This window comes from Spinacia oleracea, chromosome 3 (assembly GCF_020520425.1).
Source record: "Spinacia oleracea cultivar Varoflay chromosome 3, BTI_SOV_V1, whole genome shotgun sequence".
NCBI lineage: Eukaryota > Viridiplantae > Streptophyta > Magnoliopsida > Caryophyllales > Amaranthaceae > Spinacia > Spinacia oleracea.
Genome location: NC_079489.1, coordinates 48728437 through 48781001, shown reverse-complemented (window position 1 = coordinate 48781001; position 52565 = coordinate 48728437). Strand labels below are relative to the sequence as shown.

Here is a 52565-nt window from a genome sequence, read left to right as displayed (position 1 = left end):
CGAAATTAAAAACGAAATAATATACAAAATTTTATTTTTATTACATTCGTTTTTACATGGTGGAAAATTTTTCAATTTTTTTTTAAAACACAACGATCGCCCGGAATTGGCGGCTGGAACCACGTTTGGGCCGCCCGGAATTGGCGGCCCGAACCATGTGTCGGCCGCCCAGAGATGGCGGCACGAACCATGTGCGGGCCGCCCGGAATTGGCCGCCCAAACCATGTGATGGCCGCCCAGAGATGGCGGCCCGAACCATGGCCCAATAGTAAAAAAAAAATCATAACCTCCGACGAAGAAACGTGCGGTTGATTATGAATACACGGGCTATTGTTGTGGTGTGGATGGCGGAGCGTGGGGAGGCTCTTTTGCTGTTGATGGTGGAGTGCGGGGCGGCAGGTGATGGTGTTCAGCAGGGGTTGTCTTGGTGGTGGTGCAATATGGCACTAAAAATAGTGTTGCCGAAAAATTAGAGTGGGGCTGCCGAAAATTTAGAGTGGGCTCCCAGAAATTTGAGAGTGGAACTTTGAGGTGAAAAGGGAAAGAGGTGGGGGTGACTTTTATAAGGGTAAAATCGTACTTTTACGTTAGAATTTTCGGGCGTTTTTAGCGTAGGCGTACGTCGAATAACGATACACTTTTACTTGGTTGATGGAATATGAGTACTCCGTATATATTATACGAAGTATATTATTTGAAATATCAAATTTCAAACTTTAATAAAGACAAAGTTAAAGAACTTACTTATGCATATTGACTAACTAATTTATTAATAATCATAATACTTTTTTATTTATTTGAATTTAGATATATAGTAGATTGGACGAAAAATTTGATACGTTGTCTTTTTTTTAAGTATGGTGAAACGATATATATCAATTAAACTATTAGACATACTTCGCCTACGGCCCCAAAATGTCAGGAACGGGTCTGGATTGTGTGAGCCACAATTAGTATCTAATACCTAAGAAGTTGAATTATCAAAGTTACAATCTACAACAAAAGTACCTGGAGAGGGAACGATTGTTCCATTCTTCTAATCTTCCTTGATTCAAGAAATATATCTCTCGTCCAATTCCCCTTGTTCTTGCAGTAGAAGCATTCAGAGTCAGAAGTGGGTTAAATTTTAAATATAAGTCAATCTTTGCGTACTAAACTTTATTCAGTTCTTATAATACTAAACTATTTAAAAATTATTTGACGTCATGTATAAGTAGTAATATTAGAAAATTTGAATTTTTATTGTAAACCAAGCCAATTTGTGTTTTTCCCTAAATAAAAGTAACGAATATTTTGTATTTGGTTGTTTTTGTTAAAGGAATGTTACGTTTATATATAAAAAATGGGCGAACAAAATACGTACAATGAGAAAATGCGGGATAATTTCTTTTGAAAAGAAATACGCTTAGATCCATTTAGGATCCTAAATCTGCTAGAACTAGTGGATCTGATCCGAATCTTATTTTTTAAGACCCAACGGATCTAGAACGAATTTGGATCCACCTCCAAAAAAAACAGATTTGGATATAAATCTTGTCAAATTAGATCCAAATTCGACCCATTTTCATCGCTACTCCGAAATTGAACAAGTTGAAACCGTTGTACTTCACTTAATAACTCAATCTAGTGGCAAAGGCAAACACAACATGGAGTTCTATGTAGAAAGGAGACAAGTCACCTCATTCAAACTTTGACCTACTTGGGCTCCACTTTCCTTGTATCCAATACATCCTTTCCCTTTATCCTCATTTCTTTAATTTCCTTTTCCAAATTATTTCAAATGCAGACCAAGTTTTATTTAAAGCTTTAACATTTGTCCGTGCTTTGTTCGATTTATTAAATGTTCGAGAGGGTGAAAAGCAAGAATTATTTGAATGAATGATTCGTCATATCAGAGATGACATCTCAGGTTTGGTTTTGTTTAATGGTAAGTTTTCACTTATAACTTTGAGGCTGTGACTTGTCAAATTCATTTTAGGACTTACTCTTTAGTCTTTACCTCTAATTTCAAATGACTTTATCAACTAACTCAGCCAGGTTAATCAGCATAGGATTAAGGATTCGGAAATGACAAATAAATCGATCATTTCAATTTGGATAAGGTTATATTCAGTTAATTCTGGATTAATCTTGTACGGATAATATTAATCCATATGATACAGAGTACTTATATAATTTTTCTTTTGGTGCGAATAAGCCAAAAGAGCAATATAAATTACAAATGAGGGCGGGGTAATCAAACCTGAGACCTATGATATACAGGACCTCAACTTAACCACTAGACCAAGACATCATTGACTAATACTAATATAACTTGACGACTTAGATTTGATCTGAGTCAAGTCAATTTCAGGTTCGAGTCAAAATCGAATTTTGTTACTTAGAGTGTGTTACACAGCTATAGTGCCTAAAGTCAGAATCTAGATGGGTCTCCCTACTACTGTGAGAGTCATTATTGTTAGAAAGACCAAGATGGCAAATGTATTCTTCAAACCAGAGAAAGTCTTCATTCACTTCCCCACTACTTTTGCTTTTATTTTTCTCATTTTCCTAAAAACAATGAGATATCATTTCTTTCTGATAGGTGACAAACTTACAAAAGCCATCAACACATGCTGGTGCTATAAAAAAAAGATAAAAATGAAAAAATAATAAAAATCATACACCAAACCATGAATCCAAGTGAATGATTTGCATCATCTCTTTGTCCACTTAAGCCTCTGACATTGCTGACTCACTTGCTCTATTTCCATCACATTATATGTTTATGGGGAATTTAGACTTTGTCATATCCATCACCATATAAACATATAATATGAGATATTTGCATTTTAAGTTTAATAGGAAGTTCAAAACATAAAATTTAACCAAAGAGTTGCGATAATAGTTTGTCAAAATCTTGAATTTTCAAAGTTATTTTGAGTAATTTACATCTTGAAATTTGATGGGAAGTTCAAAACTCAAATATTACCACAATACTAATTCATACATCTTGAACAAATTGGGCAAAATTTGGCACCAAGTATCAACAAGAAAGAAGTAAGAAAATGATAATGTTATTCTCTGAAATAAGATTAAAATTGTACATGAACTGAAGACTATCTTTACAGAATCTAACCTTGTTCAATGAGGAGACTTCTATGTTGGTCGACTTAAGTAAACAAAAAAATGCATGGAAAATTTTGCATTTGCAAATTCCAATTTTTACAGCTTAATCTGAAAGTCACCTGTATTTTTACAGCTTAATCCTAACCTGAATCAGCATCAATGATCTTTATTATCAGGTACAATAACCGAATCGACCAGCAAAGAATCAATCTGTATTGCTCGATTTGGAAGCAGTAGCGGTAACTGAATGCTTGGTGCTTCCTCATCCATAACTAGAACACTTGATGATAGCTGCAAAACTGATCCATGGAATGAGGTCTCTCTTATATGCACAACATTCTTCGAGAGACCTCATTCCACTTGTTTTTTTTTTCCCTTTTCACAATGCATCTTCAACATATTGTTTGTTGAAGAATGATTGTGACATTTGGAAGTATGCAAGAAAAACAATTTCTGGCAAACATATACATACTTTCATTGCAATGTTCTTGTAAGCTTACACTTGGAAATGAAAATTGTAGCAGTATAATTCAAACTACATAATTTCAACAACTCAGCTGATTGTTGCTTCAATGTTGGGTTGCAACCACTCTGGATTACTAGCAGAAGTTTGGCTGCTAAGCCAGCTTCAACTGCAATAGGTGCACACTCTTCCGGGGATAACTTGCAAACTGCCCACAAGATGGACAATGACAATTGAGTGCAATTCTCTGAAATTCTCATCAATAGCTTCACCAAATTAACTATTGTGTTAGGACAATTTTTTAAGGCCAATCTCCCCTCTTCCACACTAGCCAAATTGTCTAGTATCGAGAGTGCTAATTCCAAACACTCCGCTTTTAAACTTGGTAAAAGATCAATCAATTGAGGGATAGACCCAATGCTTACAATCGAACTCCTAACACACTCATGTGAACTAATCATCTTGAGCAATGAAAGCCCAGGTTGAATGCCACTCGAGTTACGCTTATCCTTGACTAATTTCAACAACCCCACTAAGAGACTCAAACTCGATACCAAATCAGGGTCGAAATCCTTAGTCTCCATCAAACCCTGGATCAATTTTGTGCAATTGACTTTGGTCTCAATAGAACCCTCATTCAACATATCAACCATCAAAGAGATCCTCGCTGGCTGAGTCAAGTTCGACTTCGATTCCAAATTGAGACTCAAATTCACAAGAATCCCAACTACTTCCGACCCAACGGCATGAGAAGTGAAAGGACCAAGTAAAGAGATCAAGAATGCAACTCCACCATTATCCACCATTGTTTTCTTGGCCGAAAAATGATTCCCCACAACACTTCTAAGTCCTTTCAGAGCTTGAACCCTAGCTTGGCCCTTTAATTTCTTCAAATTCTCCAAACTCTCCAAAACACGCCCTTGAACATCCTCAGACCTCTTCTTCATTGCTAAATACTTTTGCGAAAACCAACTATGAATCAAATGTTGAAGGGTTTTATTAGGGGTGATTGAATCATCCCAAAGCTCCTGCATTGTAGTGGGGCAACTTAAATGGCCTAAAGACAGCCATTTCATTATGTTACACCTCTCATAAGTTTGGCCTGTACAAAGGGTCACTGGATCTTGCATTGCCTCTAATGAAATTGGACAAATGAAAACGCTTGGCACTTCTATTGCATCCAACTCTCCTATTATTTTCTTTAGATCCAGCTTTTCTGACAATGGCGAAAACCCAACCCCATTTTCTCCGCCGCCCCCGCCTAAGATTCCATCCTTCACCGCAGTCTCTAGATCTAAAACCTGTCCTCCACCACCCACCACCTCCGCCATTCTTGCCTGGTACATAGGCATTTTGCAATTCTTTTTTATGAGAGAGAAATTAAGCTTTTGGAGAAGAAATTCTAGTTTCAAGGACTAAATAATTTCTTAAAAAAAATTGAAAGAGAATATGTGGTTTGAAAAGCTATCGTTTTCCTAACTTTATTTTCTATCTTTTTTCCTCACTAATTCATTGACAATAACAAGCAACAACAATACCTATCAAGTGAGACATCTTTTGGGCGCTTTTTCTCTCTCCTTGGTCAAAAGCGTCGCCTTCTTCTTGTTCTTCACGAACCCTTTGATTGTCATTATTAGTCTAAAATACTTTTAATTAACTTCAAAATCAACGACAAACTATCGGCGTCGTTATCTTTTTCGACGGCTCGAAAGGATGATATTCACCATACAACCGGTTATAGCCAGCTGAGTTTTTCGATCTGGTTAATTAAACCCAGTTTAAATGCTTCCCGAAAAGAGGTGATTATTTGTAGAAATTTGTGTGTGGGGGAATCGAATGAATTTGAAGAAAAAATCGAAAGACCCTAACTGATAACGCAGATCTTTGAATTGATGAAAGGATTTAGAGAATCTTGGACTGAGATGCCAGAGAGGAGAGACAAAGTGAGAGAGAATTTAGAGAGAGAAAGAAGTGAGTGTGTTTATTGAGGAGTGAGGAAGGTGAAGGGAGAGGGAGGAGAGTTTTTATCTCTCTTCTCTCTGCGCTCATCCTTTGAGACTGGTGCTGAATAAGAGCATGTTTATTAGATACTCCTTCCGTATTTACGTAAGAGATATATTTGGCCGGTCACTGGTATTAAGAAAAAGAATTGAATGAAATAAAGTAATAAAATAAGTGGGGTTGAGTAGATATTTTAATAAGAAAAACAAGTGGGGACCATGTCATTTTAGAGAGTGGGGGGTGGGGGTGGGGTGTAGATATATTATTTAATTAGATGGTGGGGTTGATAAGTTACTAAAAATGGCAAGTGTATCTCTTAAATAAATACGGCCGAAAAAGGCAAGTGTATCCCTTAAATAAATACAGAAGGAGTAGCAATTTTTTGGTCTTCAAACTAATAAAATATACTCTCTCTGTCCTTTAATATTCGTATCGGTTTGACCGATGTGAAATGTAAGACATTTGAATTGACTTAATTTAATGGATGATAGTTGATAGAGGGGTATTTGTTAAATATATTTAGTGAAAATGTGTAAGGGGTGAGAAGTGGGGAGTGAAATTTTAAATGATTTTCTGTAGGGAGTATGGATGTAGGTGGGTTAGTAGGTAAGTGTGAGAAATAATATAATATTGGTAAAAATTTCCATTTATAGAAGAGGAGCAAGTATTAAGGGACGAATCGAAAAGAAAAGTGGTGCGATTATTAAGGGACGGAGGGAGTACTCCGTAATACTTTACGTTTTCTCTCTCCCCAAAAACCAAACCCAACACTAATAACATTTAACAACATTTAGAGCAAGTGCAACGTTAAGAGAAGCTCACTGTCAAGTTGCACTTGACTCTCATATTTTGGTTTAATGTTAACACAAGGGGTGTGTCAAGTAAGCAGTTAACTTGACAACAGTCAAGTATCTGCCCTATCGGGTAACTAAAGTAATGGCTTTATTCTTAGTTTTTTATTACAAAATTACAAAATTAATGGGCAACAAAAGTAATCTTACCTCAAATCCTCAATGAAACGTTGCATATTAGCATTTGAACAAAGGGATGCAAAGGAGATAAGTACCTTTCTCAGCTGAAATTCTCTATTATTTGTCTTATTTTTTTGCATAACTAAATTTTATCCATAATAATAATAATAATAAATTTTATCCGGCGGTTCAGGGGGTGGTTCAACAACATTTTATTGGTGGTTCAACGGCAGTTTAGGGCTCGGTTCAGGGGTGGTTCATCGGCAGTTTATCGGAGGTTATTGGTGCAGTTTGGGGTGGTTATCGGCAAGGTTTGGTTGCAGTTTCTCGGCGTATCCAAGGGGTTTGTTTCAGGTCTCTTTCTCGGCAATTCCGGTCTGTTTCAAGTACGTTCCTCAGGCGTATCACAGGGGGTTCAGGCAAAGGTTTAGGTCCATTTCCGGCGAGAGAAGTTTATTGTTGGGTGTGAAATTGCGAATTGGTTGCGGTGTGTTGGTTGCGAATTGGTTGAGGTGGTTTCCGGTGTGTTGTTGTTGTTTCCGGTGTTGTTTCCGGTGTGTTGTTTACGTTGATGTTATTTCCGGTGAATTGGTTGTGGTTGAGGTGGGTTCTTTGCGGTGACGTGCATGTACCACATAACTTAGCTTCTGTTGCTGCCATATCATCGTGGGGTATCTCAAAGATCAAAGTAAGTAGCTTTATTGTTTGATGTTGTTACAGTAAGTTGCTTTGATAGTGGATTTTGTTGTTTGGTGTTGCTGCGATTGGAGTTGTTCGGTTGTGATTGGATATTGTTTTTTTTTTTGGAGTCTCTCTTTTATAGGTGTTGTTGTTTCTAATGCCTATTGTAGTGGTGTGTTTTCATTTCCCGTTTGTGGGTCTTAATGGGTGTCAAGATGACGGGGGAAATGGGCTTACTAGGAGATCTTTGATCACTCATCTTCGTGATCGTTATTGTAGTGTTGATGCCGCAAAAGCAGTAACACGACACTCTCTTACTACTGACTTGGCTATTTTCACTGAGGCTGAGTTGACCTTCCGTCGTATGGGGATTTGGCTTTGCGGGGATTTTTTTAAGACGCATGCTATTCGTTCTAAGTGTCATCATGGTGCTGGTTCTAATTTTGTGGCCCCGCCTGATAATGGGGATGGTGTTGTCTGGTTTGTGCTATGGTCTTTCTAAACCGCAACTCAATTCCTATGTACCTAGTCATGTGGATACTACGGTGCAAGAGCTTGATTGTGGTTTTTCCGTCACTCTTCTTGACAGATTTCTTTCTACACGTCTTTGCACCGTGAAATTCATCACTCATAAATGTCGTTTGGGTTTTTCCAGGGTATTGAAAGGCGCGCTTGATAAGGTGATTTGCAATACCGACGACATCTCTTGTTGGGTTAGTCTCCTTGTGTTGCCTCTGTGTATCCTTAGGACCTTTAGTCCGAGAAGTAATCGCGAGTGTTCTTCTGCCGTCAGGCGGCAACGGCAGGAAGAGAGCATTGGTAATGCTATTCGTACTTGGAGTGAGTCGGGCGGTAGTATGTTGCTTTTGCGGGAAGCTTTGGCATCTGGATCCCCTGCTTTGATGGATGTTGATGAGGATCTTGATTTGGCAGAGCGTAATATCAAGCAGTGTCGTAGGAAGATTTGTGATGGTCATTACACTGCTGCAGTCCGTGTTCTTTACTCTTCTGATGTTGCGCCATGCCACTCTTGCGGATTTACAGTCCAAATATCCTTCTTCTCCAGCTCCGTCCTTGCCTGATATTCATGTGGATCACCATCATCTCATGGCTACTTCTGCTGTTGTTTTGGACTGGATTAGGAGTTTTCCACGTGGCACATCTTGTGGGAAGGACGGTTTGCGAGCTCAACACCTTATGGATTGTTTGAGTGGTGCTGTGGTGGCTGTTTCAGATGAGTTAGTTGACTCGATTTTTGGGGTGGTTAATCTCTTTTTAGCTGGGAAATTCCCTATGGGTTTGGGTGAGTATGTTGCTAGTGCTCCCCTCACCGCTCTTGTCAAGCCCGGTGGTGGTATTCGTCCTATTGCTGTGGGTATTGTGTGGCGACGTCTGGTTTCGAAGGTTGGTGTTGTTATAGTTGGTTCGTCTTTGGGAAGTTATTTTGATGGTCTTCAATTTGTTGTCGGGGTTTCTGCGGGTGGTGAGGCAATTCTTTATCCTGTGAACCGGTTGATTGAGGATCGGGGTTCTGATGTGGGTCTTTCGATGTTGTTGGTGGATTTTCAGAATGCCTTCAATTTAGTTGATCGAGCGGCCATGTTGCGTGAAGTTTGTCTTCGTTGTCCGGGCATTTCACGATGGGTTGAATTCTGCTACTCTACTCCAGCCAGATTGTATTATGGGGAGCATACATTATGTTCGTCTCAGGGGGTGCAGCAGGGTGATCCCCTTGGTCCTCTGCTCTTTGCTTTGGTTTTAAAACCCCTGGTTTGTAAAATCAGGGACACGTTTGATGTATGTCTTCAGGCATGGTATTTGGATGACGGCACTATTATTGGTGATACCTTGGTGGTGGGGAAAGTTCTGCAGTTGATTATTTTAGGCCTACAGAGGACCCTTGTAGCAGGCTTGTGGGAGTCTTTCCCCCTGATATTTCTCGTCCTTTGGATGGTGTTAAGTTGCTTGGTGGTCCCGCTAGTTCCAATCCAGTTTTTAGTGGTGAGCTTGTGATGCAGAGGGTAATCAAGACCATTGGGCTTATGGATAAGGTTGCTCAGCTTGATGATCCTCAGTGTGAGTTGTTGTTACTTAGGGCATGTACCGGAGTTTCTAAACTCTACTTTTCTTTACGTACTTGTCCTCCTGGTATTTTTGAGGCGGCTCAGCGCACTTTCGATGAGGCTCTTCGATTTTCCTTGGAGCTTATTGTTACTGCTTCGGGGCCTGGCTTTGGCGATTGGCAGTGGCGACTTGCCACCTTACCTTTTTCTTTTGGCGGGCTTGGTGTTTATTCAGCGGGTGACGTTCGGCATTATGCTTTTCTTGCTTCTCGTTTGCAGACACAGCTTCTACGGCATGCTGATATTGTTGGTCCTGGTCGAGCATTTGAAGATGCGTTGAGTCTATTTAGTGGAACGGTGGAGTATGACATTCTGAGTAACCCTAGTGAGGTCGCTGCCCCTAAACTTATGAAGAAATTGGCAGATATATATTTCACAAAGGTTACTGCATCTGCAGAATCCACCTTCTCCTTATCGTCTCGGCAGTCGGCGTTGTGGAAATCGCAGCAGGGAGATCACACCTCTGCTTGGCTTCGTGCGGTCCCCATATCGGGTTTAGGGCAGACGATAAATGCCAAGGCTTATCGTTGTGTGTTGTGTTACCGGTTGGGGGTTCCTTTGTTCTCTGTTACGGTGTCATATTGTGCTTGCTCCAGGGTCTTTGCAAGGGACATCTTTGGTGATCATGTGGTGTCATGTGCTGGCATCATGGGTATTAAACATCGGCATAATGTGATTCGGGATACCCTTGTTGATGTTTGTTATCGGTCTAGGATCTCGGCGCGGAAAGAGGTTGATATTGGTCTATCTGGAGGGAACGATGGAGCTCTCCGACCAGCAGATGTGTTGCTCTACTCTTGGGATCGGGGTTGTGATGTGTGTGTTGACTTGACGGGATCTTCTCCCTTGACACAGTCTGGGTTGTCTGGCTTTGTCCTGGGTCGGGTTGTGACTGATGCGACTATTCGGAAGCGGGTCAAGTACGAAGCACGTTGCAGGGCCATTGGTTATGGCTTTCTTCCGTTCTTTTTCTCTTCTTTGGGGGAGCTGGATAAGGATGTTGTTGCGTTGATGAAGCGGATTCATAAGCTTTCTAGGACGCAGGACATTGGGGCTCGTGCTGCTGCTCATATTTTCACTAGGATAGGTTTTGCTATAGCCAGAGGAGTGGGGGCCCAGATTGTATCTCGGCTTCCCACTAATTATTTGTAAAATGTTTGACTTTGTTAGCATTTGATTTATTATTATTGTTATAATAATAATAATAATAATAATAATAATAATAATAATAATAATAATAATAATAATAATAATAATAATAATATGATAGGAACAAAGGGATGCTGATATTGTTGGTCTTGGTCGAGCCTTTGAAGATGCGTTGATTCTATTTAATAAAACTGTGGAGTCTGACATTTTGAGTAATCCTAGTGAGGTCGCTGCCCCTAAACTTATGAAGAAATTGGATTATATATTTCACCAAGGTTACTGTATCTGCAGAATCCACCTTCTCTTTATCTCCTCGACAATCGGCATTGTGGAATTCACAGTAGGGAGATCACACCTCTGCTTGCCTTCGGACAATTCCCATATCGGGTTTGGGACAAAAAATGAATGCTAAGTCTTACCGTTGTGTGTTGTGTTACCGGTTGGGTATTCCTTTGTTCTCTGTTTCAGCACCATGTTCTGCTTGCTCAAGGGTTTTTGCGGGGGATATCTTTGGTGATCATGCGGTGTCGTGTCCTGGCATTGTGGGTATTAACCATCGGCATAATGTTGTCCGGGACACCCCTGTTGATGTTTGTTATTGGTCTGAGATTTCGTCACGGTAAGAGGTTGATGTTGGACTGTCTGGGGGGAACGACGGACCTCTCAGACATGCAGACGTGTTACTCTACTCTTGGGATCGGGCCGTGATGTGTGTGGTGACTTGACAGGATCTTCTCCTTTGACACAATCTAGGATGTCTGAATTTGTTCCGGGACGGGTTGTGTCTGATGCGGCTAATCAAAGCGGGCCAAGTATGAAGCAAGTTGTCGGGCAATTGGTTATGGTTTTCTTACTTTCTCCTTTTCTTCTTTGGGGAGCGCGTGATAAGGATTTTGTTGGGTTGCTGAAGCGATTTCAGAAGTTCTCTAAGACGCAAGACATTGGGGCTCGTGCTGCTGCTCATATTTTCACCAAAATAGACTTTGCTATAGATAGAGGAGTGGAGGCCCATATTGTATCTCGATTTCCCACTAATTTTTTGTACTCTGGTCGATTTTGTTAGCTTTTAATATAATAATAATAATAATAATAATAATAGTAATAATAATAATAATAATAATAATAATAATAATAACAACAACAACAATAATAATATAATTATTAAATTAAATACAAATAATAACTTTTTTTTTGAATTTTATTAAGTATAATTTAGTTCTATATAATTAGTTGGTCAACTTAATAACTGTGTTGGGAAGAGAATTTGAGGAGGTGTATATTTAAAAATTAGGTTAAGGAAATTAGTGACTTGAGTCAAGATTGTGGAAGAAAAGAAGTAATTAAAGTAAGAGATATGTCAAATTAGTGGAAGATGAGGTGGAAGAAGTGGAAGGATGAGAGAGAAAATGTTTTTCATTTGACTGAAGGTCAAGTATGCACATGGTTTTATCAAACACCAAAAATATCATATATCTCCTACATCATCCATACCCACCTATTTTTATTTTACACAGCAAATTTAGGTCATTGAAATCATTTTACAATTAAAAAAAAAAAATCAATATTTTTGGTCCCCCATATGCCACATGTCAAACTCTCCTTACAAGATATTGGTTTTCATTTGCTGTTCATGAACACAAAGTTTTCTTTGGTTTCATTCTCTCTCTTTCTTTTCTCACTCATCTCTCTACCTATTTAATTATTTTTTATTCACTTCTCTCTCCTAAATATTAAAGCAAGGTGTTTGATAAACATGCTCTAAGTGAATAACATTAAAATTACAACTTACGGAGTAACTTTTCCATTCGTAAGTCGCACTCCCTCCGTTTTGAAATAATGGGGACCATTTAACTTTTTACGTTTGCCAATGTAAATGTCTGGACATGAATATCTCCAATTTTTAATTCGTAAAAATTATAAAAAGTTAATATTTTGAAAATACATACCGAGACGAATCAAACAAGATTTCACACGACTATATTTTTTCTTAGCCATAAATCACAAATGATAGTCAAATTGAAATTTGTGAATAATGTTAAAAGTCAAAGTGTCCCTATTATTTCGAAACGAAAGAAGTACCTTTTTACAAAATATTTAGTTCACTACTCTCCCGTTGCCATTGTCTTCTTACAAGATATGCTTAATAACCCATTTAAAAAACATTTACTATTAGGAAAATTTCCTCAAAAACTCTCTAATCTCATTTTAGCTATTTAGTGGCCTGATATTATATATATTTTTATTTATTCAACCTCATTTCATATCTACCAAATATTGTTAATATTTGTATTTATGGATGATGAAGGTGAAGTTGATTAACTATAAAGTCATGTTAATAGTGTTTCCATAAAAAAAATATTCCCCCCGTTCTCGATTATTAGTCCCTTTTGGAATCTTATCACTATTTACAATTGAAGGAAATCTTCTAATTTCTTTCCAATACGTATTTAAAAATATATTCATGTAAGATCTTATTTCTGTCATCTTAATGTGTAGTTTAACAATATCAAATTTTTATATTTCTTTAACGTACGTATTTGAAAATATTTACGTTTAAATATGGAGTTGAAACGGATGAAAAAATCAAAAGGGGACAAATATTTAAGTACGCGAGGAGTATTAATTGCGACAATTAAATTTTATGTTATCAAAATAATAATTATTATTACTCCCTCCGTACCTAAATGTTTTTCCCATTTCCTTTCTAGGTGTCCAAAATCCTCATTTATTTCTTTCCTTTTTAATCTCCTCTTTTGTAATTGTAACCTTGTAATTCTATTGGTTTATCGATAAAAGACCTTGTAATTTCATTGGTTGGTTTAAGTATGGATGGATTAATGAGTTAATATTTTTATTCTTCAAATTCTATTGGCTCACATTTTACAAGTATTTCGTTTTATTGTGAAAATGGAATAAAAAAAAGCAATAATTTCCCATAAAAGTACAAGAACAATGGTTAATCTTAGAGCAAGATCAGCCCTAAGTTTTAAGACTTGGGATGACATCATCAATATTATCTTAAGACAAGACTTCCATAATTTCACCCATTTATCTCCCTTTGTTTTAACAAAGTCTTAAGTGGAGTCTTGGTTTTTCAAGACTCAATTTAAGACTTGGAAACTCACATGGGTGATGTCATCCTAAAAGTGAGTGATGTCATGTATATGTATTGATAAATCTTAATTGAGTCTTAGGGGTGAAGAGATAAATTTAGTTGAGTTTTTAGCAAGTCTTAGCGCATAAAAAATTATTAAAAGTTAGTAGAAAGCTGATGTGGCATTTGAAGTAAGTCTTAAGACAAGACAGGGCTGAACATGCTCTTATAATGATCTATTTTCCTTAATAACCGCGTAAAATGGAAAACGTGAAAAACATTTAAGTACGGAGGGAGTACGGAGTATGTTTTAAAGAATAAAAATATTTATTCTTGAAGATAAGGCATTGAAAAAATCTTGTACTAGTATTATCTCCTAGATTTTAGAGAGCTATTGGAATTAGATTTTAGTTGATTTCATTTTCAGCAGCTTTTGTGTCAGACGGTCTGACGCGTGCGTGAGCGTCCGATCGTGCTGACGTCAGCTAATTTCCCCACGCGCAGCTGTGTCACGCGCGTATGAATAGGCATTTCATTTCTCTCTCCTACTTGTTTCCTCTGTTGCCCCTCTCTGCGATCTCTCTCTCTCTCCTCTCTGCGATCTCTCTCTCCTCTATGCGCTCCTCTCTCTCGCCGGAGACCACCACCACCATGTCAGAAGGTTCGAGATCTCCTCTCTCTCGTCGTAGTCCCACCATCTATGTCATGAGGTTACCATCATCTCTGAGATCTCTCTCCTCTGTGAACTCTCTCTCGCCGAAGATAACCACCGCCGTGTTAGAAGGTTCTCGTCGCTCCTCTTTCTCGTCGCAGTCCCACCATCTATGTCCTGAGGTTTTAGGTTTTTGATTTTTCTGTTCTTTTTCCTTTAATTTTGTTGAATTTACGATTTAAGTTTTGGATTAATTTGGTTGAACAACTCAACTTTCCGGCGACGAAATTGGTGGCCGGCGAGCAGCGAAAGAGGAACGAGAAAAGCGGCCACCTACTCCTCTGTCATCCATCTAAACCCTAGCTAACTGGTGGCGCGAGTTGTTGTTGATTGTTGTTGTTGGAGATTGAGAGCCGCCACTGATGAAATTCATCGATGATTGTTGTTGTTGGAGATTGAGAGCCGCCACTGAGGTGGTGGACCGGTGGCGCGAGTTGGTTGCGATTTTTTTAGATGCATGATGAATTAAGTTTTGATTTGTGGTACTTAGTTATGAATTAAATTAGTTAGTTATTTCTCATACTTCGTAATATTTTGTTGTGTTTAGTTTTCCATATGAATTAGTTAATGTATTGTCATATTTAGTTATGATTTTGATTTGTTTAGTTAAGCTTTTTTGGCTTGTTGGTGTTTTAAAAATAAGATCTATTGTTCACGCATTAAAAGTTCGGGATTATTCTCAACTAAACAAGTTAAATTTAATTAAAACGGAATAATTCTTAACTAAATATAACAAAGTATAACTAAAACAAAAAAATAACTTTAATGAAAAGAATGTAACTAAACCATAAAATTACATAAATAAATCAAAATTATTCTTAACTAAAACACGATTATTCTTAACTAATTGGATTTCACACTTAATTAACTGGATTAATGTCATTGACCTAAACTCAAATGTTTAACTACTTGGTTCAATTTTTTAACTAATTCGTTCAATTGACTAACTAATTGGACTTCAGACTTAACTAATTGAATTAATTGATTCTATTGCTTTAACTATTTCGTTTCATTACTTAACTAATTGGTTTCATTGCTTAACTAATTGGTTTCATTGCTTAACTAATTGGTTCAAATGCTTAACTAACTAGTTCGATTGATTAACTAATTAATTCCAGTGATCAACTAATTGGTTTCATTGCTTAACTAATTTGTTCAAATGCTTGACTAATTTGTTCGATTGCTTAACTAATTGGTTCAAATGTTTAACTAATTGAATTTCAACGTTTCACTAATTGCTTAACTAATTAATTCAAGTGCTTAACTAATTGGTTTCATTGCTTAACTAATTGGTTGAATTGCTTAACTAATTAGTTCGATTGATTAACTAATTAATTCAGGTGCTTAACTATTTCGTTTCATTGCTTAACTAATTAATTCAAGTGCTTAACCAATTGGTTTCATTGCTTAACAAATTGGTTCAAATGCTTAACTAATTGGTTCAAATGCTTAACTATTTCGTTTCATTGCTTAACTAATTAATTCCAGTGCTTAACTAATTGATTTCATTGCTTAACTAATTGGTTCAAATTCTTAACTAATTAGTTCGATTGGTTAACTAATCAATTCCAGTGCTTAACTAATTGGTTTCATTGCTTAACTAATTGGTTCAAATGGTTAACTAATTAGTTCGATTGATTAACTAATTAATTCTAGTGCTTAACTAATTGGTTTAAATGATTAACTAATTAGTTCGATTGATTAACTAATTAATTTCAGTGCTTAACTAATTGGTTTAAATGCTTAACTAATTAGTTCGATTGATTAACTAATTAATTCCAGTGCTTAACTAGTTGGTTTCATTGCTTAACTAATTGGTTCAAATGCTTAACTAATTAGTTCGATTGCTTAACTAATTGATTTCAAAACTTAACTAATTGAATTTGGGCTTAATTAATTGAATTTTAGGCTTAAACTAATTGAATTTTAGGCTTAAACTCATAGTTCAATTGCTTAACTAATTGGTTCAAATTCTTAACTAATTAGTTCGATTGATTAACTAATTAATTCCAGTGCTTAACTAATTGGTTTAATTGCTTAACTAATTGGTTCAAATGCTTAACTAATTAGTTCGATTGATTAACTAATTAATTCCAGTGCTTAACTAATTGGTTTCATTGCTTAACTAATTTCCATTAATCGATTTAATCTTAACTAAAACCTGATTATTATTAACTAAACCTAAGAAAATCTTCACTAAAAATTGTAAAATCTTATCTAATCTTAGAAACACGTAACTAAAACTTGTTAATTCATAACTAAAACTCCGAATATCTTAACTAAACTTCTTAAATCATAACTAAAACTTCTAAAAACTTAACTAAAACTTCTAAAATTATAACTAAAACTCATAAAACATTAACTAATTGGTTACATTGCTTAACTAATTGGTTTCATTGTTTAACTAATTGATTCTATTGCTTAGCTATTTGGTTCCATTGTTTAACTAATTGGTTTCGGTGCATAACTAGTTGATTCCATTGCTTAACTAATTAGTTATATTTCTTAACTAAATGATTTAATTTCTTTACTAATTGGTTTCGGTGCTTAAGTAATTAATTCTATTGTTTAACTAATAAAACCTTAACTAATACTCAGAAACGCGTAGCTAAAACACGATAAATCTTAACTAAGCCTAAGAAAAATTTAACTAACAAAATTGTTAAGGTATAAAAACAAATAGTTAAACTAATGAGTCGAATAGTTATGATTTTTAAACAAACTTATTATTAACTAAAACTTCGATAATCATAAACAAAACTCATAAAATCTTAACTAATTTGATCAATTGCTTAACTAATTAATTATATTGCTTAACTAATTGAATTTTAGGCTTAACAAATACTTCTTTATATCTATAAATTTATTAATTTCTTAATTAATTAATTGATTTTAGTACTTAACTAATTAGTTCAATTGTTTAACTAATTAATTTCAGTACTTCACTAATTAGTTCAATTAATTAATTGATATCATTGCTTAACTAATTATTTCTAAAACGATAACTAAAGCCCACAAAATTTAACTAAAACTTCTAAAATCATAACTTGAATTTTAACCAAAATTTTAAAATCCTACTACAAAAATTCAGAACTTCAACACAAAAGATCTTAACTAAAATTTATGAAATGTTAACTAAAAGTCAACAAAACATAAAATTTAATCATTCAAGCTAAAGTTGCAACTTGGTCCTCCCTGCAATAGTACAATACCATAATTATTGGCAACACAAGCTGTTAAAATCCAAGTAAACGTTGACGCTCGGTGGCTCTAATCTGAGTGAAGCTTGAACAATACTTCTAGACTCAGGCGTGGTCAAGCATAAGCGTTGCAACAACTTTTGTGCACGAAATTTGCTGGTAAATTAACATGTTACTCTAGTCCAATGCCCTGCTGCACAGGCAACATCACAATCGTCGAGGAGGCTAGTCGCCGCCTCTCCTCTCCGCGACTCTCACTCTCTCCTTCGTCGCATAATCTTTCTCCACCTCTTTTCTCCATCTTCGACGGTGAAAGTAGTGTCTCGCCGCCACCTCCGATGAGATCTACAAAAGTAACAAAGAAAATCGAAAAATTCAAAAACCTAATTTCTAAAATCAACAACATTAATAAAAAAGCTGAAAATTAAAAAACCTATAACAAGAAGATGAAGGAAAATGGAGGAGAGAGATGGAAGTACCTCGTTGCTTCGATCTCTCCTTGCTCGCAGGCGGCGAGTTCAGGTTCGCCACCACCGTTCTCCGCCGCCTTCGAAATTTGAGAATCGAGAAGGAGAGACGGCGATTTCAAGGAGAGAGAAATGCTTCACCACCACTGTTCTCCATCGCCGTTGAAATTTGAGGATCGAGAGGAATGGACGGCTATTTCAAGGAGAGAGAAACGCAAAGGGTTTGAGGAGAGAGGGAGGCAGAGAGTTTGAAGAGAGAAGGAATGAATTAAGGATTTGAAATGGGTGGGCAAAACTATTTATATAACCCGAAAATATAACCCACGAATGCTTCGACCCGCAATCTGACCCGCGACACACCCATGGGTGGGTGGTCTGATGGTGTCAGACGGTCTTTTTGAAATATTTGTATTTCATTTTACTATGTGAGGAGCTATAATGGGTAAAAAGATGAAGGAAAAATATTTTGATTGTAAATAAATAAAGGACTATTACGCTAATAGGAAGGAAACAAAAGGAAAATTTGGCATTTACTATTAGGTCTTTAAGGACATTGTGAATTACTACCTAATTTGTTAAAAGCTGTCATTTAATACCTTGGTGTTTAGTTATTGTTCCCAATTATTACCTTAGTCCAATAAGTGCACTAATGATAATTATAATAAATACTTAATTGTAATTAATCATTTTAATTAATTAATAAAAATTGAAATCGAAAAAAAAATCCAAAAATTACCCAAAATTTAAAATATCCAAAAAAAAATTGAACTTTTTTTTTCGGGATTGACGTTTTAAAAAAAATTTGGGTAATTTCGGAAAAAAAATTCAAAATGATAAATCCCGAAAAAAAATCCAAAAAAAAACCCCAAAATTAAATCCCAAATGTTTTTGGTAATTTCGGAAACTTTTTGTTTTAGGGAGTTTAATCTTTTTTGGTTTTTCTGGGTATTTTCGAATTTTCTAACTTAATTAGTTTTGGAAATTATTTTGTAAATTTAAATTTTTATTAATTAATTTAAATAATTAAAGTATGATTAACGATTGATTATAATGTGATTAGTGACTAATTGGTTGGAATATGAGTTAGGGTAGCAATTGGCAACAATAACTAAACACCTAGGTAGTAATTGACAAATTTTAACAAGGTAGGTATAATTCGCAAAGTATTTAAAGACCTAGATAGTAATTGACAATTTTTTCAAAAAAAAAAAGTAACCATTATTGTTGAGCTTTTTTTTTTTCTCCCTTAAATATACTCCATATTAAATTTCCATTTTCATGTTTTCTTGGATTGCAAATATTAATTGTAGAATCTTGTTCCACGTGTCCATACTCCATAGAAGATTTGCTTCAACAAACAAAGTGGCTCCCCACTTTTCAACAAGATTCAACTCTTGGAAGAGGTACCTTGAAGTAGCACTCCACGAAAAGCTACTCAAGAGCCTCAATGTTGGTCAAGAGATAATTCTTGTTTGGGAGCTATTTGAAGAATCACTTCAAGAGCCATAATGTACATGCTCTAATGAGTTTTACATAAGTTAATTGTTATGGTCTGTGATAGTTACATGACTTCACATTTACTAGTTTCGGAGAAAAAAGGGAGGTTTAAAGTAAAATTAAGTTTTGACCATTTAATTATTTTTAATTATAAGGAAAATAAATCTATTGTTGTTCTTCCCTCTCCCTCCTCTCGTCTCCAGAGTTTACAGAAGTTAGGATGTTTAGGCAGAAAATAACCAACCTTTTTACCCTTTCTCTTTACCCATGTTTTTTTTCATGTTCATTTGAATAAAACCACATATTGCAGTGAGTGTTGTTATGGTTGGTTTCATTCTAGTTCAATTTTGTGTTTTTAGTTTTAGTACAAGTTAATTTTTTGGTAAGGATTTGTGCGGGATTGAAAAAAAGTCAATCATTCAACTACAATCAGAAAAATTACATGAAAATCATATTAATCATGGCTACAACATATGTATAGACACTCTAATCGAAGAATATTGTAAATCATCGCGATATAAAAGAGGATATATAAAAAGTCTGATACTCCGTATGCAACAACTACCGTGGCTTTGGTGGAAGAATTTTTTATTTGATTGACTTATTATTTATTTGTTAGATTTAAATCTCTATGTAGGTGTAATATGCATTTTTTGAAATGAATTAATTTGATTAATAAAAAAATTTAAATAAGTTTAAACAACTTTAGTAATTTACTGCATTCACCACCACACACAATTTTTTGATAAATTGATTTTGCATAACCCTTTTTCACTTAAAATATATATTAAAAAAATACTTCCTTCGTTTCTTTTACTTGCAATACTTTGATTTTCACATTTATTAACGCATAGTAAAATTAGAAGAAAAAAACTGATACATTAATTAAGACGAATCTAACAAGAACGCATGTGAACATGGTTGTTAATATCGCAATCTGAATCTTAAAAATCTTACAATTATGCGATCCTAAAATATGAGACCAATTCCAATCTACGAATTTACGGTTTACGATCTTATAATGCCACGATTTAATACAACAACGAGAGCTTGATACGCAATTATTTCCTTCTAAAAGTACTCCCTCCGTATTTTATTTGGAGTTACACTTACCATTTCCAGCCGTATTTTATTAGGAGTCACACTTCAATTTTTAGTAATTTTTCTATTTCACTTTCTAATTATTTAATATATGTAATTTTCTATGGACCACCTCTACAATAAACTCCTTCTCTATTTCGATTAAAATATTTTTCCCATCATATTTTTTTTTATTTGTTTATTACTCCCTCCACCACTTGCTTTATTATTTTTATTAGATTCAACTATCCTTCCTTAATATGCGTAACGGTCAACATGTGACTCCTAATAAAATACGGTGGAGTATAATAAAAGGTTAGTATATGTGAGTATAAAATGCTTTAAATGAACCAATTTAATTTTAAGTGTTGTCGATAGAAAAATGGGTAAGCAATTTACAAATGTTATCATGGAATCTCTCATCCACAAATTAGTAGAATTTTACGAATTTGAAACTCGATTTTACGACCAGATTCTGACATACTTTTCCGATTTAAAATAGAATTGTAATTTTGGTAACCTTGAACGTGAATATGTTTTGCTTTAAGTATATAAATTATAAAAAATAAAAATATAACACATAAATAGTTCGAAAAATATTGGATAAAAATAAAACATCTTTATTACATAAGTGAAGAGATGAGGGTATATAAGTAAATACACTTTTCGTGTCCCCCTATGAATAGACGACAATGCCCTTGCTCCTAATTTAAACCCCCAGTCTTCATTCCAAATCATAGAAATTCCCTGAGTTTGAGCGCACACTCTCTCGCCTCTCAACTCCATTGCCCTTTCTCTCGCCTCTCAACTCCATGGTAATTCTCCGCCCTCTCCCTTTCTCTCTCATTTGAATCTTTTTGAAAAATGATATTTCCGCAGAACAAGGTGTCTGCTGGAGGCGCCGGCAACTGCCACCGTAGAACAAACAATATCGAAGAGTTCTCTGGCGACGGTTGCGGTAACCCGCGGGTTTGGAATGCCTTCGCCGACAACTTCAGTGAGGTACAGACGGTGCTGGATTGGAACAAAATGTTGGTTCAGCAGGCGAACGAGAATCATCAGTGGTTTGTATGCCTCCGCCGTTGTCTCAAGGATCGTCTGTTTCTTTTAAATCAGATTTTACATCGATTTTCTAATTTTACTCCTATTTCTGATGGTAATTAAGATATTTTTCTCATTTTTAGTATGAATTTTGATTTATTATCAAAGAAGATGAACTTTGGGAGGAAATTAAGAAATTTGAGTTTCTGGGTTTTGTGTAATTGCTGATTAAAAAAATTTCTGCTTTTTTTACAGAGCAAAAAAGTGGAAACAGGGTGTTGGATTCAGTGTGAGAACCTCCTAAAGGTGAGATCTTTAGCTGATTTTTTGGATAATTAATGATTAATACAGTTGCTTTTGGATCATTAATTCTTGATTATAACTTTTGAAATTATGGGTTTTGTGTGTTTGAGCAGAAAAGTTGTTTTTCTTTGATTCTTTTAGAAAATTTCCAAATCAATTTTCTGGGGTTTTGTATATACTGGCCTTAGCATGCTAAATCTAGGTTGATACAAGAATTGAATCTCGGTAATTAAGTTTGATATGCAAAGTCTGCAATACCTTCTGATTATGAGATTATAAAAAATATAGGTACAATTAAGCTTTTGTCATATATGTATTCTTTATATTAAAAGTCAAACCCTGTATTTTCTAGACATTTTAGTATGATAGAATTATACAACTCATAATTCTATCATAAACTGCATAGTCAAGTAGAATTCATAGTGAGATAGAATTAAAAACTCATAATTCCATCATAACAAATAACTACAATATCGTGTCCGGATGTTTCCTATAAATTAAATTACCACAAACCCATATTTTGTTTGATTTGTGCATATAATAGATATGGTAAAGGCAACGGATGAAGGGGATGCGATAGTGTGTCCTGTTTGGTTGGAATATCCTCATAATGCAGTTGTTCTTATATGTTGTTCACATGCTAATGGTTGCAGACCTTACATCCACTACAATTTCCTCGATCAATTTCGGAAACTAAAGAAGACGATCAATTCGCAACCAAGTAGTAGTTCTTCTGACATTGAAGGAGAGGGACAAGAAGAAAGTAGGTTAAGATGCCCTCTCTGTAGGGGAGATGTTAGGTTATGACAAATATAAAAAACATATTTCATGCGGAAAAACCATAAAGCAAGGAATCCAAATTAATTGTCATATAGTCAATTAGCATAGTTTAGGATACATACATGTGATGCGTGTCTTCCCTAGCTGCTCCCGAACCGAACAAGAACAAGTTTAGAACTCCAAATGTCGCCCCTCCGTAGATAGTCCACAGCACGTTCGGATCCGCCTTAGATTCGATTAACTAGAATATTATCTAAGGTTTTATGTTTATTCGAAAGCTTAATTATAAATTTAGGCAATTTATTAAATTCGTACTTGAACTTAAAACTATATGAATACTTATTGATTGTGGTGTATAAATTGTGATTATGAACCACGTATTTATAGGATGGAAATAACAGACTTAGATTTCTACTAGGATTCAAATAACTAAATCAATTAGGATTCTAGTTAAATTAATCCTTTAGAATTTAATGTTTAATCAAACACGAAAAAATTTAATTCTTGTAGAATTAGGAAAACGATTAATCAAGCAATCCTAAAACAACTAAGAAATCGGTCGTACGTAGCATTGCACACACGCAACCCACAAGGGGCGTCGGTGTGTAGCTCGGCCCAAGGCAGGCGCCGGCAGCACGCGACCCATCCGTGGGCGCTGTTGATGGGCCTTGCCTAGCTCGCTTGCACCGCGCTGGGATTTGCCTTGCTCGCTGCTTGCGGGCTTCGCTGGCCTTGCTGCGCGCGGGCTTCGCTAGGCGCGTGCCTGGCTTCGTGATGGGCCTTGCGTCTAGCAAGCTCGTCCGTCGATCGTTTCGTACGTCGCGCTTCCGATTCGTTTTCCGATTCCGGAATTCATTTCCGATTCGAACAATATTTAATATTTTCGATTCCGGAGTTTATTTTCGTTTCGAACAAATATTTTATATTTTTGATTCCGTAATTTATTTCCGATTCCGGCAATATTTCCGATTCCGGTAATATTTCCGTTTTCCGGCAATATTTTCGATTCCGACAATATTTCTATTTCCAATAATATTTTCCGATACGTACCATGTTTCCGTTTCCGGCAACATCTACGACTTGGATAATATTTATATTTCCGTTATGATTCATATTTCCATTTCCGGCAATATCATCATTTCCGGAGTATTCATATTTTGCCTTTTGACGATTTCAGCTCCCACTGGAACCGAGATCCGTCGATTCCGAATATCCATAAATAGAGTATTTAATTCACTTAAATACTTGATCCGTTCATGTACTATTTGTGTGACCCTACGGGTTCAGTCAAGAGTAAGTTGTGGATTAATATAATTAATTCCACTTGAACTGAAGCGGCCTCTAGCTAGGCATTCAGCTCACTTGATCTCACTGAATTATTAACACTACAACAAAAACATTAATTAACAACACCTATTTAATAGCGTTTATCAAAAAGCGCTATTATTTGAATGAATTAACAGCACTTTATTTTACACTGCTGTTATTGAAAGCAATCTTAATTTCCACTAAATATAATACAGCGGTTTTCTATAAATGATGTTGTTAGGTTATGATACATATGATATTACATAAATCATGCGGAAACAACCATTAACCCAGGAATACATATTATTTACACATAATCATATAGCATAATTTAGATGCATACTCTTTGTTGCGTGCCCTCCCTAGCTGCGCCCGAACCGAACAAGAACAAGTCTTTAGGACTCCAAGTGTCGTCCCTCCGTAGATAGTCCACAGCACGTCCGGATCCACCTTAAGATTGACCAACTAGAATCGCCCTTAAGGTACTAGAATTTTCGGCACTTTTGAGCAAGATGTGTGATTGAATTTTTCTCTCAAAAACTCACTTTGAATACTTTGAAACTCGTTATAAATTGTGAACCCAGGCCACATATTTATAGGGGTATGGAAAGGGAATTGAAATCCTATTCGGATACAAATTAATTAAACCTAGAATCCTATAAGAACTCTAATTAATTAATTTATCTAATAGAATTAGGAATTTAATCATTAACCGAACTCTGCATGTTTTAGGAATCGTGCATGAACACAAACACTCACGCACACACACACGGCAGCCACGATGGGCCGCCCATGTGCGTGCGTGCGAGCAGCAGCCCACGCAGCGAGGCCTACGGGAGCTACAAGCCCACGTAGCTCCTGCGCGCGCTGCGCGCGCTGTGCGCGCTGCCTCGCCCTGCTGGGCCTGGCCTTGCGCTGGGCCTGGCCGTTCGTGTGGCGCGCTTGGCTTGCTGGGCGATGGCCTGGCTTCGTGCTGGGCCCTCGTCCGGCAGGCCTCGTCCGATGCTTATTCGTACGATACGCTTCCGATTAAATTTCCGATTCCGGAATTCATTTCCGATACGAACAATATTTAATATTTCCGATTCCGGAATTAATTTCCGTTTCGAACAAATATTTAATATTTCCGTTTCCGGAATTATTTTCCGATTCCGATAATATTTCCGATTCTGACAATATTTCCGTTTCCGGCAATATTTCCGATTCTGGAAATATTTCCATTTCCGATAATATTTTCCGATACGTACCATGTTTCCGTTTCCGGCAACATCTACGACTTGGATAATATTTATATTTCCGATACGATCCATATTTCCGTTTCCGGTAATATCATCGTTTCCGGAGTATTCATTTCTTGCCTGTGACGATCTCAGCTCCCACTGAAACCAAGATCCGTCGATTCCGAATATTCATAGATGGAGTATTTAATGCCATTAAATACTTGATCCGTTTACGTACTATTTGTGTGACCCTACGGGTTCAGTCAAGAGTAAGCTGTGGATTAATATCATTAATTCCACTTGAACTGAAGCGGCCTCTAGCTAGGCATTCAGCTCACTTGATCTCACTGAATTATTAACTTGTTAATTAATACTGAACCGCATTTATTAGACTTATCATAGAATGCATACTTGGACCAAGGGCATTATTTCCTTCAGTCTCCCACTTGTCCTTAGGGACAAGTGTGCATTTCCTAATTCCTTTGTCGCTCGATGCTTGCTCTTGAACATAAGGTAAGAGTTGTCATCCTTATTATGTCCAGAGGTGTTCCTCGGTTTCAGAGTTCAACTGATCAAATAAACAGATAATCATAGCCTATGATTCATCCGAGCACGGCCATGCATTTCACAGTTTCTAGCTCTCCGAGTGGCCTTGTACAACTTTTAAGCATCTCATCCCGATTTATGGGAGGACAATCTCAATCTTGCGATCTTGAGATTAGACTTCGTTTGATAGGTGATTACCTGAGCGTTGCCTTTATAGCCTCCTTTTACGGTGCGACGGTTGGTCAACGTCAAAGCAACCAGTTCTCAAACAAGTAATCTCAAATCACTCAGGTATTGAGGATTTAGTGTCTAATAATTTAATGAAATTTACTTATGACAGATTTTCATCTCTTACAGTAAAGTTTCATAGGTCTTGTCCGATACTAGTCTTCCCAAAGTAAGTATCTATGCAAATGATTATGACATTGCCATGTCCACATAGTTCAAGAAACAGAACTACTAGTCATCTTGCATTCTAATCGTCTAACGTTTTCTATGCGTCCAATTTTATAGAAAACTCCGATTAGGACCATTTTCAACCTTTTACATTCAAGTTCACTTGATAGACATTTCTTAGTCACAGGACTGGTCCTGACCGTCTATCTTGAATATGTCGTCAAATTGAAGGGACTCATCATTTAATAAACCACAAATTAAATGGAAAAATGAATTCTTTTCATTTATTGTGAATGATTAACCAATAATGTTTTACAAAGATTTAAACTCTAAAACTTTAAAACATTAAACAGAGACATCAAAGCCATTCTCCAATATGCCTGATTCCCATAGCTGCAGTGTGCGAGTTGTGCTTCGCTTGCGGCAGAGGTTTAGTTAATGGATCTGATATGTTGTCATCAGTTCCAATCTTGCTTATCTCGATTCTTTTCTTTCAACGAACTCTCGTAGAAGGTGAAATCTACGAAGTACATGCTTGACTCTCTGGTGGTGTCTAGGCTCTTTTGCCTGTGCAATAGCTCCGTTATTGTCACAATACAGGGCTATTGGTCCTTTAATGGAGGGGACTACACCAAGTTCACCTATGAACTTCCTTAGCCATATAGCTTCCTTTGCTGCTTCATGTGCAGCAATGTACTCCGCTTCAGTTGTAGAATCCGCAATGGTGCTTTGCTTAGCACTTTTCCAGCTTACTGCTCCTCCGTTGAGGCAGAAGACAAACCCAGACTGTGATCTGAAATCATCTTTGTCGGTTTAGAAACTTGCGTCTGTATAGCCTTTAACAATTAATTCATCATCTCCACCATAGACCAGGAAGTCATCTTTGTGCCTTTTCAGGTACTTCAGAATGTTCTTGGCAGCAGTCCAATGCGCCTCTCCTGGGTCTGACTGGTATCTGCTCGTAGCACTGAGTGCGTACGCAACATCCGGGCGTGTACATATCATAGCATACATTATTGAACCAATCAATGATGCATATGGAATCCCATTCATTCGTCTACGCTCATCAAGTGTTTTTGGGCACTGAGTCTTGCTTAGAGTCATTCCATGAGACATGGGTAGGTAGCCTCGCTTGGAGTCCGCCATCTTGAACCTATCAAGTACCTTATTGATATAAGTGCTTTGACTAAGTCCAATCATCTTTTTAGATCTATCTCTGTAAATCTTGATGCCCAATATGTACTGTGCTTCTCCTAGATCCTTCATCGAAAAACATTTCCCAAGCCAAATCTTGACAGAGTTCAACATAGGAATGTCATTTCCGATAAGTAATATGTCGTCGACATATAATACTAGGAAAGCAATTTTGCTCCCACTGACCTTCTTGTATACACAAGATTCGTCCGCGTTCTTGATAAAACCAAAGTCACTGACTGCTTCATCAAAACGTATATTCCAGCTCCTGGATGCCTGCTTCAATCCGTAGATTGATTTCTTTAGCTTGCATACCTTTTTAGCATTCTTTGGATCCTCAAAACCTTCAGGCTGTGTCATAAACACAGTTTCTGTTAAAACGCCGTTTAAGAAAGCAGTTTTGACATCCATCTGCCATATTTCGTAATCGTAATATGCAGCGATTGCTAACATTATCCGAATAGACTTTAGCATTGCAACTGGTGAAAAGGTTTCATCGTAATCCACACCGTGGACTTGCCTGTAACCTTTTGCAACCAATCTAGCTTTGAAAACTTCAAGTTTCCCATCCTTGTCCCTTTTCAGTTTGAAAACCCATTTGCTTCCAATGGCTTGGTAGCCATCTGGCAAATCGACCAAATCCCATACTTGGTTTTCAGACATGGAGTCTAATTCAGATTGCATGGCTTCTTGCCATTGCTTGGAGCTAGGGCTCGTCATAGCTTGTTTGTAAGTCGCAGGTTCATCACTTTCAAGTAATAGAACGTCATAGCTCTCGTTCGTCAAAATACCTAAGTACCTTTCCGGTTGAGATCTATATCTTTGCGATCTACGCGGGGTAACATTTCTAGATTGACCATGATTCTCACCAGATTCTTCTAAAGATCTCTGAGTTTCATCCTGAATGTCATCTTGAGCATTCTCTAGAGTTTGTTGTTCGACTCGAATTTCTTCGAGGTCTACTTTTCTCCCACTTGTCATTTTGGAAATGTGATCCTTCTCCAAAAAGACACCATCTCGAGCAACAAACACCTTGTTCTCAGATGTATTGTAGAAGTAATACCCCTTTGTTTCCTTTGGATAGCCCACAAGGATACATTTGTCAGATTTTGGATGAAGTTTGTCTGAAATTAATCGTTTGACGTATACTTCACATCCCCAAATCTTAAGAAAAGACACATTTGGAGGCTTTCCAAACCATAATTCGTATGGAGTCTTTTCGACAGCTTTAGACGGAGCTCTATTTATAGTGAGTGCAGCTGTATTTAGTGCATGTCCCCAAAATTCTAATGGAAGTTCGGCCTGACCCATCATTGACCTGACCATGTCTAGCAAGGTTCTGTTCCTTCGTTCCGACACACCATTCCATTGTGGTGTTCCAGGAGGAGTCAATTCTGATAGAATTCCACATTCTTTCAGATGGTCATCAAATTCATAGCTCAGATATTCACCGCCTCTATCAGACCGCAGTGCCTTAATCTTCTTGCCTAATTGATTCTCTACTTCACTCTGAAATTCCTTGAATTTGTCAAAGGATTCAGACTTATGCTTCATTAGGTAGACATAACCATACCTACTGAAGTCATCAGTAAAAGTGATAAAGTAGCTGAAACCACCTCTAGCATTTGTACTCATTGGTCCACATACATCTGTATGGATTAAACCCAATAGTTCATTTGCTCTTTCTCCAACTTTAGAGAAAGGTTGCTTTGTCATTTTGCCAAGTAAACATGATTCGCATTTACCATAATCCTCTAAGTCAAATGGTTCTAGAATTCCTTCCTTTTGAAGTCTTTCTAAGCGTTTCAAGTTTATATGGCCTAATCGACAATGCCACAGATAGGTGAGATCTGAATCATTCTTTTTGGCCTTTTTGGTATTTATGTTATATACTTGTTTGTCGTGATCTAATAAATAAAGTCCATTGACTAATCTAGCAGATCCATAAAACATCTCTTTAAAATAAAACGAACAACTATTGTCTTTTATTAAAAAGGAAAATCCCTTAGCATCTAAGCAAGAAACTGAAATGATGTTTTTAGTAAGACTTGGAACATGGAAACATTCTTCCAGTTCCAAAACTAGCCCGGAGGGCAACGACAAATAGTAAGTTCCTACAGCTAATGCAGCAATCCGTGCTCCATTTCCCACTCGTAGGTCGACTTCACCCTTGCTTAACTTTCTACTTCTTCTTAGTCCCTGTGGATTGGAACATAAGTGTGAGCCACAACCTGTATCTAATACCCAAGAAGTTGAATTAGCAAGTATACAGTCTATAACGAAAATACCTGAAGATGGAACGACTGTTCCGTTCTTCTGATCTTCCTTTAGCTTCAAGCAATCTCTCTTCCAATGCCCCTTCTTCTTGCAGTAGAAGCATTCGGATTCAGAAGTGGGTTGACTGACCTTCCTCTTTACAGATTTGGCGCCAGTTTGCTTAGTTGGGCTGGCCTTGTTGCCACCTTTCTTAGCATTCCTCTTCTTTCCAGATTTCTTGAACTTGCCCCCACGCACCATAAGCACATCCTGCTTATCACTTTTGAGCGTCTTTTCAGCGGTCTTCAGCATACCGTGAAGCTCAGTGAGCGTTTTGTCCAGACTATTCATACTGTAGTTCAGTTTGAACTGATCATACCCGCTATGAAGAGAATGGAGGATGGTGTCTATAGCCATTTCCTGAGAAAATTGCTGATCCAGCCGACTCATATTCTCAATGAGTCCAATCATTTTGAGAACATGTGGACTTACGGGCTCGCCTTTCTTAAGCTTGGTCTCAAGAATTTGCCTATGAGTCTCGAATCTTTCGACTCGAGCCAGATCTTGGAACATGTTCTTCAACTCACTGATGATTGTGAAAGCATCTGAGTTGATGAATGTTTTCTGCAGATCCGCACTCATGGTGGCGAGCATTAGACATTTCACATCCTTGTTGGCATCAATCCAACGATTGAGGGCTGCCTGAGTGACCCCGTCGCCTGCAGCTTCGGGCATCGCCTCATCTAGGACATACTCCTTTTCTTCCTGCATAAGAACTATTTGCAAGTTCCTTTGCCAGTCAAGGAAGTTTTTCCCGTTCAACTTCTCCTTTTCGAGAATTGATCGAATGTTGAATGAATTGTTGTTTGCCATATTAAAAACTACAATTGAAAAGAATAAACAAATAAATAACCATTCACAGTTTCTCTTAATAAACTTAAATTCTAGCATACATGCATAATTCAATGTTTATTAAGCATTTTATTCAAGTTATGTGTTCCGGCAGGTGTGAATAAAATGATTCCAAGATCCTAAAATCATTGAAGAACTAAGCACAGTTTGTCGACTTAATCCTAGAACATCTTAGGTAAGCAAAAGCCTTTTGCTAATAGTCTAGAAACTACTCTTGGTTGATAGGTACGTCTAAGAACTTATTAGGTAAACCTATCGATTTTGCCACGACATAAAAGGACTCCTTACTTATATCGTTGAGTTTCACCAAAACTAACATGTACTCACAATTATTTGTGTACCTTGCCCCTTTAGGACCAATAAGTAACACCTCGCTGAGCGAAAACTATTACTAGATTGATGTAAAGGATATCCAAGCAAGTGTATATTTTGGCATGGCACCTTTTAACTCAATTTTTAAGTTTGGAACTTAAGGCTCTTACTATGTTGGTTAGATTTTAAGTGAACTAAAATCCTTAATCATGCAACATAATCAAGCTTTTGATCTCATGCATTTTAAGACATATTTAAAAGCAATAAATAACTTAAACATGCATAAGATAAATGTGATCTAGTATGGCCCGACTTCATCTTGAAGCTTTGACTTCAAAGTCCGTCTTGAAAATCTCCGTGGGAGGCACCATTTTCTTCAAATAGAATAAGCTATAACTAATTACAACTATTTGATTGTTCGCAGACCATATTTGAATTGAAAAATAACTTTGGTACTTTAGACCAATTACATTCAAATTAATGGTACGCAGACCATATTTTCTATCCTATTTGGGCCATACTAGTCACTTCATAACCTGCAAAACAGTACATATACAATATATACCATTCACCCATTCATTATCATGAATGGCCCACTTAGCTGGTTAGTAAAACACATTATGCATCACGTAAATATTTGCAGCAATTAATCAAGGGCACCAATAATCTACCAATTATTCAGTCCTTATTAATTCTAATCAAGTTGTTTTAACCTTAAGGATTTGTAGACCTAATCAAGAGTTTATGACTAAAAAGCGCTCCCACTTAAACCAATAAATTCATATGCTTTACTAATTTTAAACATAAAAATGTATTTCTAGTCTAACCGGAAACATACAATTTTAATTAAAATTTAAAGCTCATATAAATTTATAATTGAATCCAAAAAGTTTAATTTAATTTCAGTCGTTATTTAAATTAATTCATGATTTTAATTTTAGTAAAATAATTAGAATAAATAACATTTATTATAATTACAATATTCAAAATTAAAATCCAAGAAAATAATTTAAATTATTAATTTTAAAATTAATTAAAATTACGTGAACTGAAATTTTCAAATTAAACATTCAAAACGATCTAATCGTAACGGAAACACCCTACGCATTGCACGCCCATGGGCCGCACGCATACAGCCATTGCTGGCCATATGCGCGCAGCCCATGCGCTCGTCGCATAGCTGCTGCTCTACCAATCGCAAGCCATCGCACGCTGTGGTGCTCGCTGCGCGCGCGCCAGCGCTCGTCGCACGCGAGCCATCGCTCGCAGTGCGCGCTCGCCAGCGCTCGCTGTGCGCGCTCGCCAGCGCTCGCTGTGCGCGCGAGCCATTGCTCGCTGTGCGCGCGAGCCATCGCTCGCTGTGCGCGCGACATCGCTCGCTGTGCGCGCGAGCCATCGCTCGCTGTGCGCGCGACATCGCTCGCTAGGCGCGCGACATCGCTCGCTGTGCGCGCGAGCAACGCTGGGCGCAGCGCTCGTGGCACGCGAGCTTGCGCTCGCTGCGCGCGAGGCTGCGCGCTCTTGCGCGAGGCAGTGCGCGTTGTGGCGCAGCTCGCTTGCTGCCCACACGCGACTGCCTTGGCTTGCCTTTCGCCCATGCCCATTTGTTCATAGCTCGTGGCACACGACACAAGGCAGGGCTGCTGCCTTGTGCTCGTGCACTACGCCCTTGCTCATTGCATTCGTGCCGCACGGGCGACGAGCTCCCTTGCTCGTCGTCGCATGCCCGCACTATACAACACCCCTTAAGGGTAACACGAAGCGTCCATTGCTTTGTGCGTGCAAGTTTTATGAACGAATCGCATAAAAATTTAAAATTTATATTTAAAATTAATGACAAATTAATAAATAATATTAATTTCATAATTTTAGGGCGAAAAAATCGAAAATTTATTATTCAATTGATTTCCGATTTACATGGATTCAAGTCTAGGTCATAAAAATTTAAAATTTATCATAAATTTACAATTTTTATGGTGGTTTTTAATCATAGGTTTCTAATTAAATTATAATTAATTATGAAAATCAAATTAATTCTAAATTATTCTAATTTTCAACAAATTATTCATAATTACAAATTAGATTGCATAATTAACAAGGCTAGGCATTCAAACTTGTTAAACATATATAGTAGGTCAATCAAAAATTCAAGATTTATCAACAAGAATCGCAAATATTTAATTTAACATCTTAAATTTACGAAATTTTGCATTCGAAAAACTAAAACCTTCGAAAAGTCATAGTTAGGCTTCGAATTTGAGAATTCTGGGTTCGGCAGAAAAATACTGTTTTTGTCAAAATTTTAGAATGCCTTTTACATGCGGAATTGACACAAAAATCACTCGATTTGGATGAGTAACGAAGAAACCGCCGAAAAACTGCGTACGTATAATTAAATAAACGCAATTTGCAATTAATTAACAATTACGAAAATTAATCACCCCTTTTAATTCTTGCAAATTTGTAATATTTAACCATGTTTATGCAAATTAGATTATGAAAATAATAAGGGGCTCGTGATACCACTGTTAGGTTATGATACATATGATATTACATAAATCATGCGGAAACAACCATTAACCCAGGAATACATATTATTTACACATAATCATATAGCATAATTTAGATGCATACTCTTTGTTGCGTGCCCTCCCTAGCTGCGCCCGAACCGAACAAGAACAAGTCTTTAGGACTCCAAGTGTCGTCCCTCCGTAGATAGTCCACAGCACGTCCGGATCCGCCTTAAGATTGACCAACTAGAATCGCCCTTAAGGTACTAGAATTTTCGGCACTTTTGAGCAAGATGTGTGATTGAATTTTTCTCTCAAAAACTCACTTTGAATACTTTGAAACTCGTTATAAATTGTGAACCCAGGCCACATATTTATAGGGGTATGGAAAGGGAATTGGAATCCTATTCAGATACAAATTAATTAAACCTAGAATCCTATAAGAACTCTAATTAATTAATTTATCTAATAGAATTAGGAATTTAATCATTAACCGAACTCTGCATGTTTTAGGAATCGTGCATGAACACAAACACTCACGCACACACACACGGCAGCCACGATGGGCCGCCCAAGCGCGTGCGTGCGAGCAGCAGCCCACGCAGCGAGGCCTACGCGAGCTACAAGCCCACGTAGCTCCTGCGCGCGCTGCGCGCGCTGTGCGCGCTGCCTCGCCCTGCTGGGCCTGGCCTTGCGCTGGGCCTGGCCGTTCGTGTGGCGCGCTTGGCTTGCTGGGCGATGGCCTGGCTTATTGTTGGGCCCTCGTCCGGCAGGCCTCGTCCGATGCTTATTCGTACGATACGCTTCCGATTAAATTTCCGATTCCGGAATTCATTTCCGATACGAACAATATTTAATATTTCCGATTCCGGAATTAATTTCCGTTTCGAACAAATATTTAATATTTCCGTTTCCGGAATTATTTTCCGATTCCGATAATATTTCCGATTCTGATAATATTTCCGTTTCCGGCAATATTTCCGATTCTGGCAATATTTCCATTTCCGATAATATTTTCCGATACGTACCATGTTTCCGTTTCCGGCAACATCTACGACTTGGATAATATTTATATTTCCGATACGATCCATATTTCCGTTTCCGGTAATATCATCGTTTCCGGAGTATTCATTTCTTGCCTGTGACGATCTCAGCTCCCACTGAAACCAAGATCCGTCGATTCCGAATATTCATAGATGGAGTATTTAATGCCATTAAATACTTGATCCGTTTACGTACTATTTGTGTGACCCTACGGGTTCAGTCAAGAGTAAGCTGTGGATTAATATCATTAATTCCACTTGAACTGGAGCGGCCTCTAGCTAGGCATTCAGCTCACTTGATCTCACTGAATTATTAACTTGTTAATTAATACTGAACCGCATTTATTAGACTTATCATAGAATGCATACTTGGACCAAGGGCATTATTTCCTTCAGATGTTAGCCTGTTATTAGTATTTATCAAAAGTTTTATGAAATCATGCATAAAAACAATCATCGCTTTTCTTTAACTAAAACCAAAAGCATTCCACCGCTAAAACCAAAACCCTTCCCACGTTCTACGACTTCTACCTCTTCCTTCCTTCTCCCACCACGATTTACACGGTTAAGGATCTGTTACCAATTGAATTCAAGAGTTTAATTCCAATCCGAATTCAAAAGTTTAATCCCAATCCAACTCGACTCAAAGCGAAATTTCTCAAATCCAAATTTACAGATTTCACTTCAATCTAAATCCAGATATTTTCGTATTTATCTTCTTCTCCAGCGATTGTTTCTCGGCGGAGAATAATATCTGGCGAACATTTTTCCCGGATTCTTGTGGTTGAATTATCAATTGTGAGTTTGAATTATCAATTGTTTAAGGTTTCTTACTGTTCTTTGTTAGGGTTTGTGTTTTGTTGTTTTCCCCCAACTTTTATTTGTTCGATTTAGGGTTTGAACTAATTTGTACTTGATTAAATTCTCAAATTATGTTCATTCTTGTTGATTAGGGTTTCCCACCATTACCGATTTAGGAGTTTGTTCAGCATCTAACACCTTCTCAATCGAGTGTCCTGCACAAGGTAAGAATTACGTTTCAAAGCTTCCATTTTTATGCGACTACTGCATTCTTGTAAATGCTGATTAGATTTTTTTCCCCCTTTTTCTTTTGCCTGTGATGCTAAATTTAGGAAAGCATGTTAATTAATTCGTATTTTTCTTTGGTATTTCTTGATTAAAAAAATAGTCTTGAACTAAGATTCATGAAAGAAATTGGGGAAAACAATAAGACTGAGTACTGCTTTGAATCAATAGATTATGATTTTCGATTCATCGAATGATTACTTAAATTGATTTCAAGTTGTTTGATGGTATTTGTATTTATCTTGTCTCACTAGCATATGTAATTTCTAAGCTTATATGTGCAACTGAATTATGACTTATTGAGGTGCAGACTTTCTAAGCTTATATGTGCAACTGAATTTGATTATTGTATCTAATGACTTATATGACTTAAAAGACTAATATGTGCAACTGGATTTGTATATTGTACCTTGTGACTTATATGACCCCATACATGCTAATGAATATGCTAATTGAAACTAGATACTGTAGAATCGAACTGAAATGATCCAAATAGGACAAATTAAGTGCAATGCACCTTCTACACACAACAACAGCAAGGCCAAACACAACAAATATGGAAGAATTCTTAGTTTTCTTTAGTTGTCAGACATGGATACCTGAGTCCAAGTAACATAGTATAAAATAGTTTGTGGCTTTGAGCACAAGGGGAAAATAGAGGTTGAAGTGAGTGGCTGCTGTTTGTCAACCATTTCAACGTGTCTTATTCATATACTGATGCTAGACTGTACAGTTTGGGTGGTGGGTGGAGGGGAAAGCCATTTTTCAAGAGTCCTTGAGTAGTTTGCTAGTATTTACGCTGTCATATCTGCTTACCTTTGAATGATTTGATTACTCGAATTGCCTCGACTATGAAGATAAATTTCTGTGCTTATTAGTTGAAATTCCCTGCATTTTTTAGCTGTTTTTGTAAGAAATAAAAGTGTGCAAATTTGTCTGGTTAGAGTATCACACTTGTTTGTTTTCTCCCTTTTATATTTTATCTCTGTTCCCCCATGTCCGGATTTGGATGTGATTTTTACCTTTTATGCTAGTTTGTAATTGTGTTTGATTAAAAATGTGAAAAATGCTGCACTATTCTGACAAAACTAGAATACCTATGTATTAAATCTGCAGGAAAAAGAAATTGGAGACTCAAGTGAAGCCGACTAGCAGAGTATGAGAAGGCTAACAACAGAAATGATGATGATGAAGATGAAGATGAAGATGAAGAGGATGCCACAAGAATCTGCACTCTTATTCGCTTGATAAAGCGCCGATAACTGACTAACTGGAGAATCAGATGACTATGGAGCTATTGGGTGATCTTTGTTTTATCTGGCGGATGCTTATCTTCATTGAGTGAGGTGTGGCGTTTGTGTTTTTTTTTTCTGTCTTTTAACTTCCTTCAAAATACATATTTGCTGCTGCATTTCCATGTAGTTCAACTTCTAGGTATATGGTCCATTTCTACCTTGGCTTTGAGTTAACATTAGTGACGGTAATCTAGAAACAACCCATTCCTGAATTATCATACTTCTGCGTAAGTACAAGTCGTTAAGCATAAGGGCCAACCCTTCTCAAAAGAGATGCACAAACGAACCATCACCTAAAGCTCCGTTTGGATCTCTTTAGCATCTGAAATTGTTACAGACGTAGTACTATTTGTTACGGAATATACAAGAAATATGCAAGACTAAATTTTGTTTTACAACTAACCAATAACAATCACTCCTTGCCGAGGGTGGGTCTTGGGGCTTCAAGTTATAATTTTTTAAATACAAGCGTTCCTTTCCATTTCGAGTTCAACAGTTTGTTTTCTTACCGTTGAACTATATTTAAGAGTTCCTTTCCATTTGAAAATACAGCAGGGTTTTCCGGATGAAGTATGACTTTAAGTGACTTGTTTTTTAAGTGAAAACTTCAGAGAGAAATACACACTCCTTCAGTTCATTTCTCATATGAATTCTGTTGTTCATTAATAGGAAATGCAGGAGGTACAGCCTGTGCACCAGGAATTCTCTATTGTTCATTAGTAGGCAACGCATTAGATGGTTTACCCCCTGCAGATGACGGCGTTCTTTTCTGATTACAATGATTGATTTCTTTATCCAATTCTGCAGACAAAACATCTAGCTGATCTCAGATTATATACTCTTATTCAACACTAAAGTATAGATGTATAATATATGTTGTCTTATAGTGTGCAGACGCAGCTTCTAGTTGAGCTAAACTCCCATTTCTGGCACTGGAACTAAGTCTCTGTAAAGTATAGATGTATAATATATGTTGGTTTTGTTTGCAGAGCACTTTTAAACTGAACAAGGATTATTGAAGAAAATTAAAATGAGCACCAAGTGGATACAGATACAAGTATGTCCTATGATTTATGTTTATTGCAAATTTTATTTGTTTTTTAAAGTATTCGAAAGTAATTGATTGTATTTTGCCTGTGTAAATGTCATGGATTCTGGATATTATGTCATGAGATACGTGAAAGAGATCATCGACCATAAGCAAACTCGAATATTTGAAGATGTATGTATTTTTCTTTGTTCAATTAAGCCTAGACATTATTATATGCATTGTCACTTAATTATGTTAATTTTCTCATTTGGTAGTACTTTCATGATTGCAATGTTTCGAATTATGATCAAGGACAAATTGATGAAGTCAGAGCTCAATGGACGTGTCATGTTCTTCTCGTGTGAATATTGTGATGTATTAATTATGTTTTTCGAGTAGAATTTCTCTAGAACGTTTTAATTTAATTTTATTGGTTTGAAATTAAAAGAAGTACTGTATGACAAGGATACTTCTTTCTGTTTTCTAGTGTGTTTTTATTCTACTGTGTATTTAGGCATATATGATTTTAAGTTATGTACGAGACATCGAGACGTTTGTTTGATATGATAGAAATGAAGTTGGATTTTATATATATTCAATTTGATTTGTAGGTTATAAAATATTTTTATATTTTATTATAGGTATTTAATAATTAAAAATTAAAATTTAAAAAAAGCCCGACAAATTTTTTAAAATGCACTTAAACAACAACGCTTTTTAGTTACACGCTATTAATTAATTTAAATTAAATTAATCATAAACTTTCCCGCCATACTGAAGCTTTAATAGCGCTTATATATTGAATGCTACTAAATGAAGAAAAAATGACAGCGCTTTTAAAAAGCGCTGTCATTCTTTTAACAGCGCTGCTAATTAACAGCGCTTTAAAAGCTCTGTCATTCATTGAAAAAAGCGCTATTAAATGCTTATTTTGTTGTAGTGTAACTTGCATAATTAATTAATACTGAACCGCATTTATTAGACTTAGCATTGAATGCATACTTGGAACAAGGGCATTATTTCCTTCAGGAGATGTATTGGAGGAGAGAGTAATTGAAGAGGACACTCAAAATTATATGAACTCAAAACCGAGGAATTGTGCACGAGAATCTTGTTCCTTTGTAGGTAACTATGATGAGTTGTGTAACCATGCAATCCATGTTCGCGGTGTCGGCTTTGTTTATATAGAAGAGATTTAGACCCATGAATTGACTTGAAAAAAGTTGATGAAATGTATTTTTCTGTTTAACAGAAAAGGAAAATGTGAATCAGATTCTATCTTCACCGTCCCCGAAATATTAGATCTTTTAAATCAGAATGAGATAAATTATTTTGGGGAGGGATAAGAAGTTTATTTTAATTTGAAATGTTCATTTTCCCTGAATGTGAATTATGTTTTTTCTCACTGAAATTTCAAGACTAGGAGAATATTTAATGAATTAATGCCAAATTGAAGCCACCGATCTCGTCACTGCTGATGATATTATCGACTTTCGACTACGATTTTAGCACTGTTATGGCAGTTTTGGGTGTGGGATTGTGCGGTGTTGTAATTGTGCGTGAGGGTTTCTGATGTGATTATGTTTTGTTGCTCTAATGTACGAGGTTTATATAATTTTTAATTTTACTCTTGAAACATTTTCATGTACTCTAATAGATTGGTGGTGGAAACATTTTCATGTACGGTGTTGTAATTTTGCAAATGACCTCATTGTTTTTAAATATGAATTTTGTGAATGATTTTTTTGGTGTTTAATATTTGTTGTGATAGTTGTAACAACAATATTTGAGTTTTTTTTAATAATTTCGCACGCATCACGTGCATATAAGACTAGTCTATTATATAAGGGAAGAGACGATGGCATTTTAGTAATCACACTTTTGGTGTTCCCCCAATAATAGTCCATTATACCCCTGATAATTAAAAAAAACTCTAAAGTAAACAAAATAATCATAGTAAAAAAGAATAAAACTCTAAACTCCAGCAAACAAGCACTGAAGCAAAGAAGGAAGGAAAATTTGGTAATATTAATCCAACCTTTGGCCGATTTTCTTTTATTAATCCTGTTAGGTTATGATACATATGACATTTACATAGATCATGCGGAAACAACCATTAACCCAGGAAACATATTATTTACACATAATCATATAGCATAATTAGATGCATACTCTTTGTTGCGTGCCTTCCCTAGCTGCGCCCGAACCGAACAAGAACAAGTCTTTTAGGACTCCAAGTGTCGTCCCTCCGTAGATAGTCCACAGCACGTCCGGATCCGCCTTAAGATTGACCAACTAGAATCGCCCTTAAGGTACTAGAAAATTCGGCACTTTTATGAGCAAGATGTGTTTTAATTTTCTCTCAAAAAACTCACTTTTGAATACTTTGAAACTTATGTATAAATTATGACCCCTAGGCCTTTATTTATAGAGTTATGGAATAGGAATCGTAATCCTAGTAGGATGCGAATTAATTGGAATTAGAATCCTACATGAATTCTATTTAATTAATTTATCCAATTAGGAATAGACATTTAATCATACACTGACTCTTGCAGATTCAGGAATCACGCATGAGCACAAACTCACACACACACGGCAGCCACAAGGGCTGCCCATGCGCGTGCGAGCAGCAGCCCGCGCATCACGGCCCACGCAGCCGTGGCCCTTGGCGCGCGCTGGGCCTGCCTTGCGGTAGGCCTGGGCGCTGCCTTGGCTGGGCTTGTGGCGCGCATGCTTGCTGGGCGATGGCCCCGGCTTCGTGCTGGGCCTTCGTCCGGCAAGCCTCGTCCGATGCTAATTCGTACGATACGCTTCCGATTAAATTTCCATTTCCGGAATCTATTTCCGATACGAACAATATTTAATATTTCCGATTCCGGAATTAATTTCCGTTTCGAACAAATATTTAATATTTCCGTTTCCGGAATTATTTTCCGATTCCGGCAATATTTCCGATTCTGACAATATTTCCGTTTCCGGCAATATTTCCGATTCTGGTAATATTTCCATTTCCAATAATATTTTCCGATACGTACCATGTTTCCGTTTCCGGCAACATCTACGACTTGGATAATATTCATATTTCCGATACGATCCATATTTCCGTTTCCGGCAATATCATCGTTTCCGGAGTATTCATTTCTTGCCTGTGACGATCTTAGCTCCCACTGAAACCAAGATCCGTCGGTTCCGAATATTCATAGATGGAGTATTTAATGCCATTAAATACTTGATCCGTTTACGTACTATTTGTGTGACCCTACGGGTTCAGTCAAGAGTAAGCTGTGGATTAATATCATTAATTCCACTTGAACTGAAGCGGCCTCTAGCTAGGCATTCAGCTCACTTGATCTCACTGAATTATTAACTTGTTAATTAATACTGAACCGCATTTATTAGACTTAACATAGAATGCATACTTGGACCAAGGGCATTATTTCCTTCAGTCTCCCACTTGTCCTTAGGGACAAGTGTGCATTTCCTAATTCCTTTGTCGCTCGATGCTTGCTCTTGAACATAAGGTAAGAGTTGTCATCCTTATTATGTCCAGAGGTGTTCCTCGGTTTCAGAGTTCAACTGATCAAATAAACAGATAATCATAGCCTATGATTCATCCGAGCACGGCCATGCATTTCACAGTTTCTAGCTCTCCGAGTGGCCTTGTACAACTTTTAAGCATCTCATCCCGATTTATGGGAGGACAATCCCAATCTTGCGATCTTGAGATTAGACTTCGTTTGATAGGTGATTACCTGAGCGTTGCCTTTATAGCCTCCTTTTACGGTGCGACGGTTGGTCAACGTCAAAGCAACCAGTTCTCAAACAAGTAATCTCAAATCACTCAGGTATTGAGGATTTAGTGTCTAATAATTTAATGAAATTTACTTATGACAGACTTTCATCTCTTACAGTAAAGTTTCATAGGTCTTGTCCGATACTAGTCTTCCCAAAGTAAGTATCTATGCAAATGATTATGACATTGCCATGTCCACATAGTTCAAGAAACAGAACTACTAGTCATCTTGCACTCTAATCGTCTAACGTTTTCTATGCGTCCAATTTTATAGAAAACTCCGATTAGGGACCATTTTCAACCTTTGACATTCAAGTTCACTTGATAGACATTTCTTAGTCACAGGACTGGTCCTGACAGTCTATCTTGAATACATCGTCAAGTTGAAGGGACTCATCATTTAATAAACCACAAATTAAATGGAAAAATGAATTCCTTTCATTTATTGTGAATGATTAACCAATAATGTTTTACAAAGATTTAAACTCTAAAACTTTAAAAAACATTAAACAGAGACATCAAAGCCATTCTCCAATATGCTTGATTCCCATAGCTGCAGTGTGCGAGTTGTGCTTCGCTTGCGGCAGAGGTTTAGTTAATGGATCTGATATGTTGTCATCAGTTCCAATTTTGCTTATCTCGACTTCTTTTCTTTCAACGAACTCTCGTAGAAGGTGAAATCTACGAAGTACATGCTTGACTCTCTGGTGGTGTCTAGGCTCTTTTGCCTGTGCAATAGCTCCGTTATTATCACAATACAGGGCTATTGGTCCTTTAATGGAGGGGACTACACCAAGTTCTCCTATGAACTTTCTTAGCCATATAGCTTCCTTTGCTGCTTCATGTGCAGCAATGTACTCCGCTTCAGTTGTAGAATCCGCAATGGTGCTTTGCTTAGCACTTTTCCAGCTTACTGCTCCTCCGTTGAGGCAGAAGACAAACCCAGACTGTGATCTGAAATCATCTTTGTCGGTTTGGAAACTTGCGTCCGTATAGCCTTTAACAATTAATTCATCATCTCCACCATAGACCAGGAAGTCATCTTTGTGCCTTTTCAGGTACTTCAGAATGTTTTTGGCAGCAGTCCAATGCGCCTCTCCTGGGTCTGACTGGTATCTGCTCGTAGCACTGAGTGCGTACGCAACATCCGGGCGTGTACATATCATAGCATACATTATTGAACCAATCAATGATGCATATGGAATCCCATTCATTCGTCTACGCTCATCAAGTGTTTTTGGGCACTGAGTCTTGCTTAGAGTCATTCCATGAGACATGGGTAGGTAGCCTCGCTTGGAGTCCGCCATCTTGAACCTATCAAGCACCTTATTGATATAAGTGCTTTGACTAAGTCCAATCATCTTTTTAGATCTATCTCTGTAAATCTTGATGCCCAATATGTACTGTGCTTCTCCTAGATCCTTCATCGAAAAACATTTCCCAAGCCAAATCTTGACAGAGTTCAACATAGGAATGTCATTTCCGATAAGCAATATGTCGTCGACATATAATACTAGGAAAGCAATTTTGCTCCCACTGACCTTCTTGTATACACAAGATTCGTCCGCGTTTTTGATGAAACCAAAGTCACTGACTGCTTCATCAAAACGTATATTCCAGCTCCTGGATGCCTGCTTCAATCCGTAGATTGACTTCTTTAGCTTGCATACCTTTTTAGCATTCTTTGGATCCTCAAAACCTTCAGGCTGTGTCATAAACACAGTTTCTGTTAAAACGCCGTTTAAGAAAGCAGTTTTGACATCCATCTGCCATATTTCGTAATCGTAATATGCAGCGATTGCTAACATTATTCGAATAGACTTTAGCATTGCAACTGGTGAAAAGGTTTCATCGTAATCCACACCGTGGACTTGCCTGTAACCTTTTGCAACCAATCTAGCTTTGAAAACTTCAAGTTTCCCATCCTTGTCCTTTTTCAGTTTGAAAACCCATTTGCTTCCAATGGCTTGGTAGCCATCTGGCAAATCGACCAAATCCCATACTTGGTTTTCAGACATGGAGTCTAATTCAGATTGCATGGCTTCTTGCCATTGCTTGGAGCTAGGGCTCGTCATAGCTTGCTTGTAAGTCGCAGGTTCATCACTTTCAAGTAATAGAACGTCATAGCTCTCGTTCGTCAAAATACCTAAGTACCTTTCCGGTTGAGATCTATATCTTTGCGATCTACGCGGGGTAACATTTCTAGATTGACCATGATTCTCACCAGATTCTTCTAAAGATCTCTGAGTTTCATCCTGAATGTCATCTTGAGCATTCTCTAGAGTTTGTTGTTCGACTCGAATTTCTTCGAGGTCTACTTTTCTCCCACTTGTCATTTTGGAAATGTGATCCTTCTCCAAAAAGACACCATCTCGAGCAACAAACACTTTGTTCTCAGATGTATTGTAGAAGTAATACCCCTTTGTTTCCTTTGGATAGCCCACAAGGATACATTTGTCAGATTTTGGATGAAGTTTGTCTGAAATTAATCGTTTGACGTATACTTCACATCCCCAAATCTTAAGAAAAGACACATTTGGAGGTTTTCCAAACCATAATTCGTATGGAGTCTTTTCGACAGCTTTAGACGGAGCTCTATTTATAGTGAGTGCAGCTGTATTTAGTGCATGTCCCCAAAATTCTAATGGAAGTTCGGCCTGACCCATCATTGACCTGACCATGTCTAGCAAGGTTCTGTTCCTCCGTTCTGACACACCGTTCCATTGTGGTGTTCCAGGAGGAGTCAATTCTGATAGAATTCCACATTCTTTCAGATGGTCATCAAATTCATAGCTCAGATATTCACCGCCTCTATCAGACCGCAGTGCCTTAATCTTCTTGCCTAATTGATTCTCTACTTCACTCTGAAATTCCTTGAATTTGTCAAAGGATTCAGACTTATGCTTCATTAGGTAGACATAACCATACCTACTGAAGTCATCAGTGAAAGTGATAAAGTAGCTGAAACCACCTCTAGCATTTGTACTCATTGGTCCACATACATCTGTATGGATTAAACCCAATAGTTCATTTGCTCTTTCTCCAACTTTAGAAAAAGGTTGCTTTGTCATTTTGCCAAGTAAACATGATTCGCATTTACCATAATCCTCTAAGTCAAATGGTTCTAGAATTCCTTCCCTTTGAAGTCTTTCTAAGCGTTTCAAGTTTATATGGCCTAATCGACAATGCCACAGATAGGTGAGATCTGAATCATCCTTTTTGGCCTTTTTGGTATTTATGTTATATACTTGTTTGTCGTGATCTAATAAATAAAGTCCATTGACTAATCTAGCAGATCCATAAAACATCTCTTTAAAATAAAACGAACAACTATTGTCTTTTATTATAAAGGAAAATCCCTTAGCATCTAAGCAAGAAACTGAAATGATGTTTTTAGTAAGACTTGGAACATGGAAACATTCTTCCAGTTCCAAAACTAGCCCGGAGGGCAACGACAAATAGTAAGTTCCTACGGCTAATGCAGCAATCCGTGCTCCATTTCCCACTCGTAGGTCGACTTCTCCCTTGCTTAACTTTCTACTTCTTCTTAGTCCCTGTGGATTGGAACATAAGTGTGAGCCACAACCTGTATCTAATACCCAAGAAGTTGAATTAGCAAGTATACAGTCTATAACGAAAATACCTGAAGATGGAACGACTGTTCCGTTCTTCTGATCTTCCTTTAGCTTCAAGCAATCTCTCTTCCAATGCCCCTTCTTCTTGCAGTAGAAGCATTCGGATTCAGAAGTGGGTTGACTGACCTTCCTCTTTGCAGATTTGGCGCCAGTTTGCTTAGTTGGGCTGGCCTTGTTGCCACCTTTCTTAGCATTCCTCTTCTTTCCAGATTTCTTGAACTTGCCCCCACGCACCATAAGCACATCCTGCTTATCACTTTTGAGCGTCTTTTCAGCGGTCTTCAGCATACCGTGAAGCTCAGTGAGCGTTTTGTCCAGACTATTCATACTGTAGTTCAGTTTGAACTGATCATACCCGCTATGAAGAGAATGGAGGATGGTGTCTATAGCCATTTCCTGAGAAAATTGCTGATCCAGCCGACTCATATTCTCAATGAGTCCAATCATTTTGAGAACATGTGGACTTACGGGCTCGCCTTTCTTAAGCTTGGTCTCAAGAATTTGCCTATGAGTCTCGAATCTTTCGACTCGAGCCAGATCTTGGAACATGTTCTTCAACTCACTGATGATTGTGAAAGCATCTGAGTTGATGAACGTTTTCTGCAGATCCGCACTCATGGTGGCGAGCATTAGACATTTCACATCCTTGTTGGCATCAATCCAACGATTGAGGGCAGCCTGAGTGACCCCGTCGCCAGGAGCTTCGGGCATCGCCTCATCTAGGACATACTCCTTTTCTTCCTGCATAAGAACTATTTGCAAGTTCCTTTGCCAGTCAAGGAAGTTTTTCCCGTTCAACTTCTCCTTTTCGAGAATTGATCGAATGTTGAATGAATTGTTGTTTGCCATATTAAAAAACTACAATTGAAAAGAATAAACAAATAAATAACCATTCACAGTTTCTCTTAATAAACTTAAATTCTAGCATACATGCATAATTCAATGTTTATTAAGCATTTTATTCAAATTATGTGTTCCGGCAGGTGTGAATAAAATGATTCCAAGATCCTAAAATCATTGAAGAACTAAGCACAGTTTGTCGACTTAATCCTAGAACATCTTAGGTAAGCAAAAGCCTTTTGCTAATAGTCTAGAAACTATTCTTGGTTGATAGGTACGTCTAAGAACTTATTAGGTAAACCTATCGAATTTGCCACGACATAAAAGGACTCCTTACTTATATCGTTGAGTTTCACCAAAACTAACATGTACTCACAATTATTTGTGTACCTTGCCCCTTTAGGACCAATAAGTAACACCTCGCTGAGCGAAAACTATTACTAGATTGATGTAAAGGATATCCAAGCAAGTGTATATTTTGGCATGGCACCTTTTAACTCAATTTTTAAGTTTGGAACTTAAGGCTCTTACTATGTTGGTTAGATTTTAAGTGAACTAAAATCCTTAATCATGCAACATAATCAAGCTTTTGATCTCATGCATTTTAAGACATATTTGAAACAATAAATAACTTAAAACATGCATAAGATATTTGTGATCTAGTATGGCCCGACTTCATCTTGAAGCTTTGACTTCAAAGTCCGTCTTGAAAATCTCCGTGGGAGGCACCATTTTCTTCAAATAGGATAAGCTATAACTAATTACAACTATTTGATGGTTCGCAGACCATATTTGAATTGAAAAATAACTTTGGTACTTTAGACCAATTACATTCAAATTAATGGTACGCAGACCATATTTTCTATCCTATTTGGGCCATACTAGTCACTTCATAACCTGCAAAACAGTACATATACAATATATACCATTCACCCATTCATTATCATGAATGGCCCACATAGCTGGTTAGTAAAACACATTATGCATCACGTAAACATTTGCAGCAATTAATCAAGGGCACCAATAATCTACCAATTATTCAGTCCTTATTAATTCTAATCGAGTTGTTTTAACCTTAAGGATTTGTAGACCTAATCAAGAGTTTATGACTAAAAAGCGCTCCCACTCAAACCAATAAATTCATATGCTTTACTAATTTTTAAACATAAAATTGTATTTCTAGTCTAACCGGAAACATACAAATTTAATTAAAATTTAAAGCTCATATAAATTTATAATTGAATCCAAAAATTTAATTTAATTTCAGTCGCATATAAATTAATTCATGATTTTAATTTTAGTAAAATAATTAGAATAAATTCCATTTATTATAATTATAATATTCAAAATTAAAATCTAAGAAATTAATTCAAATTATTAATTTTAAAATTAATTAAAATTACGTGAACTGAAATTTTCAAATTAAACATTCAAAACGATCTAATCGTAACGCAAACACCCTACGCGTTGCACGCCCATGGGCCGTACGCACACAGCCATTGCTGGCCATGTGCGCGCAGCTCATGCGCTCGTCGCATAGCTGCTGCTATCCTATCGCAAGCCTCCGCACAGCGCCCCATCGCACGCGAGCTATCGCTCGCAGTGCGCGCGCGCGAGATCGCTCGCTGGGCGCGCTGGCTCGCTCGCTGTGCGCGCGAGCCATCGCTCGCTGGGGCGCGACATCGCTCGCTGGGCGAGCGACATCGCGCGCTGCGCGCGCGAGCCATCGCTCGCTGGGGCGCGACATCGCTCGCTGGGCGAGCGACATCGCGCGCTGCGCGCGCGAGCAGTGCTGGGCGCAGCGCTCGTAGCACGCGAGCTTGCGCTCGCTGCGCGCGAGGCTGCGCGCACTTGTGCGAGGCAGCGCGCGTTGTGGCGCAGCTCGCTTGCTGCCCACACGCGACTGCCTTGGCTCGCCCTTCGCCCATGCCCATTCGTTCATTGCTCGTGGCACACGACACAAGGCAGGGCTGCTGCCTTGTGCTCGTGCACTACGCCCTTGCTCATTGCATTCGTGCCGCACGGGCGACGAGCTCCCTTGCTCGTCGTCGCATGCCCGCATTATACAACACCCCTTAAGGGTAACACGAAGCGTCCATTGCTTCGTGCGTGCAAGTTATTTGAACGAATCGCATAAAAATTTAAAATTTATATTTAAAATTAATGACAAATTAATAAATATTATTAATTTCATAATTTTAGGGCGAAAAAATCGAAAATTTATTATCCAATTGATTTCCGATTGTTATGGATTCAAGTCTAGGTCATAAAAATTTAAAATTTATCGTAAATTTACAATTTTTATGGTGGTTTTTAATCATAGGTTTCTAATTAAATTACAATTAATTATGAAAATCAAATTAATTCTAAATTATTCTAATTTTCAACAAATTTATCATAATTACAAATTAGATTGCATAATTAACAAGACTAGGCATTCAAACTTGTTAAACATATGCAGTAGGTCAATCAAAAATTCAAGATTTATCAACAGGAATTGCAAATATTTAATTTAACATCTTAAATTTACGAAATTTTGCATTCGAAAAACTAAAACCTTCGAAAAGTCATAGTTAGGCTTCGAATTTGAGAATTCTGGGTTCGGAAGAATGCCTTTTACATGCGGAATTGACACAAAAATCACTCAATTCGGATGAGTAATGAAGAAACTGCCGAAAAACTGCGTACGTATAATTAAATAAACGCAATTTGCAATTAATTAACAATTACGAAAATTAATCACCCCTTTTAATTCTTGCAAATTTGTAATATTTAACCATGTTCATGCAATTTAGATTATGAAAATAATAAGGGGCTCGTGATACCACTGTTAGGTTATGATACATATGACATTTACATAGATCATGCGGAAACAACCATTAACCCAGGAAACATATTATTTACACATAATCATATAGCATAATTAGATGCATACTCTTTGTTGCGTGCCTTCCCTAGCTGCGCCCGAACCGAACAAGAACAAGTCTTTTAGGACTCCAAGTGTCGTCCCTCCGTAGATAGTCCACAGCACGTCCGGATCCGCCTTAAGATTGACCAACTAGAATCGCCCTTAAGGTACTAGAAAATTCGGCACTTTTATGAGCAAGATGTGTTTTAATTTTCTCTCAAAAAACTCACTTTTGAATACTTTGAAACTTATGTATAAATTATGACCCCTAGGCCTTTATTTATAGAGTTATGGAATAGGAATCGTAATCCTAGTAGGATGCGAATTAATTGGAATTAGAATCCTACATGAATTCTATTTAATTAATTTATCCAATTAGGAATAGACATTTAATCATACACTGACTCTTGCAGATTCAGGAATCACGCATGAGCACAAACTCACACACACACGGCAGCCACAAGGGCTGCCCATGCGCGTGCGAGCAGCAGCCCGCGCATCACGGCCCATGCAGCCGTGGCCCTTGGCGCGCGCTGGGCCTGCCTTGCGGTAGGCCTGGGCGCTGCCTTGGCTGGGCTTGTGGCGCGCATGCTTGCTGGGCGATGGCCCCGGCTTCGTGCTGGGCCTTCGTCCGGCAAGCCTCGTCCGATGCTAATTCGTACGATACGCTTCCGATTAAATTTCCATTTCCGGAATCTATTTCCGATACGAACAATATTTAATATTTCCGATTCCGGAATTAATTTCCGTTTCGAACAAATATTTAATATTTCCGTTTCCGGAATTATTTTCCGATTCCGGCAATATTTCCGATTCTGACAATATTTCCGTTTCCGGCAATATTTCCGATTCTGGTAATATTTCCATTTCCAATAATATTTTCCGATACGTACCATGTTTCCGTTTCCGGCAACATCTACGACTTGGATAATATTCATATTTCCGATACGATCCATATTTCCGTTTCCGGCAATATCATCGTTTCCGGAGTATTCATTTCTTGCCTGTGACGATCTTAGCTCCCACTGAAACCAAGATCCGTCGGTTCCGAATATTCATAGATGGAGTATTTAATGCCATTAAATACTTGATCCGTTTACGTACTATTTGTGTGACCCTACGGGTTCAGTCAAGAGTAAGCTGTGGATTAATATCATTAATTCCACTTGAACTGAAGCGGCCTCTAGCTAGGCATTCAGCTCACTTGATCTCACTGAATTATTAACTTGTTAATTAATACTGAACCGCATTTATTAGACTTAACATAGAATGCATACTTGGACCAAGGGCATTATTTCCTTCAAATCCCACCTACGACATATTTTTTAATAATCCCACCTTTACTACCCGACGACTTTTATTGGGCTTAAGTGGCCGGTAATCGGTGAAAAAGTCAACGAGATGGTGATGAATTGATGATGATGACTGAATATATCGAGAGAGAGTACTGCCATGTAGAGAAATAATGCCGCTTACAACAGTTTTATGACCTGTTGGGCCCAATAAAAGGTGTTGGGTAATAAAGGTGGGATTATTAAAAAATATGTCGTAGGTGGGCTTAATAAAAGAAAATCGGTCAAAGGTTGGATTAATATTACCAAATTTTCCAAGAAGGAAACCAAAGGTCATGAATATATCACGCATGAATCTATTTTTTTAAGTCAACAAAATGTTTAAATTAATATTGAGTTGCGAAATATACTCCATATGAGTAGCGAATTGTACTCCGTAGTAGTGACTACTCCGTATGTTTCATTCTTCACTATCAAATAACCATCATTTGTTTTAGATATATATGCGTTCTTATGTACTCATTTAGAAATAAACATCTCATTAATATTATAAATATATATTCTAAGATAATCCATCTGTTCTTGAATGTTAGTCCTTTTGAAATCTAAGACAATACAAGAAAAGTTTAATTATCACATGAATTTCAATAGAAAATAAACCATGTGGGTATGAGAGAGAAATAGTTGACGGGTTTAATGAGGATAAAAGTTTACTTGAGGGTAAACAAGTGGGCTTTTGGGATATTTATAAGGGTATAAAGAGGATAAATGTTAGACAAATAATGAAAGATTTCAAAAGGGACTAATAAAAAAGAATAATTCAATTACAAAAGGGGACTAACATTCAAGTACGGAGGGAGTAACTATTTAAATATTTTTTTATACTTGGACTCACATTATAATATAAAATATTTAAATTAATATTATATTTCGTTTTATAGGTTATTGTTCCGGCTTATCATATTTGATAGAAGTGGAAATATCAGAGTAACAATACTACATGAACTTGCACAACACCTTTAAGCTGCTTAGCCACCGAAATAAAATAATTGCTTCAACAAGTTTCAATCTACTCGGACTACATACTCTTCTGAATTGATTAGTTCATAATTTATTTACATTAAAAGATTTTTTTTTTACGTTCATGCAGCCTAGCTAATGGACACAATCATATCATGGAAAAAACATTCTCAACATTCGGAAACAAAGATTTTTCGTGGATGTTACCTCCACCAATTGGAGATTTTAATTCAGAACATTCTTATAATGTATATTATGTATTGCACATCTGGGCGGAGGTCAAAATGTGGTTAGACAAGTATGTTAGACATAACTATGTGCTCGGTTATCCCACCTCCTATCGTAGTTATCGATGTCTCGATATTCAAACTAAGAAAGTAATTATTTCCAGGCATGTTATTTTTGATGAATTAACATTTCCGAATTCTTCAAATTACTCGCCTAAATCTTCTGATTATGATTTCTTGTTGATGAAATTGAGCCCGCCATTCCTCCTCCTTTAGTCCAGCAGTCGGTCCATTCCACCAGTTCCCATGGGCCCATTTCACCAAACCCGGTCCACGATACAATTAACCCAAGTCCTGTCGTGGTCCCGCGGTCAGCTACCCCTTCCTCTTTGTCTTCTTCCGTGTTAGATCAAGGTACTGGGCATGATAGCCCTGTAGAGGCACGTGGGCCTGTTCAATCAGCCACGTGTCCCTACCGGACTACCCACCCTTCTGGCCCACCTTCTCCTGGCCCACGTTCAACTCCCCTTTCCTCCCCTAGCCCAACTTCTCCTGGTCTATCTTACTCTCCTAATGAGCAGCCTTCTCCCTCCCACCTTCACACTTCTCCTTCAGTTAGGCCGCCTACTGGTGCTGGCCCAGTTGGCCATCCAGTTTCTACCCACTCCATGCACACTAGAGCTAAGTCTGGCATCTTCAAGCCAAATTCGAAGTATTCGCACCTTGCTCTTATTACATCTTCCACGCCAAAGATTTCACCACTTCCTCGTTCTCACTTGAGTGCTCTTAAGGACCCTAACTGGTATAATGCTATGTGTGATGAGTATAATGCTATGCTTGATACACATACATGGGATTTGGTACCGCGTCCGGTGGATGCAAATATGGTCCGTTGTTTTTGGGTCTTTACACATAAGGAGAAGTCGAATGGTGATTTTGAGAGACATAAGGCTCGATTGGTTGCTAACGGTAAGGGTCAACAGGTTGGGGTTGATTGTGGTAGACATTCAGTCCGGTCGTGAAACCGACTACGATCCGTACGGTTTTGAGTTTAGCTTTTTCTAGGAGG

At 37.4% G+C, this 52565-nt stretch overlaps 1 protein-coding gene and 1 long non-coding RNA gene across 3 annotated transcripts; one reads left to right on the top strand and one right to left on the bottom strand.

Annotated features, from left to right (window-relative positions):
- Positions 1-3040: 3040 nt before the first annotated feature.
- LOC110793985 (U-box domain-containing protein 30) lies at positions 3041-5630 on the bottom strand. The gene is made up of 2 exons (XM_021998929.2): positions 5110-5630; positions 3041-4908 (listed from the first exon to the last, which is right to left on the bottom strand). Exon 2 carries the CDS (start codon positions 4900-4902, stop codon positions 3583-3585), a length of 1320 nt encoding a protein of 439 aa, XP_021854621.1. The 5' UTR covers positions 4903-4908; positions 5110-5630; the 3' UTR covers positions 3041-3582.
- A 29203-nt stretch (positions 5631-34833) lies between these two features.
- On the top strand, positions 34834-36922 carry LOC110793987 (uncharacterized). Of its 2 annotated transcripts, XR_002534856.2 has the most exons (3): positions 34834-35165; positions 35321-35392; positions 36570-36922. It is a non-coding gene; the product is annotated as an uncharacterized lncRNA (long non-coding RNA). The 2 variants fall into 2 exon arrangements; XR_008929365.1 differs by lacking the exon at positions 34834-35165 and having other exon boundaries at positions 35238-35392.
- Positions 36923-52565: the final 15643 nt, after the last annotated feature.

What these genes read in the sequence shown, in the direction of transcription:
- LOC110793985 (XM_021998929.2), bottom strand. Translation starts at nt 4,902, where the DNA reads ATGGCGGAGGTGGTGGGTGGTGGAGGACAGGTTTTAGATCTAGAGACT.